The 54795-nt window shown below is 38.9% G+C and overlaps 1 protein-coding gene and 2 pseudogenes across 1 annotated transcript; all 3 read left to right on the top strand.

The window, feature by feature from the left end:
* The first annotated feature begins 3594 nt into the window (after positions 1 to 3594).
* GSPT2 (G1 to S phase transition 2) lies at positions 3595 to 6166 on the top strand. Its single transcript, XM_025468618.3, has 2 exons — positions 3595 to 3746; positions 3854 to 6166. The coding sequence occupies exon 2, from the start codon at positions 3865 to 3867 to the stop codon at positions 5746 to 5748; it is 1884 nt and encodes a 627-aa protein (XP_025324403.1). The 5' UTR covers positions 3595 to 3746; positions 3854 to 3864; the 3' UTR covers positions 5749 to 6166.
* A 26205-nt stretch (positions 6167 to 32371) lies between these two features.
* On the top strand, positions 32372 to 33149 carry LOC112673201 (polypeptide N-acetylgalactosaminyltransferase 12-like; annotated as a pseudogene).
* A 40-nt stretch (positions 33150 to 33189) lies between these two features.
* On the top strand, positions 33190 to 36808 carry LOC112673199 (pleckstrin homology domain-containing family A member 1-like; annotated as a pseudogene).
* The last annotated feature ends 17987 nt before the right edge of the window (positions 36809 to 54795 follow it).

Below are 54795 nucleotides of genomic sequence, written 5' to 3' on the forward strand. Positions count from 1 at the left end.
TGGACTCACTATTTACTAGCTATGTAACCTTGAATAATTCACTCAGCCTCTCTAAACATCCATTTTTTATCTGTAATAGAGAGTGATTTAAGATTATCTTCTTCACAGAGTGGTAGGGAAAAATGAAATGAGAGAATCCATAGAAAATAATTGAAATATGACCTGCCACTAAAAAACACTCAACAAAAGTGAGTTATCATCTAGTTATACTAGATGTAGTTTAACTGTAATGTACTGGATGAGAACATGGAGAGCTTATGAAAAAAATCTGTTTTCTCTAATCATATTGGTGTTGATAGTACTGAGGTTACTATATGTATAAATGGGGTAAGTCAAATGAGTATTTTATTTTTTAATTTTATTATCCCTGTTATCATTGACAACCAGTATTCTTGGTTTAATAGAAATGTGTAGGGCAGCCCAGGTGGCTCAGCAGTTTAACGCCACCTTCAACCCAGGGCCTGATCCTGGAGACCCAGGATCGAGTCCCACATCAGGCTCCCTGCATGGAGCCTGCTTCTCCCCCTGCCTGTGTCTCTGCCTCTCTCTCTCTCTCTCTCTCTCTCTCTCTCTCTCGCTCTCTGTCTCTCATGAATAAATAAATAAACAAAATCTTTAAAAAAGAAATGTGTAAAATAGGTCTGATATACATTGTCATACAAGATAATAAACTAATTAGTATATTAAGAAAGATTGTTTAAAACACATCAAGTATATGTAAATCCAATAATTCATATTCTTTTGAAATATCCTTATTTATCATCTGTGAAGGATTATAGGCACTCAAATTATTTTGAAAACTCTCAAAGAGAAATAATCACTTCCCTGTGTTTCCTTTACAATTTATACCTCAAAGTAACAGAATTGTTGAAAGAAGATGGTTTTAAAGCTATATTCCAGTTAATAAGAAATGACAGAAGTGTATGATCACAATTTTGCAATCCCTAATGATATAATGTTTCTACACAATCATCATTAATCTTTTTTTTTGTTTGTTTGTTTTTTAAGATTTTATTTATTCATGAGAGACACACACAGAGAGAGAGCCTTGGGCTGAAGGTGGCGCTAAACTGCTGAGCCACTAGGGCTGCCCTCATCATTAATTTCTGCTAAGTGTAAAATGAGTCACAAACTGATCTTATATGCCTCTTTGCTAAAATGCTAAAAGCTGCACCTATAGTGCAAGCTCATAGATCTAGTTATTGATATACAAGAAATAGAGAAAAATATTCTAAACTATACTATAAAGATACAATCAACAAACTCAAGAATGTAGAAAACTCTACAAGTCTCAACATCCATTTTCTTCAATGAATAAATGACATGAAAAAAGGGAGGATAGGTTGGGAACCTGTAGATTGAAACTTAAAAGAAGTATCAAAAAAGCTGGGTAAAATTGAACTGTAGTGTTTGAGTATACATTAGTGTGATAAAACTATACAGGAAATAATGAATAAATCATAAATGTCAGGATAGTGGTTACACTTATGGAGAGAGGGAGTGGATTGTGACTGGACAGGGTACTGAAAAGCCTTATGGGTTGGCCAGCAAATTTCTTATCATTGGTTTGTGTGGTGGCTACAAGTATGTTTCCCTTCTAAATCAATAAACAATAATTTTGTGTTATGCAATTTTCTATATTTGTGCTATATTTCACAAAAAAATAAGGAGAAACAATTAGGCAATGGCCAGATACTGCCTGCACTTAAATCAACAACAACAACAAAAGAATACTCCACAAGAAATCTTTGGTGAAGACAATTATCTCACTTATTGATGAACTCTTTCAAAGTTCTAGGCAGATAAACTTGAGACATTCACCCTATCACACAAACCAAATAAATTTTGTCCAAGATTAGTTTCCATGAATAAACCCTTGTTAATGTTTCTCTCTCGGATGGACCTGCCTCCCCACTGAGCCCCAAGAATGATGACTTGTGAAGCTATCTTCTCACTATTTCTCATTTCTTCTTTAAGGTTTTAGAGGTGAATCATCCTCTGTTCTCTGATAGAGATGTTACTAAGTAGTAGTCATGTTAACATTCTCATGATCAGTGCAATTGACCCAGGTGAAGGAAACATCCCAGGTCTGTCCTGCTTCCTTGCTAGTCCTAACCTTATGTGAACACAACCGCCTAAACCTTGCTTGACAAGTTCTCCCAGACATTTTATTAAGTCTATCATAGGTGTACAGAATGCCCAAGGAAGGCTCTAGCACATGTATATTGTCCAAGGGTCTCTGCACATTTAACCTCTCAGTTCTTCCAATTCGTTGTGAATAAGTGTGCACACTCTATGTGACAACAAATAATTAAGCTATTACCAGAGGCAAAAAGAATGAAGGGTTTGATATTTAATGGCTTGGGAACAACACAGAACTAGTAAAATAGTGGCAGGCACAGGCCAAACCATCAAGGGTCCAAGTCTGTTAGACATAGGACATTTTTTTCTACTCCTAAAGTCTGGAGAACAAAATGGTTAAGTTATAAATCAGTCACCAGTTTTTAAAGTATTTTGAACCTGTTGGATTTATTTAATATCCAACTGTATGATCTTATCTTGTACTAGCAAACTGTATTTTCCCAAGATTTTTTTTTACTTCAGTTCTATCTAAATTAAGATAATCTACAGACTAGCTCTTCTAGGCTTTGGCTCAAATGTTATAAACTCTGTCTGAGGGTGAGATTCTATTGATTAGTGTCTATGGACTTTGTTCATCTCAGAGGTCTTAATTAGTTCAATTAGGCTGATATCCACAGCCCCCTGTTATTACCACTAACTGAGGAAGGTTCCAACATGATACTGATTTGTTCTTAGACAAATCCAGTACCAGCAACATAGGCGGTGAGTAGGGTTCCAAGCCTTCAAGATGTGGCAAGAAAGCCTATGGACCCACGGTGTACTCTGGAGAGGTGGAGAGATGCTTGTGAGTGGGGCAGGTATGCTCAGAATACAGTTGGTTAGAATACAAGTGATTTGAGTCCAGGGCTTGCCTGTGTGAACCATCACAGCATTCTAGGGTAGCCATTGCTCAGGCAACTGCAGAAAAGCTCTAAGTTGGGCAGCTTTGCTGGAACGAGGTTCTCCTTCGGCATTCCTTCCACACACACAGCCACAGTGCTTCACGTGAAAACAAGTTATGACCCCACCCTTACACCACAGAAGCCATCACAGCAAGATGGTTGTGGAGGTCCTCTGGAAGATGGAAAATCAAAAAGTTTCTGGGTTTCGAATTGAGTGGTCTTAAGTCTCATTTCCTGGGTTCAGCTGCATCTTCATGTATTTCACGAGTGCTTCTCTACTAATTTCTTCCTTTGGTTGCTGGGTTTCTGGATAGTTAACCCATCTCCTGCCTCCATTTTTGTTCAATAGCAATTCTCGCTTTTTTACTTGGATCTTGGGGTAGAATTGTAAATCAGGTGTGCCAGTCTAGGCCTGATCATTACATTGTCAAATTGCTCTCCCAAATCGTGTGAACAAAAATGAATGGAAAATTTCGTTTTACAAATCTTACTTTTATACTTGGCCCATGGCTGAGCACTAAGGAGGCCGAGAGTACGGATGGCAGCGAGGGGTCAATCCACGCCCCGCGTTGGGTCGGCGGTGGAGGAGTCGGAAGTGGTTGGGGTTTGGGGGAGGAGATCCGCTCACACACAGGAGGAGAGGGTTGATCCGCCATATCTGCTGCTGCTGCCGCAGTTGCGAATGCAGTGTTGGGAGTTAGCTGCCGCGGCGCTGCCCCTAAGGTTCGTGTAGCTCCCCCTTGGCCCTTCACTCTAGCAGCCTTACCCCCCTGCAGCGTAGCGCGCTCTTTCTGGCGTGTTAACCCCGCTCCCTCCCCGCCGCCCATCAGGTCCTCAGACCATGGATCCCGGCAGCAGCAGCAGCGACTCGGCGCCCGACTGCTGGGACCAGGTGGACATGGAAGCCCCGGGTTCGGCCCCGAGCGGAGACCGAGCTTCCTCGGTGGTGGCCGAGGCTCAGCGGGAGCATCTCAGCTCGGCCTTCAGCCGTCAGCTCAACGTCAACGCCAAACCCTTCGTGCCTAACGTACACGCCGCGGAGTTCGTGCCGTCCTTTCTGCGGGGCCCGGCTCAGCCGCAGACCCCCGCGGCCGACATCACCAGCATCGATGAAACCTGCACCGACGCAGGCGACCCTCAAGGTAAAAGGCTGGGACGGGGGGCACCTGTGGAACATTCCAAAGAGGAACAGTTAGTGTTGCGTGAAGGTTCCAATTCAGCCGTTACCATGGAACTTTCAGAACCTGTTGTAGAAAATGGAGAGGTGGAGATGATCCTAGAAGAGTCATGGGAGCACGATAAAGAAGTAAGTGAAGCTGAACCAGGGGGTAGTTCCTTGGGAGATTCGGGTCCCCCAGAAGAAAGTGGCCAGGAAATGATGGAGAAAGAGGAAGTGAGAAAATCTAAATCTGTGATGGTGCCCTCAGGTGCTCCTAAAAAAGAACACGTAAATGTGGTATTCATTGGGCACGTAGATGCTGGAAAGTCAACCATTGGAGGACAAATAATGTTTTTGACAGGAATGGTTGACAAAAGGACACTTGAGAAATATGAGAGAGAAGCTAAAGAAAAAAACAGAGAAACTTGGTATTTGTCCTGGGCCTTAGATACAAACCAGGAAGAACGAGACAAGGGTAAAACAGTAGAAGTGGGTCGTGCCTATTTTGAAACAGAAAAGAAACATTTCACCATTTTAGATGCTCCTGGCCACAAGAGTTTTGTCCCAAATATGATCGGTGGTGCTTCTCAAGCTGATCTGGCTGTACTGGTGATTTCTGCCAGGAAAGGAGAATTTGAAACTGGATTTGAGAAAGGTGGACAGACAAGAGAACATGCGATGTTGGCAAAAACAGCAGGTGTAAAACATTTAGTAGTGCTTATTAATAAGATGGATGACCCCACAGTTAATTGGAGCAGCGAGAGATATGAAGAATGTAAAGAAAAACTGGTGCCCTTTTTGAAAAAAGTTGGCTTTAGTCCCAAAAAGGACATCCACTTTATGCCCTGCTCAGGGCTTACTGGGGCAAATATTAAAGAGCAATCTGATTTTTGCCCATGGTACACTGGATTACCATTTATTCCGTATTTGGATAATATGCCAAACTTCAACAGATCAATTGATGGACCAATTAGGCTGCCAATTGTGGATAAGTACAAGGATATGGGCACTGTGGTCCTGGGAAAGCTGGAATCAGGATCCATTTTTAAGGGCCAGCAGCTTGTGATGATGCCGAACAAGCACAATGTGGAAGTTCTTGGAATTCTTTCTGATGATGCTGAAACTGATTATGTAGCCCCAGGAGAAAACCTTAAAATCAGACTGAAGGGAATTGAAGAAGAGGAGATTCTTCCAGGATTCATACTGTGTGACCCTAATAATCTGTGCCATTCTGGACGCACATTTGATGTTCAGATAGTGATTATTGAACACAAGTCCATCATTTGTCCGGGCTATAATGCGGTGCTGCACATTCATACTTGTATTGAGGAAGTTGAGATAACGGCCTTAATCTCCTTAGTAGACAAAAAGTCAGGAGAGAAAAGTAAGACACGGCCCCGCTTTGTGAAACAAGATCAAGTGTGCATTGCCCGTTTAAGGACAGCAGGAACTATCTGCCTTGAAACGTTCAAAGATTTTCCTCAGATGGGTCGTTTTACTTTAAGAGATGAGGGTAAGACCATTGCCATTGGAAAAGTTCTGAAACTGGTCCCAGAGAAAGACTAAGCAGTTTTCTTGATGGCCCTGCACAATACTGTGAGGATTGACTACAAAAGTTCATCACCTTCTCTTACTGCCCATTGACAGACTTCTCTTCATATTTTGCAGAGAAAATTCACAGCAAAAATCCATGTTTTGTCAGCTTTCTCATGTTGAGATTTCAGTTATGTCACTGTTGAATTTACCCACGACTTTCCTCCTCCTATGCCATTTTGCTTCCTTGGACAGAACCAGTAATAGCTTTGTAAGTGATGTGGGTGTAATTGTCTTTAACAATGAAAAATTAATATATTTTTTAATTTTTCATTTTCCCTTAGGATAAAGGACCCTTGTTCCACGCAGATCAATCAGAGTGTGTTGGTGTGTGTGTACATGTTAAAAAGACAACTAACATGTCAATAAAATATTCCATTTGAAACTCTTATCAGTATCCGAAATGCTTCTGAATATTTTTTAAAATTTGTACATAATAGTTCTCAATTAGCTTTTCTACTTAAGTAATTGATACATGTCATTACTCAGGCTTTTAAAGACTGTCCTCCACTCACTGTTTTAAACGAGGCATTTACAAACAGTGCACAGCTTTGTGTTAAAGGAAAATTTTTCATTTGGAAAAAAATCTTTTGGAGGGCTCTTCCCAATGAGCTTTGTTTTCTCTGTCCAATTCAAATCAATAAAGGATCTCCTCTGTTTCCCCACTTGTGATCTGAAGGAGAAAGCGTTGCCCAATTACGAATATACCTGGGTATTCAGACCATATGTTGACTAAACTCCTCCATACCCCATCGTCTAGACTCGTGATGTGGGGGACAACACAGCAAGGGGCATGATTGTTGAGAAGATAAATGCTTGCAATAAGACTGCAAGCCATTTACTGAAAAGTGAGGGTTAGTGTGGGCCCTGACTGGGAAATGAGCCCATCCCACCCTTGTATTCTTCAGTGCTTGGGGTTAGTAGGAAAGGCAGAAGGTCATTTTTCCAATCAGATCGCAACCCATTTTTGAGTCAGAGATAAGAGACTTGTTCTCTAAACAGTGTATTGAGGAAAACCCACAACTCTCCATCCTGAGGTGGCTGCTTTTATTGCCAGGACAGTGGCTTTATAACCTGCATAACTATCAACAGCTGCAAGAACTTGCAGTCTTGGTAAGTGCTTAGTGACCCAGTGTAAACACCTGCCTAGTGGTAGACAGGGCCAGTTCCTCACATTCATGGACTGCTTGAACAGGGATGGAGACTGGCTGCCAGACAACCTGGGCCCGTGTTTAGACAAAGACAGTGTTCCCTTCTCTGTGGTCCCTTGGTGGGTGTACCCATGTACCTCCAGGCTACCAGCAATAGCCACAGGTCATCTCAGAGCATCAATAGCATGGTTCTGTGAATCAACCACCATAGATCTTCAGGGGTACCCACATGGGAAACAAGAATTTGTGTTTTGTTCTTTGTCAGCTCACCTAATCCACATGGATACACCTCATATTTTCTTGGACCCCATCCTTTAATAATAGAATGTCAGTGGCAGGGGTACCTGGGTGGCTCAGTGGTTGAGCACCTGCCTTTGGCTCAGGTTGTGATCCTAGGGTCCTGGGATCAAGCCCTGCATCAGCTCCCTGCAGGGAGCCTGCTTCTCCCTCTGCCTATGTCTCTGCCTCTTGCTCTGTCTCTCATGAATAAATAAAAAGAATCTTTAAAAAAATAGAATGTCAGTGGCAAGAGTTTCATCTTTGAGATTCCTTCTCTTGCCTCTGTGCTCTGAATTTTATGCAAAATGCAGACCAATTCAGTGTCTGCCAGGAGTTTTGCCCTGCAGCCACTTAAATTATTTGTCATGCTGCATCAATCTCATTTTTTTACAGTTTTAATAATTTATTGATTGGATTATTGTAGATCTCTTTCACTAATAGGTCAAAGCTACAAGGCAGGACAGAACTTTTTCTCCATCCAACTTGGATAATTTCCCCTTCAAAAACTGGGTCCTACATACCTTTCTCGATAGCTAGTTGAATAGCAACTTCTCCACCAGGAGCTCTGAACTGTGTGTGTATGTGTGTGTACACATCTAGAGAGTTCAGGGCATAAACTTTTGGAAATAGGTTTTAGAAACTAATTCTTTTCATTTCAGTGAGAAACAGATCATCCAGGTCAATGGAGACATCAGACTCTGGATCTTTAGGAAACTGGATGTAAACTCATGGTAACATTTCTTTCTAATTTCCTGAATAACTTCCTCTTTAGTTCTTAATATCTTACGGTCTCCAATGCTGCAAACTTGAGGCTGTTGACAAACACAACACTAGTTTTCCCTAGGGCATACTGAGCAGTGTCCTTTCAGAGGTTCCCTATTGTCTCCATTTCAGGCCAATTTAACTGTCTTCAGAGCTTCATCTGGCAACCAAGATAATGTAGAATCTCCCTAAATCAGGCTGCATGCTGTAGATACATTACGAACTTCCTGCTACAGGCTTTCTCAATAAATGTCTTCCCATTGGCTCTTGGCAGCTTTTCCCCCAACCCTCTTCCTTTATTTCTCTGGGCATTATGGGACAAATCTGAAATTCAGGGAAAGGGGCCAACTTACTCTGTATTTTAGCAGATACCCAAAAAAGGAAAGAAAAGGGAAAGTTTGGACTAGGTAGAAGCTAGCAGACCTCCACATAACTCTCTTGGAGCATCTTTCTCTGGTACCCTGAAAAATGGCCAGTGCTTTTAATATCTACTATGCTTACTGTTCCTGTCTTCAAAAGACAAATACTTTCTCAAAATAGACACTCCTTTCACAATATCTTGATGCCAGTTTACTACGATGCAAAAATCTGCTTTTTATAAAGTTTACTTATAAACATTTTACAGTTCAAATATTGAACTCATTTTAGTTAAAATGGACTACTTGGCAGCAGGGAGATGACTAGTCACTGTTTCATGACCGTTAAAAAGGAAACTCTCCATTGACCATGGGAATTATGCCAAAACCTGAGCATTTGAACATGTTCACAATGATCCAGATTTTATGTTGAGTAGAGTTCTTTCTATGTTTTCCATTGAGAGTGTTGGTATATTTCCATTTGTTCTAGTTTTCAGTTACAATATCTACTTTACATACCCTTAAAAATATTGTATGGTTTCTTTTATAAGTTGGTGGGTAAAAGGTTCAGGCTCTAAGAATCCAACATCAATAAAAAGGAGTTCAGCAAAGCCCCTTATTTTCTACAGATTCATATTGAGTAATCAGATCTACTGATCATTTGAAGACATTTCTCAGCCATCTCTCTTTGATTGGTGAACTTCAAAAATCTTAGCAGAGAATATTGAGACCTGTACCCCAGTTTTAGTAGGAGAGGGCAAAAACAACAACAAAAAAGACTTGTCAACAGTCAGGCTGCACACAATCAAGTCACGGTATCTCTCACTTGATATATATCCAAAAAGTAGCCACTCATAGCTCTTTTTTTACACTTGGATAATTTCACACTCAAAAACTGGCTCCTCCTAAAAACAAAAACAAAAACAACAACAAAAAACTGGCTCCTAAATGTCTTTCTCAATAGCCAGTTGAATAACAACTTCTCCAGCAGGAGCTCTGAACACTGAACAGAGACTTAGATGAATTATCTCCTCTGGAGACTGCTTTTGCTAGCTCTACCACAGACTATCAGTGACCTTTTGCCACACCAATGAATTCACAGAAGAATATATTGTCACATGGTAAGTGGCTATGAAAGACTCCAAATGGCTTCTGCAGGTTTAACGGACAGTCCCTGGATTAAAGTCTGGTGTTTTATTTCTTTTGGCACCTTGCTTTAACTGATGTTCATGTAACATATATTATTTAGCTTTCTACACTGCTTTAGCCTCTTTTGCCAGTTTGGTAGAGTATAAGTGAATGGGTGAAATAAAATGTATTAAGTATCTAAAGGCTTAGCTCTGAGTGGTGCTAAGGACAGACTGCTCTGTCCCCATCAGTGTTCCTCAGTGCATGCTAAACCAAAAAGAACTGTGGTCTGAAATAGTAGATGAGCTACAACTATGCATTTCACACATTTAAGAAGGGCACACAGAGGGTTTGAAGAACAAGAGATATATCTAAGGAGGCCCTAACCTTAAAGGACAGTGATTCTGGATGGATGAGAGGTGGCTTCACAAGATCCTGGTGGTGCATAAAACATTGCAGTGACCACAACTTAATGTAATTCAAGAAGAACTGTTTGCCTCTATGGCTGGCACACTATTCAAGGTCCGGAGGGAAGTTAGGGGCATGAAAACTCTGAGAAATTTCATAGCAGAATCTGAACTGGGCCTGCTGGTATTTGGAGGTGGGGGTTGGATGCACATCAAATTCATTCTGTAAGACAAAAAGTTCAAAACTGCTGGCAATACTGGCAGCAAGAAAGCCAACTCTGAGGATAATGACATTGCCAAGACCCCAAGGTACAAGTGTCAGTCTCCACACTATCTACCAATGCCTGACTAAGTTAGTGGGATCCAAGATAACTCATATGACCTGAATGTGCAGACTGCTAACAACAAAAATGAAGGGCAAGCTCTGCTCTAGGTCATCCTAGTGTCTCTTCCTCTGCCAGAAGACTCCATCATTAGAGAAGTGTCCAGCATCAAAATACATCTGCTTCCTACCTAGGCATTAGCGAACTTCTTTTTTTTCCCCCGTTTCTGTTTCAGAAAGTGATCTTGGTAAGCCAGAAAAGGAACTATGACCCATGGCAGAGGGGTAAAGTGATGTGCTATGGAGGCACTAATAAGACCCCCAAACAAGCCACCTCACCCTACTCCTATGAGTCTCTGTTCCCTCATGCATAGCATGGAGATAATGCTGGCTGCCTGTGTTATAGGTTTGTTGTGACGGCTGAACTCGGTAGCAGTTACAGAAGTCCTGGAAATGGTTTGTGGCTCAATGCTTATAAGTTTATTCCCCTCAGGACATTTTCAATCCTTACCCTTGACAGTGTTTTTGACCCAATTAGCTCTGCTACTCCTTCTCACTGGATTTGTTGATTGCTGACCCAATAGCTTTTTTACCAATTCCTTGTGGTAAGAAAAACTGATTTTTTTTTTTTTTAGAAAGAAGCAGTATGTCCAGTCCAGGGAGGAGACTCAGAATTTCTCCAATCAAATCATGGCTATCCATTCCCCTTTGTCAGGTGATGGTTCTTTCCAGCCTCCCTTATACCTAAGCATGGCCATGTGGTCCAGGTCTGCCCAATGAAGGATATGGGGAATGTGTAGGGGATTTATACAGAAAAGGCTGTTTCTTAATTAAAAGGATAGATGTGAGAAAAGATGATGGTACTTGGAATGAGAGAGATACCTGGAGCTGTTGTAGCCATTTTGTGATAAGCATGTGGTCATAGAGTCAACCTGCTAAAAATGGTTAAGTAGGAGGTTAGAAGCTATGGTATTATGACATCTTTGAGCAGCTGAACCAATGGAAGTGTACTTCTGTACTTCTCATTCCCAGGGGGGGGTTGGGGAAGATAAGGCCCTGTTTATTTATACTATTGTCTCTAGACTTTATTTTTTAAATATTATTCATTTTTTAAAAGATTTTATTTATCTACTCATGAAAGACACAGAGAGAGGCAAAGACATAGGCAGAGGGAGAAGCAGTTTCCACGCAGGGAGCCAGACAAAGGACTTGATCCCAGGATCTAGGATCATGCCCTGAGGCTAAGGCAGCCACTCAACCACTGAGCCACTGAGGCATCCCATCTCTAAACTTTAGCTGCATAGTAAATTCATTGAAAGTAGCTTTTAGAAATACCAATGCCCTGGCTCCATACCCAGAAATTTGATTAATTAGTTTACATTGTGGATATATATATATATCGTCTTTATCCATTCATCCATTAATGGACACTTACGTGTCTCCAAATAGAAGCACACAGCACTACCTATGAGATATTCTTGTCAAAAAGAAGAAGGAGAAGAGAAGGAGAAGAAAGAAGAAAGAAGAAGAAGAAAGAAGAAATCTAACTTAAATCTAATAAAGGCTCTGTTTCTGATTTGAAAATCAGATTTCATAAGTCAGAGAACAACAAATACCATATGATTTCACTTGCATGTGAAATTTAAGAAACAAAACCGAGGAGGGGAAAAAGAGAAACACAAGCCAAGAAACAAACTCTTAACTATAGAGAACAAACTGATGGCTATGGGATGGGGGATGGTTGAAATAGATGACGGGGATCAAAGAGTACACTTATCTTGGTGAGCACCAGGTGATGTATAGAACGTTAGAATGAATCACTATACTGTATACCTGAAACTAATAGAACGCTATATGTTAACAATGGTGAGATTAAAATTTAAAAAGTGGGGTACCTGGGTGGCTCAGTGGTTGAGCATCTGTCTTTGGCTCTGGTTGTGATCCCGGGGTTCTGGGATTGAATTCTGCATCGACCTCCCTGCAGGGAGCTTGCTTCTCCCTCTGCCTATGTCTCTGTCTCTCCCTCTGTGTCTCTCATGAATAAATAAATAACATCTTTTTACAAATTGAAAAACTTAATAAAAAAGAAAATCAGATTTCAAATATTTATTTAAAAATATTTATTTCAACTCAAGATCCAGTTTACTCTCATGCATTATAATTTGGTAATATGCCTATTATGTCACTTTCAATCTATAGGTTGCTCCTTTCTCTCCTTTGTTTTTCTTGCAATTTATTCATTGAAGAATTTGGATCCTTTAATCTCTAGAGTTTCATAGATTTTGCTGACGTCCTCCCTTTGTCATTGTTTAACATATCCATATATCTTCTGACTTACCTGTATATTGGCTGTTAGAGACAGAGCCTTTATTAGATCCAAGTTTTTTTTTCTTTTAGCAAGAATACCTCACAGATAGTGCTGTGTATTTCCATCTGGAGACACATAATGTCTGGCTGTCTCTTTTTTTATGATGTTAGCAAACACTGATGATTATCACCTGGATCTAATATTTCATTAGATTGTAGCATGAAGATATTTTATTTATCCTTCTCATTTATTAGCTAGAATAAAGATTCTCTAAAGAGAATCTTCCTCACATAAATTATTTGATGACACAGTAGATGTACAAATGGAAGGATTATTATTTGATTTTTCCCTTCTATTTATGTTTTAAATTATGAATTTATTCCCTAGTACCTTTAAAGGTTATCACAGAGTACATTTTCAGAATCACTATGAATACAATATTTAGATCCACTTAATATGTTTAAATCTATTTAACTACGTTCTTACAGATGCTCAAATTGTTGCATTTTTAGGCATCTAGGCTCTTCAGATTAGCTCTTAAATCGTTTTTACACAATCACAATAGTCATTCCTCTGGTACATTAAGTTGTTCTAGGCTCACCTTATACATTTCCTAAAATTAGCTAATTCATCACATAATCTTGATGTATTTTTGAGTGGAAAATGCTGGTATAGAGCAAAATTATGTTGCTTGGCTGCATGTTACTGGATTCATCACAGTTTCTAGTGCTTTGTAGGGGACAGAGCTAAGAAATATGTATTTTTGAAGTAAACTATGAGTTTATACTGAGACTTCTCATTCAAATTAATGGCTTCAGGGTATTGACCTTTCATCAATGTATCCTTTCTCTGAAGACACAGTGCTGACTCCCAAGGACACCAACAAAATTATTCTTTACTGTTATGCCACAATTCACAACCAACAATGTAAAAAAAAAAAAGAACATGCCAACAATATCAATAAAAATACTGATTCTGAAAACAGTTTAAAATTTTCATCTGACTCTTGATTCTCAGGTTGTATCCCACTAGGAATTTATAGGACAAATGATTATATTTTACTATTCAAAATAGTTTCTGTGTTGTAATGCAACCAACTTCGTTCATGATAAAGTCCATTAGATTCATTCTGCTTTATATTGCTTTTATCTTATTTAGTTAGATTTTATAAATATGTAAAAGATTTGCATAATGCGAAAGTCAAACCTACTAAAGAACGTATTTTAGAAAAGTCCATCTTGTCTTCTTTTCCCTTTCAGTCTATACCTCCCATCCCATTTGTACATTTTTTTTTAGTTTTTTGATTATAATTCTACATGTATTCACACTCATCATGTGTTATATGTGATAATGTACTATACAGCTTTCCCCATCTTAATTTTTTTTCACTCATCAATATATCCTGGAGAGTTTTCCAAATCAATATGTAGAAATAGTCAATCAATTATTTTATTTTATTATATTTTATTTTATTTTATTTTATTTTTCAAGTCCTCTATTCATGGATATTTAATTATGTCAGTTTTTTGTTATAACCTATGTTGCTACAATCAACAGTAATTTCATATTTTCCCAATGTTTCTTTGATTTTGAGAATTGGGATTGGGACAACAGTTATATGCTAAATATTGCTGAATTCCCCTCCATAAAAATTTTACCATTTTGCAGAGTCTGTCTTTTTAGAAAATGTCCCAGGTGATTCTGAGGTTCCGGATGGGTTGAGAACCACTTGCTTAAGTCGTTTTAGTTGTTTTTTATTCTCATGGTTTTATTTTGTTGTTGTTGTTGTTGTTATTATTATCACTGGAGCTAAATGCATAACAGTTGAATGAACAATTCATCATTGAGATGTTCCTACTAGATTCGATACTAGTAGAGATCAGGAACTGTGCTGATTATATCTCTGTATGCTTAGTAGCTTGCACACGGACAAGAACAAAGCAGGTGCTTATTAAATATGTGTTGGGTGTTAAATGAGGTAGTGAAGTATAGTGACATCATACTTGATTGCTTCCATATAAAAACATATTACGGTGCCTGCCTCTACATCAGATGTTTCATTCTCTGAAGGCACGGAGTGTATATTATTCATACATCATGTAGCAAACACTTATTTAGAGTGTACCATGTGACCGGCAGTGTTCTGGGTGGTGTAGATAGAATAGGAAACAAAACAGGTAAATGTCTGTGCCCCTATAGAGTTTATATTTTAGTGGGGAGGGAGATATTAAACAAAATAAGAACTGAATATGAGCAGAGGAGTACTAAGTGTGAAGAAGAAAATTACAGCAGTGTAACAATGAGACAGATAAGGATTTTTGCAAAAAAAAAAAAAAAAAAAAAAAAAAAAAAAGGATTTTTGCTGCGGTTAGACCTGCCTGTACCTTTTAGGCAGAAACCTGAATTAAGTGAAAGATGGCTCATCAGAGAGGGCATTTTTGAATATTTATTAACTAAATGAATGCTTATGATTGCCAAGAGAATTTTATGTCTCTGGCTGTGTAGCAGTCCCCAGATCAAAACACCCCTCCTATTCCTGTGTGCTAAGCTCCTCTTTTCATCCCTCTAAGGTGGCCCACAAAGTCTGCCTGGGAGAAACTGAACCTCATTCTACCTAATCAATAAGGTAGATCTTCTGTATATATATCAAACTTTACAACTAGATAATAGAAAAATACCATCTGAAGCATACAAGGAGATTCATAAAATTTTACTATATATGCCAGATCACAAAGACAGGATTATCAAATTCAACAAAGTAGAAATAACACAACCAGCATTCTTTTATCATAACACAATGAAGATGATTTTTTAAAAAGTCTTTCTAACAGAAAATCTTAAAACTCTATTAAGGGCAGCAGAGTTGTACAACAGAAGCATGCTGGGCCCATAAAACTCTATTAAAAGCTCTTGAATAAAAAGGAATATACAAACCAAAGTTTCAGCATTGAAAAAAATGGTAATGGAAACCCTACATATTATGAGGGACATACTTAAACAGTTATAGAGGAAATTTAATATTTGTATCAATAAAATTTTAAAATGAAATTAATTAATTGAATTTTCAACTCCTGAAGTTAGGCAAAAAAACAAAGTAAACCAAAAGAAAACACAAGACTAGTTAATGTAATAAATAAATGGGTAGAAAACACAGATACACAAAATAAGAAATTAATAGAGGAAAAAACCATTAAGACAGAAAAATTTAAAAATAATAACAAAATAATTCTTTGCACAATAAATTGAAAACCTAAATGATAAGTATGATTTCCTAGGAAAAAATAATTTGTCAAAAATAACTCCAATTGAGATGGAGATCTTAAATAAACCAATTTCCATAGAAGAAATAAGGAGACTTATTAAAGAACTACCTCACAGAAATGCATCAGGTCTTAAAATTTTCACAAAAGAATTTTACTAAAATCTTAATCACCAAATAACCACAATGCTACATAAGTCATTAATCCTAATGCTACACAATATATTCTAAACATAGAAAAGTAATAGAAATTCAAATTATTTTTATGAAATGAAAATAGCATTGATACCAAAATCTGATACAGTACAGTAAGTTATAGAACAATTTCGATTATGAATATTGATGCAAATCTCTTATATGTAATCAGTAGACAGATTCTAACACCACATTGAAAAAATAATGTACCAAAGGGCCACCTGGGTGGCTGTTGGTTGGATGTCTGACTCTTGATTAGGACTCAGGTCATGATCTCAGGGTCGTCTGATCTAGCCCCAGGTGGGCTATGCGCTCAGTGGGGAGTCTGCTTTTCTCTCTCTCCCTCAGCCCCTCCCCCTGCTTGTGTGCTTTCCCTCTCAAATAAATACATTTTTTTAAAAAAGAAAAGAATATACTATTGAGCAAATGGGTTTTACTGTAGTCAACCAGGGTTATTCAAAATGTAGGAAATATGTTAATATAATTCACCTTATGATAGCCTAAGGAGAAAAATCATATAAAAATCTCAGAAATTCTGAAAAATAATCCAATACAATCCAACACTTATTCCAAAAAAGTCAAAACAAAACAAAATAAAATTTTTATTTATTTATTTAATTTATTTTTTAAGATTTTATTTATTCATGAGAGAGAGACAGAGACATAGGAAGAGAGAGAAGCAGGATCCATGCAGGGAGCCCGATGTGGGACTCCATCCCAGGTCTCCAGGATCACGCCCTGGGCCAAAGGCAGGCACCCAACCACTCAGCCACCCAGGGGTCCCCCAAAATAAAAATTTTAAAACTCAACAAAATAGGAAATTACAGGTACTTTCTATGTATAAATATATATACATATATATTATAGAGTATATATTTGTGTGTGTACCTAGAGATCTAGATCCACAAACACACACACAAAGGAAATGTCTATTTTATATCAATACTACGTAAATACTAAAATTCATCATGGGAAACAGAAGAGAACTTCCTGCCAACGTCAAGAACAAGGAAAAAGTTATGTTTTTTTTTTATTTACTCATGAGAGACACACACACAGAGAGAGAGAGAGAGAGAGAGAGGCAGAGACACAGGCAGAGGGAGAAGCAGGCTCCATGCCGGGAGCCTGATGTGGGACTCGATCCTGGGTCTCTAGGATCAGGCCCTGGGCTAAAGGCGGCGCTAAACCGCTGAGCCACCGGGGCTGCCCAGTTATCATGTTTTTAAAAAATATTTCAGCTTTCACTATTCAAACTTGCAGTGGAGGTATTACCCAACACAATTTAGAACGAACTAAAAAAATTAAAATAGGAAAACCAATTATAGGCATATGAATTACAAAAGGAATTGAAACTCCAGATTATGATATTGGGACAAGTCAAAAAATGTAGTGATAAAATTACACAAATAATAAAAGATTTGGTAAATTTAGAGGGATATAAATTAATATACAAAAATCAATGACTTTTTATGCATATAAACAATAACCAGAAACAAAATATAATGGAAGACAAAAACCTCAATTATAATAGCAACAAAGAACATTCATAGGAATAAACTTGACAAGAAATGTGGAAAAGCCATATGAGGAAAAGTTTAGACTCCTGAAAGCTATAAAAAGTAGAAAAAATATATTTTGCTTTTGAATGGGAAGGCTCAACATCACTAAAATATAATTAGTGTCAAAATTTAATGCATTCTCAATATAAATATACCAAGAAGCTGTTGCTGTTTCCTAGAGAAAGACGAGTTTTTTCTAAAGTTTCTCTGGAGAAAAAAAATAAACAAGCAAGAATAGCTACAACACACAATGAACAAAAGTAACAATGAAGGGAGACTAAAAAAAAGACAAGCAAAGAGAAATTGAATGATCAACTGAGAGAAAATATTTTCCCCCAAATATATAAAAAGATAAAGAACTAATATTGCAAATAAATGTAATTTTTAAAGTCAAGTAAAAAAGACCATAATCCATTACAAAAATGACCCAAAAACCCAACCCAGACCAAATAGTTTAGAAAAAGAAATACAAATGGCCCTTAAATATATGAAAAGATGTCAAATCCACTGATAGTAACAGGAATGTAAATTAAAACTATTTTGAAAAACCATTTCTCACCTACCAGGTTGTCTGTTCTCTGTTCCTATCTGTTATGATTCATGCACAATTATCTCATGCATATATTATTTTGGGTTTATTATACATTGAATACCAAGCTGGTGCTAATCAAGCTACCTTTAGAAGATAAGGAGTAGAGCTTGGTAGATAGCAAATGCTCAATAAGCACTAGTTAATTTTATTTCAATTCATTAAAATCATGAATAATATATTAAATGAATGCTCCTCCATCACTTCAGAAAGCAATTGCTGTGTTTTATCCAGTATTTCACATTGCACAAATGATTTATATATGCACATACCTGCTTACAATACTAAAAATTACAGAAGCAATCATGTCCAATTATGGCCCCAAATTACTTATACAGTAGTGAATGTCATTGGAAAAATAATTCTGTTGACTCTTTTCTCACTCCATACTGACAAAGGAGATGGTGCTGGAGGCTGAGGAAAATCTGCCTTTGGTGTGTCATGTCTGAACAAGACTGGGTCAAGTGCATGGTTACCATGGCAACAACACAATCAGGATGCATCATCTCCCATAGCAACAGCATTGAGGGGGCCTAATGTCTGAGTAAAAGCTTTCTTTCCTCCTCAGGCCCGGTTTGAATCCACATCTATAGCTATACTCTGGGGTGCTAGTTACAAGAGATACAGAGAGGCCAAAAAGAGCCACAGAAGCAAGAGTTATAAGGCATTTCAGCAGCTTCATCCTTTTTCAGAAAAAAACTGCCCAATACTATTAGATTAAGGTAAAAGAGATTACTTTCAGTCATAGGTGAAACGCCTAACAGCCAAACATGGGAGTGGAAAAAGGCAAAATTTTAGGTTAAACAGAAAAAAAAAATTATCTCCAGTCTGAGGGAGCCCCCATTACCTAAAACTTCCAAAACACACTCAGAAGTTGTTTATCAAATTTTTCCAAAATTAAGGAAGGATAGAACTACAAAACAGAAGTTTACTGTAATATTCTTAATGTCAAATTTGCACACAAATTCCAAAATCTAGGATAAATGAACCCACACTCAATCATTTTCTATCAGTATCCAAATGCTACTAAAAAAATAGGTGAAGCAACCTCAACTAGAACAGAATTGCCGAATAGCCAACTGCTGGAGTAGCCCTCCCAGGAGGTAGTCAAATCTGGGGGTTAAAAGGAGAAAAAAGGATCCTTATATGCTAACACGATGGCCAACTGAATCCTGGCTATAATCCAGTGATTCATGTGTAAGTATTACTGCCGTCTCTAAGAGTACTGGGATAGGTTGAAGGTGTTGTCTAATTCCCCCACATTTAATCCAACACTTCTTATATGCAGCCTGTATTCAAGCAATTGTGGGTACCAAAAATTCACACAACCAGACGTTGTATGATTTATAATGTTCTAGCAATCTTCTGTGGAACTCATTTCACACAGACACAGGAGAGCAAGCTAGCTCTTAGCCCCATGTTAGAAATTGGAAAGTTGAAGTTTGAGGAAACGGAGGCTTGTCACCAAAGGGCCTTTGACGTGACCAAGGTCAAACACTCAGCCTTCAACATGCACAGCCATAACTGGAAAAGCCACTGGATGAAGAAGCAGAATAAAGACATTTGTTGATTTGCTGACAAACTACTTCCATAGGAGTGCTGGGACGGTAATAAGGAGGAGCTGTGTTAGGGAAAGAAGAAATCTGGGCTCTGCAGGGTTCTGGGAATTACAGCAATAGCAGATGATGGCACAGGTGAGCACGGAGAAAACAGTGTGAGTGAGGCTTAATGGCCATGTGAGGAAATGAATTTTGGAAGCCAAAAGATAATCAGATCCATGAGTTGAGGTCACTTGTCCCTGACCACGCCCCCGTCAAAGTAGAAATTTCCAATGAAGAAGAGTGAGTGATCAATTTTCTGATCCTAGGGTAGCACTACTCGAAAAACACCAAAGAGAGCAAAGGGGTCATGTCAGCCTCAAACATCTGCTGGAGGTGGCGGGCACAGTACTGTAATGTTATGACAAAACAATCAAGTATGCTATCAATACACCTCACTCAGTTGTTTGACATACTTTCAGCACACATTTACTAAGCACCTGCTGTGTGCTTGCCCCTGTGTAGGCAGATTCAGATGGAGTCTGCATCACTTAGGGACAAACTGAGTGTCAGCAAGAATAATAACTAAGATGGACCTAAACACATCAACATTGAGTCCATAGTGATTCTAAAGAAACAAAGACCTCATAGTCACCATTATTAAATGCTGGGACGTAAATTCATTATTTTGAAATTGGGTGAGCAGAGGCAAATAATGAAACAATCATCCCATGTTTGGCATATGAAGTGTAACGCTGGTTCCCAAAGAGTGGATGAGGGAAGTTGCTCATCAGAGAAGAATTCCATGTAATACATAAAGAAGAGAAGGGTACATAGAATTAAAATATCTCAATTTTAAGCCTCAAAGGGCGCCAGCGCCCCATGCTGGCATTATAAAAAGAGAGAGAGCCAACCAATCTGTGCCTCCCGAGAGAAACCTGCAACACTGCCTCTGCCTCACACTTGCCAAAATATGCAGACTAGATCAGAAGAAGGCTCTAGCTCTAAATCCCTGTCACAAATGGCAGGATTTCCTTCTTTCTGATGACTGAATTAACATCCCACTGCACATATGTCCTTCTTCTCAAGAAACAGAATCTTCCACAGAAGACACCTACATATGGCCCATCGAGTTCCGTGGGCAGAGCTGGGTCACATGGCCACCACCATTAGGTGTAGAGGAGGCTGGACGTACCATCACCCGGCAAAGGGGAATGGGATAGCCATGACTGCACTGGGATCGGGCAGGATGCATTTTTAAACAAAACCAGTTTTTCTTACAATAGGACATTGGTAGGAAAGACTGTTGGGCCAGAGATCAACAAATCCAGTGAGAAGGAGAGGCAGAGCTCCTAGGATCAAAAACACGCTCCATGGTAAGGATTGAATATGCACGGAAGGGGATAAATTCACGAAGATTAGCCACAAACTGTTTCCAGGCACTTTCATAACTGTCCTTTCATGTTCTGTCCTTCCAATAATCCTATGACACAGGTAACCAGCATCAATCTCCTTGTTATGCATGAGGGACCACAAACTCCTAGAGAAGAGGTGGAGTGGCTTGTTTGGGGTTCTGATTATTGCCTCTATGGCACATTACTTTCCCTCTATCCTGGATCATCGTTCGACCTCTGACTTACTACATTAACTAAGGGAAACATAAACAGGGGAAGGGACACACTTTTAATTCTGGCCACTTCTCTGATGATGGAAGATGGTGGCACAAATGGGGCTGACAGGGTGTCTCAGCACTGATCCTGCCTGTTTTGGGCTAAGTTGTGTGCCCTCCGAATTCCTATATTAAAACGTTTACCCCCAGGACCTCAGAATATGACTGTACTTGAAGATTGGGCTTTTGTTTTTGTTTTCTAAAGATTTTTATTTATTTATTCATGAGAGACACACAGAGAGAGAGGCAGAGACACAGGCAGAGGGAGAAGCAGGCTCCCCATAGGGAGCCCGATGCGGGACTCGATCCCGGGACATGGGACATGGGATCATGCCCTGAGCCGAAGGCAGACACTCAACCTCTGAGCCACCCAGGCATCCCAAAGATTGGGCTTTTGAATACGGGATTGGGTTAAAATGAAGCTGTTAGGGTGGCCCCTACTCCAATCTGACTGGCGTCCTTCTGAGAAGAGGAGATTAGGGCACACGCAAAAAAACAAAAAAAAAAACAAAAAAACAAAAAAAAACAGCGGTGTGTGAACACAGAAGGACGACATGTGAAGAGGCATCTAAGAGGGTGTCCATGTGCAAGGCAAGGAGCGAGGCTTCAGGGGAACGTGAGCCATATGGGTACCTTGATCTTGGAACCTCCTAACTCTGGAACTGTGAGAAAATAAACTTATGTTCCTAAAGCCACCCAGCAGGTGACATTTTGTTGTGGCAGCTCTTGTAAACTAATACACTACCCCACACTATCCCTGCTGCCCATTCTGCACAGCCTGATCAAAGGTGATATGTGGGGTCATGTGAACTCAACCATGCACTGACACAGGAAGAGTTCGAGGCCTGCCACGCTACTAGGGAAACTGTCTTAGAGTCTTAGCAATCCTACCATACTCAGAGGTAGCTGCCACACTGGTCGTGTTGCCAGCACATCCCACCATAATTACAAAGAATGCATCTGATGTGCATTTGGTTCCACGTGCCTCTGTCATGACGTCAGAGGCCTGCCGGTGTCCTGCCGGAACATGAAAGAAAGTTCCTGGAAGGCCTTTCTCTTACACCCCACACTCCACTTCATGCCAATAATAGGTTGCCATTCACAAAAGCAAAGAATTGTTCTTTTTTTATGTCAGCTTTGCTCCCCCTACCGAGTTTTACCCCATGCCAGAGGGTTGTGACTCAGTTCTCCTCTGTCCTTAATGCCCATCCTTTCAGACTTGTGTTTCCTGAGATGAGGATCCTGCCAACCGAACACTATTCTCTAGTTAGGTAGATGCATGTGGCTCAATGCTATTTGTAGACTGACGAGTTCTTGTTGTGTGAGTCTGTTCTGAAGAGTACTGGGGAGAGGAAAATTCCCCTTATTTTTTTTAAAGATTTATTTATTTATTTATTATTCATGATAGACACACACACACACACACGGAGAGAGAGAGAGAGAGAGAGAGAGGCAGAGACACAGGAGGAGGGAGAAGCAGGCTCCATGCCGGGAGCCCGATGCGGGACTCCATCCCGGGACTCCAGGATCGTGCCCTGGGCCAAAGGCAGGCACCAAACCACTGAGCCACCCAGGGATCCCCAGAAATTCCCCTTATTAAAGCAACTCAGGACTTAGTCTTTGGATGTTTTAAAAATATTCCATTAAATTTCTACCAATGTTTTCATATGCCATGAGAAACTCGACTGAGACATCATAATCCTGCAGACTCACCTGTTGACATGTGACGTTTCCTCTTTTCTCTGAAAGCGTATTGTAGACTTACTCGACCCTTCCTAGAAAATCAAGGCACTGAAGGTAAGAAACATACCTGCTCATAGTAGATCCTTGTAGGCGAGTAAGAGCAAGGGCACAGGAGGATGCCTTACCATTATTAATTCTATTATTATCCTCTTGATGGTTCCATGCCTGCCTATTGGTTATAAAATCTGTCTTGCAATAGATGAAGCAAACCCCGTCAGATACCCAAATGAGAAAGGAGGAATAGTGTGGTGGCTGGGTGCTGTCTCTGTCAATTATATTGGGTGCATATCAGAAAAGAGTCACCTGGTGTGAGAGAGACAGTGAACAGGTTGTGTCCCAAACCCCGAACCTGGGAAAAAACAATGTTTGTTTGTTTGTTTGTTTTCTTTCCCATAGGAGATGGCTGAGTTCCTTTGATGAAGAGTTAGAAAAGAGCGTACAATTTCTCTGCTCTGATCTTGAAGTAATTCATCCACTAAGAAAAGAAACCTGACCATCAGATGTCTCAGAAACCAGTCTCGATAATTCCTTATTTCATCTTGAATAGAGAATGAGGGTTCTGTGATGAAAACCCCTTTTAGTTCTTTTCTGTCTCACAGAATTGAGAACATCTCACTCACTCACTTATTCCAACAATACATCTTTGACTGGCAGAGTTGTCAGGGAAGGGGACTCTTACTCGATCTTTGCCTAAACTCACCCCTAAATTATCGGAGGTGTGCCTGAAAAGGTGTGCAGTGACTTATGCACATGCCTACAGTGGGATACCAAAGGTCAGTTCCAAATCTTTCTTGCCAACCCAAAAGCAGATGGAAATCTTGTTATTTCTAACCTTTAAAGTGTCTTTAGGATACATGCTACAAGATGGTCAACCTTGAAAACATTATACTAGGTGAAATAACCCAGACACAAGCAGACACATATCTTAGGCTTTTTACACAGATTTGGAATGTGTAAAAGAGGCAAAATGATAGAAGTTGAAAGTAGGGTAGAGGATACCACGGACTAGGTGGGAAGAGTAGAGAGGGGGTTATTGATCAATGTGCACCCAGTGTCTGTTTCAGTAGTAACAAGTTTGACAAGAGTGGTGACAGTTGCACAAGACTGTGAACCTAACTAATGCCACTAAGTTGTACATTTAAAATGATGAAAGTGACCATTTCACACTCTACATATGTTTGTATAACAACAAAAAACTTTTATTTTTTTATTTTTTATTTTGTTAATAAAATAATTTTTATTGGTGTTCAATTTACCAACATACAGAATAACACCCAGTGCTCATCCCGTCAAGTGTCCCCCTCAGTGCCCGTCACACACTCACCCCCGCCCTCCTCCCCTTCCACCACCCCCAGTTCGTTTCCCAGAGTTAGGAGGCTTTATGTTCTGTCTCCCTCTCTGATATTTCCCACACATTTCTTCTCCCTTCCCCTATATTGCCTTTCACTATTATTTATATTCCCCAAATGAATGAGAACATACACTGTTTGTCCTTCTCCGATTGACTCACTTCACTCAGCATAATACCCTCCAGTTCCATCCACGTTGAAGCAAATGGCGGGTATTTGTTGTTTCTAATGGCTGAGTAATATTCCATTGTATACATAAACCACATCTTCTTTATCCATTCATCTTTCGATGGACACCGAGGCTCCTTCCACAGTTTGGCTATTGTGGCCATTGCTGCTAGAAACATCGGGGTGCAGGTGTCCCGGCGTTTCATTGCATCTGAATCTTTGGGGTAAATCCCCAACAGTGCAATTGCTGGGTCGTAGGGCAGGTCTATTTTTAACTCTTTGAGGAACCTCCACACAGTTTTCCAGAGTGGCTGCGCCAGTTCACATTCCCACCAACAGGGTAAGAGGGTTCCCTTTTCTCCGCATCCTCTCCAACATTTGTGGTTTCCTGCCTTGTTAATTTGCCCCACTCTCACCGGTGTGAGGTGGTATCCCATTGTGGTTTTGATTTGTATTCCCCTGATGGCAAGTGATGCAGAGCATTTTCTCATGTGCATGTTGGCCATGTCTACGTCTTCCTCTGTGAGATTTCTGTTCATGTCTTTTGCCCATTTCATGATTGGATTGTTTGTTTCTTTGCTGTTGAGTTGAATACGTTCTGTATAGATCTTGGAAACTAGCCCTTTATCTGATATGTCATTTGCAAATATCTTCTCCCATTCTGTCCGTTGTCTTTTAGTTTTGTTGACTGTATCCTTTGCTGTGCAAAAGCTTCTTATCTTGATGAAGTCCCAATAGTTCATTTTTGCTTCTGTTTCTTTTGCCTTCGTGGATGTATCTTGCAAGAAGTTACTGTGGCCAAGTTCAAAAAGGGTGTTGCCTGTGTTCTCCTCTAGGATTTTGATGGACTCTTGTCTCACACTTAGATCTTTCATCCATTTTGAGTTTATCTTTGTGTATGGTGAAAGAGAGTGGTCTGGTTTCATTCTTCTGCATGCGGATGTCCAATTTTCCCAGCACCATTTATTGAAGAGACTGTCTTTCTTCCAATGGATAGTCTTTCCTCCTTTATCGAATATTAGTTGGCCATAAAGTTCAGGGTCCACTTCTGGGTTCTCTATTCTGTTCCATTGATCTATGTGTCTGTTTTTGTGCCAGTACCACACCGTCTTGATGACCACAGCTTTGTAGTACAACCTGAAATCTGGCATTGTGATGCCCCCAGATATGGTTTTCTTTTTTAAAATTCCCCTGGCTATTCGGGGTCTTTTCTGATTCCACACAAATCTTAAAATAATTTGTTCTAACTCTCTGAAGAAAGTCCATGGTATTTTGATAGGGATTGCATTAAACATGTAAATTGCCCTGGGTAACATTGACATTTTCACAATATTAATTCTGCCAATCCATGAGCATGGAATATTTTTGCATCTCTTTGTGTCTTTCTCAATTTCTTTCAGAAGTGTTCTATAGTTTTTAGGGTATAGATCCTTTACTTCTTTGGTGAGGTTTATTCCTAGGTATCTTATGCTTTTGGGTGCAATTGTAAATGGGATTGACTCCTGAATTTCTCTTTCCTCAGTCTCATTGTTAGTGTATAGAAATGCCATTGATTTCTGGGCATTGATTTTGTATCCTGCCACGCTACCAAATTGCTGTATGAGTTCTATCAATCTTGGGGTGGAGGCTTTTGGGTTTTCTATGTAGAGTATCATGTCATCAGCAAAGAGGGAGAGTTTGACTTCTTCTTTGCCAATTTGAATGCCTTTAATGTCTTTTTGTTGTCTGATTGCTGAGGCTAGGACTTCCAATACTATGTTGAGTAGCAGTGGTGAGAGTGGACATCCCTGTCTTGTTCCTGATCTTAGGGGAAAGGCTCCCAGTGCTTCCCCATTGAGAATGATATTTGCTGTGGGCTTTTCGTAGATGGCTTTTAAGATGTCGAGGAAAGTTAACAAAAAACTTTTAGGGCTTTGGATCAGGAGGCAGAAGTGTCTCTTGAGGGCCAGAGGCAGCCCTCTAGAAGGGATACCTAAGTCTGTCTCTGGATAATGATTGCAGAGCCCAGACAGAGTGTCCAGTATCCAGCAAGGGCGCCATAGGTAAAAGCTGCTGCTTAAACCATCGCCTGTCCTTTTCCTTCTATGCACGAGTTGTGTCTCTGAGGTCCCACGGACAAACCTATGCACCTGTCGGCCTTCTGCTTGCCCTTTCCCTGAACTTTTCTCTCTCCTCTCCCTCCATTCTGCTGGTTCCGATATGCTGTTACACTCAACTGTAGAATTCGTAATGTCAGCAATTGTATTTTCTAGCTTTCCATTTTTCAGTGTATCCATTTGATTGATTTTGAAATTCTAGCGTTCCGATGAAATCTCAAGTTTGCAATCCATAGTCTTGAACATATTAATCATAATGATTTCACAGCCCGCATCTAATAAGTATGCCATTGGGGGTATTCTGGGGATGTTTTTCTCTTCCTCTTTCTCTTCATCTGGTTCTTGATATGTCTGGTGGTTTAATGAAGTGTCAGGCATTCTTTATGGAAAAGTTGATGCTTGTCCCTCCATAGAAGTTTCACCTTCTCCCTGGCAAGCATCCAGTGTAGAGGCAATGACATCAATCCAGACAGTGGCTGAGCTGACTCACAGGTGCTCAGGGCTTTATATGATTTAGACTACCTCAGGTATTCCCCCCTCCCAGATGGCAGCACTTGAGGGGGTCCCAGGAACTGGGGTGTTCCTGAGGGCGCTGGTAAGTTCTGCACTCATCTTTTTTACTTCCCTAAACCCTGGGACTGCTGAGAAATCTGTTGAGACTTTTAACAGCTGTCTGCTCAGCTTCAGAGTCGCATGCCCTATGCAGCTTTGGTACAGACAAATGCCTCCAGGGAGAAAACCACCCAATGCAGGCATCACATCTGGCTGCCTTTCTTCTTCTTAAGGTCTTGACTTCTCAAATATTGACTGCTTTGTAAGTTGAACTCCAAGTTTTGTCTCCCTAGCCCCATGAGTTTTCTGAGGAGCTGCTGTCTTCTCTCACTTAGTGGCTGCTTTGTCTATAGAATGATGCCCTGTCACTCAGGGTAGTGCGGCCTTCAGGCCTTCTCCCCGAGGGAGAAAAGGAGCACAAGATTGTTGCATTCCCCTGCACAGCTTCCCTACTCTCCAGATTCCTGTACCCTGATGTGCTGGGCAGAGAAGACGTTCTCTGATGCCTTCAAGCAAGGTCTGGTTCCCCCTCTCCCTGCCTTTACCCAGATTTTGGTTTTTCTCTGTGAGGTAATAGGACTGCAACAAGCTCTTTCTTCAGGACCATAGGTGGAAGCGGAAATGATCCAAAGATGATTTTTAAGTTTATTTCCAGTCGTTTTTTAAAGTCTAAAATAAATATGCAAATCCAGCTCTAAACTACATTCCAAAAGGATATTAATATCAGAGGCTTGTCCCACCAGGTATCAGTAGAATGCTGGGGTTTGAAAGATACATTTTGGCAAAGCAAAACTACAAAATCATCAAGGAAAAAAGTGTGACCTAACAATTTTTTCTACAATCAATCTGTCATTGAAGTTTAAAAACAATAGGCAGAAGATTGTAAGCATGTGCTAGTGCTAATTCAGGGATGTTTATTCTAAGTTTATTCTCTGCCTTCAGGAATTTGGTATGGTATGAACTCAGTCAATAATAAAATAGAAAACCTGAGGCAAATTGGGGCTGTTATTGATAAGTAAATCTTCATAGAACTAACAAATCAAGTGAAATTGATGTGAATAAAACTAACATTTTTAAGGCAAACATGGAGGGATGGAAAGAGGGGGGAAGGATTTTCTGTTTCTTTGATCATAGCCAGGCATTAATAAAGAACGTCTAAAGGACAGGAGATTAGGAGCATTGCAGAGAATCCTACTTATAAAAATACCAAAAGAACTTTTGGTTTGTGGGGATGATAGAATAGACTCACTTCTTCCTGCTCCTACCCTCCAAATTAAAATGATTTCCTTGGAAATATTTCAACAAATCATTACAAAAAGGCTGTAACCGGTGGAAAGGAAAAGGTGGTCTAGCTAGGAACCTAAGGATTTGAATATCTACGCTGTGGTGGATTCCCTGACCTTTGTTTTTACCGCTGTCTAGTCTTGACTCAAGTTCCAGTGATGTGCAACAAAGAAATGCCAATTCTCATGGAAAAGCAGAGGAAGACAGTAGAAACAATTAAAGTACATAGACACACACACAAAAGCAGAGCCTGCTTTCAATGGGTGAACATCAGGAAAAATGGGAGCTCGACTGTGACATAAAGGAGAGATGGACACACAATAGAAGCACCAAGAGGAACTATCTACAGCATTTGCAAGAGCTAGTCCTCGCCTTGGGGGTGGGGCACGTCAACCCACTCTGCCCCCCAAAATGAAGGGGACAGCAGGATCCACCTTCCCAAAGCAGCACCTATAGCTGCTTCTCAGAGGCCTTATCCGTCCCCCTCCCCCCCACACACACACTTCTCAAGATTACTGCAGGTGTGCCTCAGCACCTGCACAGGGGACTCCAGTAGGCTCCATGTCTCCTAGGTGTCTATTCAATGGTGGAAGGTGATCCAAGGCCAGCATCTCCCTATACTCCAGTCAACAGAAAGTTTCCAACTAGTTATGGTGGCTCATGGCATTCTGCCCTGCTAAACAACACCAGGTCAGGCACTTGCAGTTCCTCCACTCATTGGCAGAAAGCAACTAGGTCTGGTATTTGCACCAGAGGTGAACTAGTTTGGGGGTGCCTCCACACTCCACCCAGCAGCAGATGACCTGGCAGATGCCTCCCTCCCCAGGGTATACTGGCAGATACAGAGTAGGAAAGCCAGTGGTACTGGGTGACTGAAAAACAGGCAAGGGGGAAATGCTCTACATCCCTTAGATCCTGAATCCCATATCCCCCTCTAATGACACCCTATGGCCCACGGAAGCATTTTCTGCTACCACGGGCATCTCTGGCAATCACCCATCAGAAAAGCAGGTGGACTCAGATCAGTGTGGTTCAGAATGCATTGCAAGAGCTCATGAAACTAAGTGACTATGGAATTACAGCCCACCAAAGTAGGCCAGAACAGACAGGCCAAACCTTAAAACAGGGCAACTTACTATGAAAGGATCAAGAGTCTTTTTGTGGCATATCCAATATGTGCAGGTCAATGATAAAAAAAATCATTCTCCCTGTGTAGAACCAGTGAAGTCAAGACTTAAATGAGAAAAGACAATCCCCGACAACCATAGAGATGAATCAGATGTGGGGACTAGTTTGCAACGATTTTAAAGTAGCCAATATAAAATTTCTTGAAGGAGTAATTATGGATTACTGTGAAATTAAAAAAAAAAAGATAGCAAACCTTTGCCAAGTCACAGAAATGTTATAAAATGTACCAAATGGGAATTAAATATTTAAAAAATAGAATAAGGAAAATAAAAAACTTGCTGGTTGGAATCCATTGTGGAATGTAGATATGACAGAAGATGAAATCAGTGAACTTGAGGACAGATCAACAGAACATAGTATTCAGGAAAACGGTACAACAAGCAAACAAACATGAACAGAGAGTTTGGGAGCTATGGGACTAAAGCTGAAGGGCCAACATTTGAATCATCTGAGTTCCAGAAAGAACAAACAGTCAAAGCAATATAGATCCAATTCAGATATGACATAGCAGCTGGAATGATCAGACAGGGAAGATAAGCAACTAAGATAAATATGTTAAGATTTCTAATGGGAAAAGTAGACAACATGCAATAATAGATAGGTAATGGAGGTAGATAGATGGAAACTGTAAAAGTGAACAAATAAGGAATGCCAGGATTCATACTACTGCAATAGCTGTGAAAAATGTCTTTGATGGGATCCTCAGTAGTTGTGACCTGCCCAAGTAAAGAATCCGTGACCTTGAAGAATGGCCAACAAGGACCTCCCAAAGTGAAACGCAAATAGAAAAAAAGATGAAAAAATGCAGAGTAGAAGAACATCCAATATCTGTGGAACAATTTCAAAATATATGACATACACATAATTCGAGTACCAGAAGTGGAAGCAAGAGAAAAAGAGAACAGGAAAAAAATTGAAAAATGATGACTGTGCAATTTCCAAATTACTGATAGGCACTGAATCAGATCCCCAGAAAGCTCACAGGACAGCAAGTTATTAAAACCAGAAAGGCTACCTCATGGACTATAAATTTGAATTAAAGAAAAGGCAAAGAAGGAATCTTGAAGAAAAGAAGACCAAGACACACACACACACACACACTCTCTCCCTCTCTCTCTCTCTCTCTCTCTCTCTCTCCCTCTCTGTCTCTCTCTCTCTCTCTCTCTCTCTCTCTCAAGAACAACAGGAACAACAACTAGGAAACTTCATTACCCCTAGAGGAACAAGAAAATTACAATGAAGTCCTGTGAGTGATCATGCAAGCAAGAAGAGAGTATAAGGGGACAGTTTAATGTGCCAAAAGAAAAATAATTCACCATCCTAGGATCATTATATATATAGTAAAATATATTCTGTAAAAACGGCAGAGTAAAGAAAAACTTTTTCTCTCAGACAGAAAAATAGAGGAAATTGTCACCATTTATACTGCAAAAAAAAAAAAATGGAAAAGATTTTATTCAGGAAGAAGAAAAATGGTAAAGGTAAAAAAATTGGATTTAAAAAAAATTTACATTAAAAAGGAAGTGCACCAGAGAAGAAACACAGAAAGGCAAATAAAGTTAATTTTTCATGTTCTTAATAGATTGAAAAGTAACTCGTTTAAATAATAAAATTTATTTTATTCTTGATAAATGGCAAAAAAAAAAAAAAGTTTAAATAATGAGACTTAAGCATAGCCGGTGAGTATTGCAAGGAGTAAGTGAAAAGAATGACAGTCATGTAAAAAAAGGGCAGAAGTATTGTTAAGTTACCTGCTCAGTTTGTCAATAGTGTCATCTGAAGCTGGCCTTACATTAGTTTGCAATGTATATGTAACCTCTAAGGGAAGTTCTAAAATGTTTTTAAACACCTATAATCTATACACTAAGAGGTGCAAAAAAACCTGGCTTTATATAAAACATGCTCAATTAAAACCAGAGAAGGCAGGAAAGTGAGCCTCTTGTAATGAATAGAAAACAGCTACAAACATGGTTGATATCGATGCAAGTATATCAGTATCCACTTTAAATAGGAATGGCGTATAGGGATCCCTGGGTGGCGCAGCGGTTTAGCGCCTGCCTTTGGCCCAGGGCGCGATCCTGGAGACGCGGGATCGAATCCCACGTCGGGCTCCCGGTGCATGGAGCCTGCTTCTCCCTCTGCCTGTGTCTCTGCCTCTCTCTCTCTCTCTCTGTGTGTGTGACTATCATAAATAAATAAAAATTAAAAAAAAAAAAAGGAATGGCGTATAAATAGCAATCCAAAGTCAGAGTGGATTTTAGAAATTCACCAGTGTATATTGTCTGCAAGCACCTATTTTTAAGAGAGTGATTCCGAGAGGCTAAATAAAGTAAAGGGATGAAGAAAGACATACCATGCTAACAGTAAGCTAAAGACCTGTGGAGTATTTCTATTAATTTCAAACTGTCAGGGGCATGAAACTCAACAGAAATGACAGAACTGTCACAACTGCGGAAGCCTAAGAAGGTATAAGTACTAAATAGGAGTTAGTATCCTGGATGGGATCTTGGAACTTGAAAAGGCCATTCGAGAAAAGCTGAGACAGTCTGAATAAAGTGTAGTCTTTGGTTAATGATAACACATCAATATCAGTTCATTAATGTTACAGTTGTGCCACATCAACATTAAATGATCGTAATAGGGAATGTGATTGTCGGGTATATGGGAACTGTCTTTACTCTCTTCATAGTAATTCTCTAAGCCTGAAACTGCTTTAAAAAGTAAGATTTCCTTTCAAGAAGCACATTGCTACCATGTTGCAGGAGTTGCAGTCATCTTGAGGCTGTCTGGACAGATGTTTTTAGACATAAAGTGTCAGTGTTTTACAAAGTATACTCAACCCTACTACCACAACAAGGCTGTGGCCAGCAGCAGCCGAATAACTCAAGTGTGGATGGATGAACTTAAAGAGCTTAACGACCATCACAACCCCCACACCCGCGTGGAACCCTTTGGGGATGTGACAGAGAGGAGGCAGCTCCATGCAAAGCTCCAGCGGAAGGATTTCAGGTGTTCTTGGAGAACGTGTACCCAGAATTGCACGTGCCTGATGACAGGCCTGCCTTCTTTGGGATGCTCTGGAACAGAGGACTGAAAGATTACTGCTTTGACTCTAACCCTCCCAGTGAAAACCAAATCGTGGGACGCCAGGTCCTTCTAACCTCTATCATGGAATAGGTCAGAACCAGTTTTTGAATACACGTCCCAGAATGAAATACACTGTGACACCCACCAGCCAGAGGTCTGCATAGCTGTGGACGCAGGAACGGATCTTCTCATCATGCATCTCTGCCAGGAAACTGCCACAGGGAATCAGAAGTTCATCTTGCAGGAGGATGGTTCTTTATTTCACATACAGTCCAATGAATTCGTTCAGGCTGAGAGGAAGGCATTCAGTGACAGTTTCATACCATCCTTATGGGACTGCACGGATTTGGAACATTAGAAATGGCTCTTCAGGGAACACATGTAATAAAGCGTCACTGTACCAACGAGCTCATGGAGGGAGCGGGATGCCCCTGGACTCTGTGTCCAACACAGACTTAGCTGAGTACAGTGAGAGACCTCACCCCAGTGAGAGAGCCCATCCTGGCTGCTCCACTTTTATAAGGAAGTCATTTTGCAGTCTGTGAAAGTGATGTTGGATTTGACAAGCTTTGTACGGATTTTGAAAACTTCAAAATTGCTCCCAAGTACTCTATTCTCAAAGGGTAATCATAAAATGTTAACTCTTGGAACTCCTGGATGGCTCAGCTGTTAAGCCTCTGCCTTTGGCCTGGGGCGTTATCCTAGAGTCCTGGGATCTAGTCCCACATCAGGCTCCCTGCACGGAGCCTGCTTCTCCCTCTGTCTATGTCCCTGCCTTTGTCTCTCTCTCTCTCTCTCTCTCTCCCTCCAATAAATAAATAAAATCTTTAAAATAAATAAATAAAATATTAACTCTTGCTTTTCAGAGAATTAAACCTTTAAGTATTTTTGTATTGTACAAAGAAGGTCAATCTGGTCCAGTATGCCATTCTTAGACATTGTGTTCTTGTTGATGCTGTGTTATGATGATCTATCCTTTGATGTAAGTGGAATGCTAATGTCCCTACTGTCATAACAGTATTTTATCCACTCGTTCCTTTGTGTTTGTCATTAATTGTTTTATATATTTGGCTGTTCCTATGTTGGGTGCGTAAATATTTACAGTTTTTACATCTTCTTTTTTGTCTCCTTTATTATGACATAGTAGCCTTCTTCATCCGTTTTTACAGTCTCTGGTTTGAAATTTAGTTTGTCTGATATAAGAATGGCTATTCCAGCTTTCTTTTGATATCCATTAATATGATAGATGTTTCCTCATCCCCTCACTTTCAATCTGCACGTGTCTTTAGATCTAAAATGCATCTCTTGTAGGCAGCATATAGATAGGTTTTGTTTTTTATCCATTCTGATATCCTATATCTTTTTATTAGAGCATTTAGTCCATTTTCTTTCAAAGTAATTATTAATAGATATGTATTTAGTGACATTTTATTACTGGTTCTGTTAAAGTTTCTAGTGATCTCTCTGATCCTTTCTTGTCTTTGTCACTTCTGATCTGTTCTTCCCACCCAGAGAGTCCCCTTTAATATTTCTTGCAGGGCTGCTTTAGCGGTCATGAACTCCTTTAGTTTTTGTTTGTCTGGAAACTCTATCTCTCCTTCTGTTCTTAATAATTGCCCTGCTGGATAGAGTGTTCTTGTCTGAAGATTTTTCCCATTCAGCACTTTAAATATATTTAAATATATTATGCCACTCTTTTCTGTCTTGCCAAGTTTCTGTGGAGAGATCTGAGGCTAACCTTATGGGTCTTCCTTTATAAGGTAAGTACTTCTTTTTATGTTGCTGGTTTTAAGATTTTTTTCTTTATCACTATTTTTGCAAATTTAATTACAATGTGTCTTGGTGTTGGCCTGTTTTTATTGATTTTTATAGGGGTTCCTGTGCTGCCTTGGTCTGGATATCAGTTTCCTTCAAGATTAGGGAAGTTTTCAGCTATTATTTCCTCAAATAAATTTTCTGCTCCCCTTTTCTCTTTTCTTCCTCATTTCACACTTCAGGGAATGTCTCTGGTGTGTGCAGTGTGTTCTCTATTGTTGTGTTGTGACTGTTCTATCCTTCATGCTAGTCATCTGAGGAGGCTGTCCTTGCCTATTGTAGACAGTGTTTGGTCCTTGGCCAGAGTGTGGTGACTTTTAACATGTGCTACGGGTCTACTTGTGAAATGAGACCTGCCACTATCTCCACCAGAATAGAGGCCCTGTAGAACTCTCTGTTTGGTGATGTGGTATGGGCAGTGGTTTGTGCTTGTCTTCTGGGGAGGAGACTCACCGTGCTGAGACTGAGGCATGCATGACTGAGAAGGGTAGTACTACCAGATCATAGGGTGGTAGGGCTTGATGTAATCAAGTTGGGCATCCAGTGTTGGTGTCTCCATGAATGCTACCTTTCAGGGATACACTGTGAGGGGAGCAAATAATCTCATTGTGTGCCTCAGACATTCTTCAGACTACTGTTTCCATGCTGTCTGATCCTGTGTAGTTTTCCTGCCTTCTCTCCGGGAGCAGCACTGTGCCCGCAGCCTCTATCCCAGCCAAACTCAATGACCTTTGAAATTCCAGGATTTAAGCCCTGCTGGTTTAAGAGCTCATGAAATTCAGCCCTTCTCATTCTCCAAGGCAATGACTTTGGGGAAATGTTCTCTTTGTGCCTTCTCTCATGTGCTTATTTCTCCCCTTCTTTCCCTTCTCCACTAGGGCTGCCTCCCCCTGTAGCACCCACAGTATATTTCTCTCCTAAATCAGATCTCCATACTTCCTACCTTCTTTGATGTGAACTCTTTTCTGTTTAGTTGTAGAGTTTTTTCTGTCAGTTTTCTGGTTGATTTCTGGGATATTTAGGATGATTTGATAGCTATCTAGTTGTGTTCATGTGATGAGGTAAACTTCTACTCTACCACCATCTTCCTGTGTCCAGAGAAGATTCTTTTGTATGGTACATGGGTAATCCACATAACCTATCTTCTGGATCATAATACATTGGAGCCATTAATCTTATCTACATTAGCAATGCAAGTAACTTAAGGCCAAAGGCTGAGTTCTTCTTTTGTCATGAGTGCAGGGATGCGGAAGTATTTCCTTACAAATTAATGATCAGCAAGATATAGTAGAATAAGTAAATGTGTTGAGCTAAGCTCTAAAACCTACAGTACCAAAGCAGTCAGATTCACAGTGTCACTCTGATAACCTAAGTTATGGGAAGAAGCAAGCATGTTAGAAAACTGGCATTGGTGGTATATCCATCATCACTCCAACTCATAAGAAGTAAATGAACGTGGTGAAAGTATTGACAAATAATTTGAAATTATCATGAAGCCATCTTCTTTACCCCCTAAACCTCTTTCAGATAGTGCAGTTATCAAATCTGGATATTGTGTTAAGCAATGGATGGTGATGAAGTAACTGGAAGAGAAGATATTTTTTCAATTGGATAAAAATACAATAGGCTACTTCACATCTGAACTGGAAAAGGAACTTCTCCAGATAATACCACTTAAAGAAGATCATGGAGTACAGGAGTGTAGACAGAGCAATGTAATGATAAGGGACATTCTCTTTGAAATTGTAACATTGTTTTGAACTTTCTATGTGCAGGCTGATAGCCCTGAAGCAATGCACAACTGGACTAAAGAAATCTGTGGAGTTTACTAAAAGAAACCAAGTCCCAGGACTTACTCAATACTTACAACTGATGATAGAAAGTTGAGTTAACCAAACTGCCTTTTACAATTACAGTATCTGACTTTGTCAACACTAATGCAAACTATTTCTCTATAGTCATCAGGGTGTGTAAGTATATTTTTAAATGATAAATTATGAAAAAAGGAACTTTACTAATTGAAAAAAATCACATTAAACTATCTTCTAAAAGTTAATTTACTGAATTGGCTCTAGAGTTCCAATTTCTATGTTTTATGTATTTAAAAAATTTTGACCACACCACTTGAAATGCATAATTGTTTTAAGAGTATGTGCAAATTCATACATGTGTATGCACTGGATAAACTCTACATTACCATAGATTACATAGAATTTTAAATCTCAGATGAAATTTAGTCACCTTATAGGAATCTATAGTGTTTTGTTAATTTGTACCACTTTGTTTTAAAAAAAAATTTGTACCACTTTGTTTTCAAAGTGACTAGTGTCATAAATAAACACAATATACTAGGAACTATATGGCAGCTCATTTGCAATGGTCACATTTAAGGATATATTTACATTTGACTTAGTTGGAAGCAAATTGAAATCAATATTTACTACTGGTAATTCTTTCACTACAGTTTTTTATTACAGTGAAATTCAGGGAAGAAAACTGAATTTGTCAGACTGCCAGACAAAATAAAAGGCTTGAAAAATGTTGAGTTCTGCTAATTAAAGAAATATAAAGAAACATGACCTTTTATTTTTCTTTTCTGCATTTTCATTTTTTGTCCCAAAATATGTGAGATAATTCCTACTGCTGATTAGGAAAATACACTGAAAAAAAAAGTTAAAACTAGTAGGCTCCCTTTTATTTTTTTTAAGATTTTATTTATTTATTCATGATAGAGAGGTGGGGGGGAAGGCAGGCTCCACGCAGGGAGCCCAACACAGGACTCGATCTTGCCTGGGACTCCAGGATCACACTCGGGGCCGAAGGCAGGTGCTAAACCACTGAGCCACCCAGGGATCCCTGGTAGGCTCCCTTTTAAACAAGTTAGTTGCGACCAGAATGCTGCATTCTAGTTTAGGCTGACTGAATCTTCAGGTGGCAAAGCTGCCAAATTTGGCTTTGGTGACAGAACTGGTTTCTGATTAGAAATGACTGTTGAGTGTCATTGCTTTAAACTCACTCCTAAAAATGCATTGCCTTGGATTGAGAAAGACAAATATGGGATGCGTGGATGGCTCAGCGGTTTAAGTGTCTGCCTTCAGCTCAGGGCGTGATCCTGGAGTCCTGGGATTGAGTCCCACATTGGGCTTTCTGCATGAGCCGGCTTCTCCCTCTGCCTATGTCTCTGCCTCTCTCTGTGTGTGTCTCTCATGAATAAATAAATAACATCTTAAAAAAAAGAGAAAGACAAGTACCATATGATTTCACTCATATGAGGAATCTAAAAAGGGCAAATGAGTAAAGAAACAAAAAGCAGAATCAGACTATAAATACAGAGAGCAAAGTAATGGTTGCCAGGGTAGAGAGGGGTGAGGGGAATGGGCAAAATGGGTGAAGGGGAGTGGAGGATAAATATTTCCACTTATTGAATGAATAAGTCATGGCAATAAGAGGCACAGCCTAAGGAATATAGTTAATGATATTGTAATGGCATTGTATGGTGAGACGGTAGCTACACTTGTGGTGAACATAGCATAATATATAAACTTTTCAAATCACTATGTTCTGCACCTGAAACTAATGTAATGGTATGTGTCAACTATACTCAAAAAACTTAAAAAGAAATGAATTTAAAATGCATTCTCTTAGGAAGGAACTTGTACATGTATGCTGCATGGCTCATGCTTCTGTGTTTTGTTGTTTTTTTAGAGAATAAAGTCTCACACTGAGCTACTAAAAAAATTGTGGAATCATAATAACGATTCAAAGAACACAAAACTGTAGCCTAAGTGTTGTTTAATTTATTAGGCTGGATGGTGGGTGCATGGACTACATTGTACAACTCTGTATATATTTTTTAAAATTAAATTTATTTTAATGAAGTTGAATGAAGGCTTCCTTTTCTGTTAGTATAAATATTCAAGCATCAGCATCTTTATTTCTGTTGCACAGTTCAGGTAACAAAGAAATTATTATGAGCAATGGGCTAGACATTGTGCTAGGTGCTTGGGGTACAAAAGTGAAGACAAACACAGTCCCAACCTTTTCTAACAATCTAGTGAAACAACTGAAATAGTTCACATTGACTGTATGCTTATGTAGTATTTATGAGTGATAGAAGTATTTTAAATGTATCTTATTTAATTTTCACAATAGTGCTATGAAGTAGGTATTAATTTTATACTGTTTCTGAGACTTACATAAATTAAAAAGCCCAAGATCACCCAGCTATTAAATAGCAGAGCTGGAATTTAAAAGGATGTCAGCCTGGTTCAGTATGATGTTAGTTAACCTCCCAAAACATATCATTTCCATATAAGCAAGGAATTCCCATATAATGTAGGAAGTGATACTACCTAGCAAGCTGCATAGATGCTGTGGGTGCCAGAGGACAGGCACTGTGCCCAAGCATCCAGGTATGATGTCAGGAGACACTGCTAAGGAGACATGTGATGAACAAAATATCCCTATACTTCCTTTAAAAGATCAAAACCTGGTGAGGTAGTTCTGACTTACAGATTTACAGCAATAATTTCAAAAAATACCAAGAATTCTCACAGAGAAGATCCTAAAGAAGGAGACTTCATGCCTGTTCAACACAGACTCAGGAATCTCAACAGTGTATCTTCAAGTGCCATGGCAGCAGTATGGAAAGTACAATGTCTTCATCTTGAGCCTAGCTGGACTTGCACCTGATTTTTTCTCCCTCCTCAAAACTGAAGAACTTTATTGAAAACAATGACTGATAGAAACTCCAGATTTTTGCTTTAAAGTCAACTGACAACATCTTTCAGATTTTCCTAGTACTGCACATTCTTGTCACTATTTAAAAAACTCTGAGTTCCGGGCAGCCCGGGTGACTCAGCGGTTTAGCGCCGCCTTCAGCCCAGGGTGTGATCCTGGAGACCAGGATCGGGATCAAGTCCCACGTCGGGCTCCCTGCATGGAGCCTGCTTCTCCCTTTGCCTGTGTCTCTGCCTCTGTGTGTGTGTGTGTGCGTTTGTGTATCTCATGAATAAATAAAAATAAAATAAAAACTCTGAGTTCCAAAATCAAATTAACAAAAACTTTGCTGGCAAAGATTCTGCTCAAATATCTAGCCCTCACGCTACTTATTTTTCTAGATTGCACATATGTACCTTTGTTTGTTACTATATTCCCTATGCTGTACATTATATCATTGTGTGTTATTTATTTTGTAACTGGAAAACTGTACCTTACCGCTTAATCCCCTTCACCTATTTCATCTATCCCTCCACCTCCTCCACTCCGGCATCCATTAGATTGTTTTCTGTAGCTATCTATGTTCCCTGTACTATGAACAAAGCTCATAAATAGTTGGTAAATTTGTTAGATTGTTAGTTTGTCTTGTATTTTAGATTCTTCATATAAGTGAAGTCATACAGTATTTGTCTTTCTCTGTCTGGTTTATTTCACTCAGCATAATACCCTCTAGGTCCATCCATGTTGTCACAAATAGGAAGATTTCATTCCTTTTTATGACTAATATTCCATTGTATGTATATATGATCTTTCTCATCCACCCATTTATCAGTGGACACTTAGGTGGCTCTCATATTTTAGCTATTGTAAATAATGTTGTAACGAACATAAGGGTACATATGTCTTTTCAAATTAATGTTTTCATTTTCTTTGGGTAAATACCTAGAAGTGGAATTGCTGGATCATAATGTAGTTCTACTTTAAATCTTTTGAGGAACCATCATACTGTTTTCCATAGTGACTGCACCAATTTACATTCCCACCAACACTATATGAAGGTTCTCTTTTCTCTGCATCCTCCTAAACACTCGTTATTTCTTGTCTTTTTTTTTTTTAAAAGATTTTATTTATTTATTCATGATAGTTACACAGAGAGAGACAGAGAGGCAGAGACACAGGTAGAGGGAGAAGCAGGCTCCATGCAGGGAGCCCGACGTGGGATTCGATCCTGGGTCTCCAGGATCGTGCCTCAGGCCAAAGGCAGGCGCCAAACCGCTGCGCCACCCAGGGATCCCTTTCTTGTCTTTTTTATAATAGCCATGTTGACAGGTGTGAGGTAAAATATCAAACTGTTGTTTTGATTTGCATTTCCCTGATAGTGATGTTGAGTATCTCTTCATGTGCCTGTTGACCATCTGTATATTTTCTTCGGAAAAATATCTATTCAGGTCCTCTGTCCATTTTTTAACCAGTTTATTTTTGATACCGAGTTTTATGAGTTCTTTATAAATTTTGGATGTTAACCCCTTATCAGCTATATCATTTGCAAATATCCTTTCCCATTCAGTATGTTGCTTTGTTTTATTGCTGATTTTCTACACTGTGCAAAAGCTTTTTAGTTTGATATAGTTCCATTTGCTTATTTTTGCTCTTGTTGACCTTGCCCAGTGGTAAAAACGCAAGATGGTTTCTAGCCATTGAGAGATCATTGAAGCTGGGAAGTTGGCAGAGATGGTGCAGCACACACCATAGATGATATTGGTTCACAGTGAAGGTACAGTTCCACAGGGTTTGGAAGCTTCTGAAGAAGGTTTTCCAGAAAGTTCAGATATCATGGTTGAACATACCCCATCAGGTACACTACAGCACTACATCTTGTCAAAATTGGTCCATTTCTCAGTGCTAGTGGAGCCAGTGCTCCAGATGCAGGTGACACTGGATACCAAGCCCTCTGTATACATTTTTATGTATTTAACATGTTATAATATTTAAATTACTGATCATAAGAACTTATATAATTTAGTCATCTTTCTAAATTTATAAAGTCATTTTATAATGCCCTTAACATATGTTAAGTTCGCTTTAACAATTTTATTATGTATTATTCAGATATAAGGTGCTCTTACATAGCATACCATGATTTATCATGCATACTATATTTATATTCGTGTTTCCAAATTAGTATCTGAGGTAATTTAGCAATACATAGGTCTATATAAATGACAACAGTGAAATATTAAAAGAGTAGAATAGAATCCAAGAAATTTGAAACCCAAAACTATATTGGGCACAGACTGTAGAAAAATTAATAAGCAGAGGGGGAATGAGCTGTCAGTATGGAATCCAGAAAGTGGTGCATTAAGAAGAAAATTTGAACATTTAATGCCTTTTTGTAGGAGTGATGAATATGTTAAGGTCATTCACACAACCATGAAAATCATAACTCATAAGAGCTATGACTTACTGTGCACCAAGGAATCTTATCATTAGGATTTTATCCAGTGTAGATAGGAAAAGAACATGCAGACACAAAGATACAAATCATTGGTCTACTTGCAAACTAAAATTCTTATTAAAAATCACCTGTTGGAAAAAAAAATCACCTGTTGGTTTATGGTTCTGGTACAAGATAAATTCTTCCCACCAAGTACAACTAAAAACTTTACACATGATACATAAAAATGGATTTAAAAAGACCCTGGAAGGTGGAGAGAATGTCTTACGACTCTCCCCTCCAACTCAACAAAATAAAGCAACCCAGGTCTGACAATTTCCAAAGCCCAAACTATCAGTAGCAGACAACCCAGATAGGTTCATTTCTCCCTTGAATTGAAGTATTATCACCAATATCAATGAGCCAGGTGGCAATGGCCAGGAAGATCTATCAGGAGACCTGCAGATAAGCAGCCAGGGGAAGTGCTTTTCTTCCCTGCTAGGCTACCTTCCCTTGTCAGAGACAAGGGGCAAAAGTAGCTCCACCCAGGAAGCTTCTTCATCCCCAGGGTCTGAGACATCATCCATACTAAAAGTTTTAAAGCAACCATTATAAAAATACTTCAACAAACAATTTAGAATTCTCTTAAATGAAGAAAAATAGAAATCTTCAGTAAAAAATAATACAACTGAAATAAGAAAACTTTGCTTAAGTAGGCTCAATAGTAGAATGGAGAAGACAAAGCATAGAGTCAATGAACTGAGGATATATCCATAGCATTTATTCAATGTGGACATAGAAACAGAGTAGAAGCAAACAAAACAGAGCCTGAAGAACCTGTGACAAAATAACAACAACAACAAAATCTAACTGCATTCGGCTGTTTACAAGAAACTTCAAATTCAATGACATAGATTATAGTGAAAACTGGAAAAAAATATACAATGCAAGTACTAACAAAAGGAAATTTTTTGAGGAAAAGATCGATAACATTGATAAACCTTTTGCTAGAAGAGCAAAAATAGAATGAGAGAATACACAAATCATGATACCAAGAATGAAATTGGGGATCTCATTATAGATCCTACATAATTAAAAACATAACAGGGAATATTACAAACAACTTTATACTCATAAATTTGACAATTTTTTCTTTTTTTTTTAATTTGACTATTTAAAAGAAAAAGAAATATTCCTCAAAAATTACAACTTACCAAAACTCAACCAAGATAATATACATAATCTGATCATCTGATTAGTCCTATAACCATGAAAGATTTTGAATTGGTAATAAAAAAGTTCCAGAAAGAGGAATCTCTATGCCAAGATGGTTTCACTGGACAAGTCTATCAAACACTTAAAGAAAAATTAACACTAATTTACACAATCTCTTCTAGAAGATAAAAGGGAGGGGAACACTTCCTATAATCATTTTATGATTTAACTATTAATCCAATTCCAAAATAAGATAAAAGCAGTACAAAAAAAGAAAACTACAGAGCATTATTTCTCATGAGCATAAATGAAATAAAACAGTAAACTATCAAACTATTAAAACTAAAATCCAAAAATGCAAAAAAGAATTATTTTGACTTATTAATGTACATATGCCTATTCCCACTCTGCACAATGACTGGAACATACCCAATAATACTACAAATAATATTTACCGAAAAGGTAAATGCACCAATTAAAGACAAGCTACCACCATCCAACCACCTAAGCCCCAAATCAAAGGCTGTACAAAATGGTAAATGGCATACATTTTGGACTCAAATAAAATTGCATTCAAATTAAGGTTTGATATTTACCAAATGTGTGAACAGAAACAATTTTTTTAACTCCTCTGAGCTTCCAAAGAACTTTTTCTCACCATTTACTCTCTGACTGCTAAGTCAATGCCATATATTTTAGGGTTTCATGGGTTTTGTTTCTGTAACATTCCACTTCCAGTACCAGTAGCTATTTCAGTCAGGCTAAGCAAGATTAAGTTGTTGTAATAAAATACACCAAACTCTCAGTGATTTGACACTTATTTTTTGCTCACTGTACATGTTTTTCATGGATCAGCTGGGGTATTTTCTCTATATTATCCTTTCTTGGGAACATAGGGTAATGGAGGCTACAACCTCTGAATCTTCACCAGTTACAGCAGCAAGAAGAAGAAAGCATGGAGAAACATTCATCAATTCTTAACTGCTCCCAAAATAAGTGACACTTTTTACTTCCTTTTTAAAAAATATTTTATTTATTTATTTATTCATGAGAGACAGAGAGAGAGGCAGAGACATAGGCAGAGGGAGAAGCAGGCTCCTCACAGGGAGCCTGATGCGGGACTCAATTCTGGAACCCCGGGATCATGCCCTGAGCCAAAGACCAGTGTTCAACCGCTGAGCCACTCAGGTGTCCCTTTTACTTCCTTTTATATTTCATTTATCAGAGAAAGGAACATAGCTATGCCTAACTTCAAGAGAGCAAGGAAATGTGACACTTATCATTGCACAGCATTTCCCAGATTTAAAATTGGTAAGGAATAGTAATATTTACTGCATATTTAATTAAAATAAATATTAATAAGTATTTGCCTCACATGGCATATATGACCCATCGGCAAACCCTGTCAACTCTACCGTCAAAAATGTATCCTGAATATGTCCATTTCTCATCTCCTGCGATATAAACCTCTATCACAGATTGAGATTTTCAGAAAACAGATGCTGACGTGAAGTTGAGTGCAAAAATTATATTGCAGATTATAGTATATTTGTAAGTGTTCAAGCAACAGAACCAGAGATTGCTTAAAAGGAATTGGCTTACAGACACTGGCTGCCTAACTTGCTTATACCAAGCCCCATACTCCTGTGCTCTGTCCCAACTGCCCTTTTTGGCCACACTTACCTCAGTCCAGTGAGGCAGGCCCCTCCCCTCGAAGACGAGCACAAGGACTTGTCCACACCACATCCCTAAAGCCTAGAGTTTTAAACGTTAACAGGCTTGGCTGGGATAGAGCCTAGAGGGCACTGTGTTGCTCCTGGAGAAAAGGCAGGCAAACAACCTGAAGGCAGACAGTGTACAAGCAGTGATCTGAGAAACAATTGAGACACACAGGGGGAGAATATTCCATCTTCTAAGATTGCTTCCCTGAGAGGCAGCATTCATAGAGATGCCTCTCTGGAGACAAAAAGAGCTGTCTGGCATCATTTTCCTCTCCTGCCCTTTAGTATAAACACAGAGCCACCTGCAGTAAACAGCACAGCTCCAACACTGGCTGCCTAACTTGTTTACACCAAGTTCCACAACCTTGTGCTCTGACAGGACTGTCCTTTTCAGCCAAGCTTGCCTCAGTCTTAGAGAGGTGGGCCCCTGCCACAGAAGACCAGTATAAACTCCTGCACATACCATGTCTCTTCACCAGAGAATTCTGCAGGGCTTCAATTCTAGTGGAGGTAGTACCAGATTTCATTTAATAAGCATACCAGAGCACACCTAGTTAACAATCACCATCCTCTGGCCAAGGACCAAACATTGCCCACAGCAGGCAAGTAGAGGCTCTGCAGATAATGGCCCTGAAGGACAGAGCAGCCAAAACACAACAGCAGAGAGCATGCAGCATGCACTAGAGACACTCCCTGAGCAGCAGGTCCTGAACACACATGGCTTCTTCTTTATAAAGCCATTTCTTTCAAGAGCAGGATACACAAATGGCTTTTTTAAACATATTCAGAAAGGCAGGGACTTAGACAAAATACTAAAATGGAAGAATTCATCCCAAATGAAAGACCAAGATAAGACTAGGCCAAAGATCTAAGAGAAACAGACAAAAGTAAAATACCTGATGGAGAATTTAAAGGGAAAATCACTCAGCATAATACCCTCCAGTTCCATCCACGTCGAAGCAAATGGTGGGTATTTGTCATTTCTAATAGCTGAGTAATATAAAAAAATAAAAAATAAAGGGAAAATCATAAGGATACTCACTGGGCTTGAAAAAGAATGGAAGACATCAATGAGAACCTTACCACAGAGATAAATGAGTTAAAAAATTAGTCAGAAATGAAGAACATTATAACTGAGGTTGAAAACAGGCTTGATGTAATGAACAGCAGGCTGGAAGAAGCAGAGGAACAAGTAAGTGATATAGAAGACAAGACAATAAACCTGGACAAAAGAGAGAAAGAGGAATTATGGAACATAAGAATAGACATAATGAACTCAGTGACTCCATCAAACTTAATAACATTTGTATTAAGAAGTCCCAGAAGGAGAAGAGAGAAAAAGAGGGCAGAAAACTTATTTGAGGAAATAATAGCTGAAACTTCCTTAATCTTGAATGAAACTGATATCCAGACAAGGAGGCACAGAGAACCCCCATCAAAATCAATAAAAGCAGGCCAACATCAAGACACATTGTAATTAAATTTGCAAAAATAGTGATAAAGAAAAAAAATCTTAAAACCAGCAACATAAAAAGAAGTCCTTAACTTATAAGGGAAGACCCATAAGGTTAGCTTCAGATCTCTCCACAGAAACTTGGCAAGACAGAAAAGAGTGGCATAATATATTTGAAGTGCTGAATGGAAAAAATCTTCAGACAAGAACACTCTATCCAGCAGGGCTATCATTAAGAACAGAAGGATAGATAGAGTTTCCAGACAAACAAAAACTAAAGGAGTTCATGACCACTAAAGCAGCCCTGCAAGAAATATTAAAGGGGACTCTCTGGGTGGGAAGAACAGATCAGAAGTGACAAAGACAAGAAAGGATCAGAGAAATCACTAGAAACTTTAACAGAACCAGTAATAAAATGTCACTAAATACATATCTATTAATAATTACTTTGAAAGAAAATGGACTAAATGCTCTAATAAAAAGATATAGGATATCAGGATGGATAAAAAAAAAGACAAAACCTATCTATATGCTGCCTACAAGAGACTCATTTTAGATCTAAAGACTTGCAGATTGAAAGTAAGGGGATTGGGAAACACTTATCAAACAAATGGATGTCAAAAGAAAGCCAGAGTAGCAAAACTTTTTTCAGAAAAAGTAGACTTTAAAACAAAGCCTAACAGGAGATAAAGAAGGATATATATAATCATAAAGGGGACAATGCAACAAGAAGATAAAATAATTGTAAATATTTATGCATCCAACATGCAAATATATAAAACAATTAAATGCAAACATAAAGAAACTAATTGATAATAATACAATAATAGTAAGGGACTTTACACCCCACTTACATCAATTGACAGATTATCGTAACACAACATCAACAAGGAAACAATGGCTTTGAATGACACACTGGACCAGATTGACTTAGTTATATTCAGAACATTCCATCCTAAAGCAGCAGAACACACATTTTTTTTGAGTGCACATGAGATATTCTCCAGAATAGATCACATACTAGGTCATAGAATAAGTGTCAACAGATACAAAGAGATTGACATCACACCATTCACCATTTTGGACCATAACATTAAGAAACTAGAAATCAACCCAAAGAAAGATTTTGGAAAGACCACAAATACATGGAAGTTAAACAACATGCCACCAAACAATGAATAGACCAATGAGGAACTAAAGAAGAAATAAAAAATACATGGAAACAAATGAAATTAAAACACAATGGTCCAAAACCTTTGGGAGGCAGCAAAAGTGGTCCTAACAGGGAAGTATATAGAAATAGAGGCCTACCTGAAGAAGCAAGTAAAATCTCAACTAAACAACTTAAGCTTACATCTGAAGGAGCTAAAAAAAGAACAACAAAGCCTAAATCCAGCAGAAGGAAGGAAGTATTAAAGATCAAAGCAGAAATAAATGATATAGAAACTAAAAACCAATATAGCAGATCAATGAAACTAGGAGCTGAGTCTTTGAAAAAACTTAATAATATTGATAAACCTCTAGCTAGACTTATCAAAAAGAAAAGAGAAAGGACCCAAATAAATAAAATCACAAATGAGAGAGGAGAGATCACAATCAATATCACAGACATACAAAGAATTTTAACAGAATATTATGAAAAACTATATGCCAACAAATTGGGCCACCTGGAAGAAAGGAACAAATTCCTAGACACATGTAAACTACCAAATCTGAAGCAGGAAGAAAAGAAAACTTGAACAGACTGATAACCAGCAAATAAATTGAATAAGTTATGAAAATTTTCCAACCAACAAAGGTCCAGGGCCAGATGGCTTCACAGGCAAATTCTACCAAAAACTTAAGGAAGAGTTAATATCTCTTCTTATGAAACTATTCCAAAAAATAGAAGAGGAAGGAAAACTTCCAAATACGTTCTATGAGACCAGCATTACCCTGATACCAAAATCATATAAAAGCTCCACTAAAAAAAAAGAGAACCCTAGGCAAACATCTCTGATGAATATGGATGCAAAAATTCTCAATAAAATACTAGCAAATTGAATGCAACAACACATGACAAGAATCACACACCACAATCAAGTGGCATTTATTCCTGGGTTTCAAGGGTGTTTCAATATTTGCAAATCAATCAATGTGATATACCACAATAATAAAAGAAAAGATAAGAACTCTGATCCTCTGGGACACCTGGGTGGCTCAGTGGTTGAGCATCTGCCTTCGGCTCAGGGCGTGATCCCAGGATTGGGAATCAAGTCCCACATCGGACTCCCTGCGAGGAGCCTGCATCTCCCTCTGCCGGTGTCTCTGCCTCTCTTTCTGTATATCTCATGAATAAATAAATAAAACCTTAAAAAAAGAACTATATGATCCTCTCAATAGATGCAGAAAAATCATTTCACAAAGTGCAACATCTATTCATGATAAAAAAAAACCCTCAACAAAGTGTAGTTAGAGGGAACACACCTCAACATAATAAAGAATGTATCTAAAAAACCCACGGCAAATATCATATATGGAGAAAAACTGAGAACTTTTCCTCTATGGTCAGGAACATGACAGGGATGCCACTCTCACTACTATTATTTAACATAGTACTGGAAGTCCTAGCCAGAAAAGTAGACAAGAAAAAGAAATAAAAGCCATCCAAATTGGCAAGGAAGAAGTAAAATTGTCATGATTTGTAGATAATATGATATTCTATATGGAAAACCCTAAAGACCACCAAAAAAAAAACTGCTAGAACTGGTACATGAATTCAGTAAAGTTGCAGGGTACAAGATCAAGGTACAAAAATGTGTTGCATTTCTATACACCAATAATGAAGCAGTAGAAAGAGAAATCAAGGAGTCAACCTCATTTATAATTATACCCAAAACCATAAGATACCTATGAATAAACCTAATCTAAGAAGTGAAAGACCTGTATTCTGAGAACTATAAAACATAGATGAGAGACATTGAAGAGGACACAAAGAAATGGGAAGACATTCCATGCTCATGGATTGGAAAAACAAATATTGTTAAAATGTCTGTATTGCCTAAGGCAATCTACACATTCAATGAATTCCCTATCAAAATACCAGCAGTATTTTTCACAGAGCTAGAACAAAAATCCTAAAATTTGTACGGAACCACAGAAGACTCCAAATAGCCAAAGCAACTTTGAAGAAGAGAAGCAAAGCTGAAGTCATCAAAACAGTATGTGTTGGCACAAAAATAGACACTTTGATCAATAGGACAGAATAGAAAACCTAGAAATAAACCCACAACTATATGGTCAATTAATCTTCAACAAAGCAGGAAACATTGTTCAAAGGGAAAAGGGACGATCATGAAATGTCCCTTTCCACATGAAAGGGAAAAGGACGATCTCTTGAACAAATGATGTTTGGAAAACTGGACAGCACCATGCAAAAGAGTGAAAATGGACCACCTTCTTACACCATGCACAGAAATAAATTCAAAATGGACTGAGACCTAAATATGAGACCTGAAACCATGAAAATTTTAGAAAAGAACATAGGCAGTGACCTTTTGGCATTGGCTATAGCTACTTCTTTCTAGATATATCTCCTGAGGCACGGGAAACAAAAGCAAAAATAAACTATTGGGACTTTGTAAAAATAAAAAGCTTCTGCACAGTGAGAGAAATAACCAAGAAAACTCAAAGGTAACTTAGAGAATTGGTGAAGATACTTGCAATCCAATAAAGGATTTGTATCCAAAATATATAAGGAAATTATAAAACACAACTCCCAAAAACCAAATAATCCAATTAAAAAATGGGCAGAAAACATGAAGAGACATTTTTCCAAAGAAGACATATAGATGACCAACAGACACATGAAGAAATACTCATCACTGACCATCAGGGAAATACAAATAAAAACTATAATAAGATATCATCTCTGGGGATCCCTGGGTGGCTCAGCAGTTTGGCTCCTGCCTTTGGCCCAGGGCATGATCCTGGAGTCCCGGGATCAAGTCCCACGTCGGGCTCCCTGCACGGAGCCTGCTTCTCCCTCTGCCTGTGTCTCTCCCTCTCTCTGTGTGTGTGTTTCTCTCATGAATAAATAAATAAAATAAAAAAAGAGGTATCATTTCACACCTGTCAGAATGGCTAAAATCAACAACACAATAAACAACAGGTGTTGGTGAGGATGTGGAGAAAGGGGAACTCTCTTGCACTATTGGTGAGAATGCAAACTGGTGCCCCCACTGTGGAAAACAGTATGGAGATTTCTCAGAAAGTTAAAAATAGAAGTATCCCAAGATTCAGCAATTGCACTGCTGGGTAGTTAACCAATGAAAACAAAAATACTAATTCAAATGAATATATGCACTTCTATGTTCATAGCAGTATTACTTTTAATAGTCCAATTATGGAAACAGCCCAAGTGTCCACTGGATGGTGAATGGATACAGAACATGTGGTACATACCCACTATATTAGCCATAATAATGAATGAAATCTTACTATATGCAATGACATGAGTGGAGATAGAGTATTATGTTAAGTGAAATAAGTCAGAGAAAGACAAATACCATATGATCTCACTCATGTGCAGGATTGAAGAAACAAAAGAAATGAGCAAAAGCAAAAGAGAGAGAGAAAGAGAGAGAGAGAGAGAGAGAAGCAAACCAAGAGACAGACTCTTAACTATAGTGAACAAACTGATGGTTACCAGAGGGGAGGTGGGTCGGGGGTGGGTTAAAAAGATGATGGGGATTAAGGAGTGCACTTGTGATGAGCACAGGGTGTTGTATGGAACTGTTGAATTACTATATTGGACACCCAAAACAATTACACTGTATGTTAATTAACCAGAATTTTAATAAAAACTTAAAAAATAACTATCTTCTCTGGTATCCAGTGTGAAGTACCTTCAAAGAAGTTTCCCACTGTTTTCATTTTCCTCAAAGTCATAAAATCACAAATCCAACTGTGGCATTTCCCACAGGTATTCCTGAGCCTGAACATTACACTGAGTGCCCTTGGGTAAGTCACTTTCAACCCTGGCACCAGTTAACTACACCCTCAAAGTGTGAACATAAAGCATGATTCTATGGCACAGAGCAGAATCCACTTCTGACTCCGGGAATCCAGTGCTCACCAGCCCCTCGGCAGACTGGCATGTCAGGTGATGCCTTTCAATGAGAGATGAAATGATTACTCAGAGTCCAATATCTTGGAACAAAGAGAGGCCTGAAGGGGCTACACCATCAGGCACCATCAAGAAGTGCAGGTGCCGAGATGAAGCCCGGAGTTTAGGTTGGCTCTCAGTGTTATTATTGTAGAATGTAAAGTATGTGGAAACAAGGAAGGGAAAAAAACTCATGAAACCAATCATGTGAGGGGCAGCAGGAAACTGCGGAGGTGACTGAACTGTACAGGTCTCAGAGGAGCATTAACTAGGGGGCTGTGGGGGATGGGAGAACTGACCTCAGCAGAACTGGTTATCTATCCACCATCATTGCTGTTTTCAGCATGTACTGTTTTCAGTACAGACTGATGGCAGGAATAATTGGCTTTTGCTATATGCATAAAGCTGTTGCCATTTATGCATATATTTTTTTCTTATTGTTTCTTTCACCCACTGCGGTCTTGCTCTCCCACACCAGCAGATGCCTCACACCTTGCCAAGCTGCTCTTCAAACCATACTGCACTGCAATACTCCACCCATCTATGGCCTTCCACCCATGCAGCCCCCATGCCATTGTGGTTTGGTTTTCACAGGCATGAACTGTTGGCACTATACACGTATTCCTGCACTGTCTCAGCCTCCACATGGTTGGTTGGTGGTGGAGATTCCAGAGCCCACACTCCCAGTCCATGGAGACTCATGGTCCTGGAAATTTTGAGTACAGCATAACAATCATGGGTATTGATGTCAGGCCTAGGTTCTAGTCCAAGTTTTAACTGAACCAGACAAGTCATATAACCTCTTTGAGACTCTGTTTCCTCATCTGTAATACTGTGATAAGGATACCACCCATTGCACAAGGTAGTTGTGATACTTAAGTGAGATCATTTTGTTGATTAAGATACTTTATCACAATGCCTGGCACCCAGTAAATGTAGTTTCCATTGTCATTTTTGTGTCATCCCAAGCAGTCTAAGGGAAACAGAAATGAGTAAGCCATGGTTCTTGTTTCCAAGGAGCTTGTCAAAAAATAAGGATAAAGTATACATAGCTACTGTAAGAACTATAATAAAATAAATGTCATAAGGGTAGGGTTACCAAAATGCTGTGAGGTCCAACGAAAGATGAATGGATAAAGAAGATGTGGTTTATGTATACAATGGAATATTACTCAGCCATTAGAAATGACAAATACCCACCATTTGCTTCAACGTGGATGGAACTGGAGGGTATTATGCTGAGGGAAGTAAGTCAGTCGGAGAAGGACAAACATTATATGTTCTCATTCATTTGGGGAATATAAATAATAGTGAAAGGGAATATAAGGGAAGGGAGAAGAAATGTGTGGGAAATATCAGAAAGGGAGACAGAACGTAAAGACTGCTAACTCTGGGAAACGAACTAGGGGTGGTAGAAGGGGAGGAGGGCGGGGGGTGGGAGTGAATGGGTGACGGGCACTGGGGGTTATTCTGTATGTTAGTAAATTGAACACCAATAAAAAAAAAAAAGGAAAAAGGAATTTACAAGGGTTTTAGGAGCTCTGCTCCAGACACTGGAGGTTGAGACTAATATATGTTTGTTCTATTATGTTACAACTGTGGGATGCCTGGGTGGCTCAGTGGTTAAGCATCTGCCTTCTGCTCAGGTGTGATCCTGGAGTCCTGGGATCAAGTCCCATCTAGGGCTCCCTGCATGGAGCCTGCTTCTCCCTCTGCCTATGTCTCTGCCTCTCTCTGTGAATAAATAAATAAAATCTAAAAAAAAACAAATAAATTAATTTTTATTAATTTAAATACCATTGTAAGTAAAAGTTGAGAACTGAGATACTTCATTTCTTACAGAAAATTACTATAAATTAATTCTAGCTATAATGTTGAATTTTTGTGTAATTAGATAATTTAATACACTTGCATCTTGTTTTGTCTAGTCTCAATCCCATAGCTCTCAATCTTGGCAGCATAAATTACCTGGGGAGCTTTTATTATTTATTCGTTTGTTTATAAATTTAAATTCAATTAATTAACATATAGTGTATTATAAGTTTAGTGATTCATCAGTTGCAAGTAACACCAGTGCTCATCACCTCAAGTGCCCTGACCCGGGGAGCTCTTATATATATGAAAGACTAGGTATACCTGACTGGCTCAGTCAGTAGACTGTGCCACTCTTGATCTCAGGGTTATATATTCAAGCCCCTCGTTGGGTATAGAGATTACTTAGAAATATAAACCTTGAAAAAAGTTTAAGAAATATTGAAGACTATATCACGCTTCCAGAGATTCTAATTTGATTTGTCTGAGAGGCCCTGGGGTAATTGGATTTTTTCAGAAGTATGCAGGTGTTTCTCACTTGTAGACAAAGCAACTTTGGCATAGACCGAGATAGGAATGATTGCTTAGTAGGGCAAATTACCTATTGAATACAGAGGAAATGGATGATATGATTTGCTCAATGGATACTCAATTTTTCTTACTTCTCTAGTCCCAATCTAATCTCTTTTAGGGTGGTTTTTCAACTTCATCTCATATAAGTTGTCTACATTCACGTGCTCAATGATCACCAAACGTTCCTTCATTCATTCGTTTATTCATTCAATACTTTGTATGCTGCATTCAAATCTTGGGATTCAAAGAAAATAAGGCATAATTCCTTGGCTTTTACATGCCACAATCTAGTTAAGGGAGTGAACATGTTAACAAATCTTCCTTGTTATAATCCACTGTGTTCTAAGTGATTGTTCTTCATCATGCAGTCAGTTCTTGTTTTCCACACAATTTCTACCATCATCATGGGGCAACTTCAAGATTTCTTTAGATTGTCCATCAAATTTAGCTTCAAATCTCCTGCCCACAATTCAACAACCATTAATTCTATCCACTTCAAGCTCAAACTATGACTTTTACTATGAATCATACATTACAACTTAATATAATTTATCTCTCAACATTTACCAGTAATAATTTTCTTCAAAATTGATACCTTTCTATCTCTTTTACCCCTACTATTAGGTACTGTTAGCTTATGCCCCTTTCTTCTTGATGTCCTCCCAGGAATATCATACTTTAGGTGCCATACTCTATTTCAAGGACAAATTCAATTAATCAGTATTGATGCCTGAAGCAGTATATCAAAAATTTTAAGGCCATATCTCAGATCGAGTAGTAGTGTCTGCCAATAGATATAGGAAACGGGGTGTCAGCATACTTGCCCTCCTACCTTTAACATTGTATTCCCAGACATCAGCATTAACAAAATCACACATGTAACTATTAGATACAAAATTCTTTTTTTTTAAATAATAAATTTATTTTTTATTGGTGTTCAATTTGCAAACATACAGAATAACACCCAGTGCTCATCCCATCAAGTGCCCCCCTCAGTGCCTGTCGCCCATTCACGCCCACCCCCCGTCCTCCTCCCCTTCCACCACCCCTAGTTCGTTTCTCAGAGTTAGGAGTCTTTATGTTCTGTCTCCCTTTCTGATATTTCCCACACATTTCTTCTCCCTTCCCTTCTATTCCCTTTCA

Source organism: Canis lupus, chromosome X (assembly GCF_003254725.2).
Source record: "Canis lupus dingo isolate Sandy chromosome X, ASM325472v2, whole genome shotgun sequence".
In the NCBI taxonomy this organism is placed as follows: Eukaryota; Metazoa; Chordata; class Mammalia; order Carnivora; family Canidae; genus Canis; species Canis lupus.

Excerpts from the sequence above, each read along its gene's own strand:
- GSPT2 (XM_025468618.3), top strand. The coding sequence starts at position 3,865 with ATGGATCCCGGCAGCAGCAGCAGCGACTCGGCGCCCGACTGCTGGGAC.